Genomic DNA, 72,089 nt, shown 5'->3' on the forward strand with positions numbered 1-72,089 from the left:
AAGGGGAGGGGGGTGGACACACAGAGAAGGGGAGAAGATGGACAGAGGGCAGGGAGTGGACAGAGAAGGGAGGAGGGACGAGCAGAGAGCAGAAATGTTTGCACACAATACCCACATGCTGCAATCATATGTTTTACATGTATTTCACCTATATGCTCATCTGTGTACTTTCAAACGTCGCACAGTGAAAGAAAGCATTCCCCGAAGATAAGTGCAGCTGTTTAGTGCCGAGAGCAGAGTCTGGGAGGATCATATTGCGCTGCAATCACAGTGTCTGCAAAGTTACTGAGCTGTGCTGAGCCAAAAGCTTCCAATGTGTTCACTGTGCACAACTACGAACAGACAGCCTGTAATGAGCAGCACATTGTAGCCAGTATGTGTGCTCTACACATATCTGGCAGTGGCACCCATGTCCCCTCCCTCTCATCTACCTGTCTCCCTGCAAGGCTAACTCCCATCCAACAGAGCGATCCACCTCAGCTCTGCTTCCAGGACCCCGCTGAGAGGGGGCGTGTCGCTTCTTGCCCCGCCCCTTTTGCGATCCGAATCACTCATTTTGATGATTCGGATGATCGACTCATAAAATAGATTCGGATCAAAGATCCGAATCGTTCATGATCCGGACAACACTAACGGACAGCTTGGTTATGATGAGGCTGGAGAAAGAAGGAGGCAGAGCTGCTTCTGATGCAGAGAGAGCCTCCAGAGAAACAGTAAGTTTGCCTGTAGCTAGAGATGATGGGACTTGGATCCCATGTGCACAGCAGGGAGAGAGCTGCTCCAGCACGTGGTGGTTTGAATCAGTTTTGCAGCCGTGTTTCTCAGCTCCAGCCTCCAGGTTCATCTCTACACTGCTGCCAGGAGGGTATTCTGCTGTGCTGTCTCCCTCCCTCAATGCTCTGTCCCTTCTTTCTCTGTCAGCCCATCTGCAGATGTTACCCTTCCCCCTCCCCTCCATGCAAACACTCTCCTATCTCCCAGCAGAAGCTGACAGGTCTGTTCTCACATCTCACATCTACACTTTTTCTTGCCTGGAGACTTTGCTAACCCACTATTTTTCTTTTTTTTTTTCCTATTAAATTTCATGTAGATATTGTGATTCATTTAGTCTAGTGAAAATTTCTAGTGAAACATTGCTGCAGTACGATTATTTTGTGGTGAAACGCTGGCCACATTATGATTATTTTATGGTAAAACACTGCTCCACTGCTTGCATTTCATGTGTCAGAGGTAATTGTTCTTGCACTTCATGTGTCGGAGATAACGGTTGTTGCATTTTATGTGTCGGAGATAACGGTTGTTGCATTTTATGTGTCGGAGGTAATGGTTCTTGCATTCATGTGTCGGAAGTAATAGTTCTTGCATTTCATGTGTCGGAGATAACGGTTGTTGCATTTTATGTGTCGGAGATAACGGTTGATACATTTTATGTGTCGGAGATAACGGTTGTTGCATTTCACGTGTCTGAGATAACGGTTGTTGCATTACACGTGTCGGAGATAACAGTTGTTGCATTACACGTGTCGGAGAGAACGGTGGTTGCATTACACGTGTCGGAGAGAACGGTTGTTGCATTTCACGTGTCGGAGATGACGGTTGTTGCATTTTATGTGTCGGAGATAACGGGTTGTTGCATTTTATGTGTCGGAGATAACGGGTTGTTGCATTTTATGTGTCGGAGATAACGGGTTGTTGCATTGCCGCCTCACTGTTGCGCGTTACATTACAGTTAGCCCCGCCCACACGATGTCATGACCACACCCATTTTTCGCATAGCGTGACTGACCTAAAATTTGCTTGAACATGATGCCCCCTTCATATTTCCGACTGCCCCCTCATATGTGCCTGTCTAGAACCGGCCCTGACTTACGAGCTGGAGGGGAGCGCAGAGGGGAGAGCCCCGAGGTGAGGGAGAGGGGGGAACTACCCCTCTTCCCGCCGACTGTGGGCAAGGCTTTCCCCTCATGCTGCCACCCCTCCAGCACCCACAAAACGGCCGCGAGCGGGCCCCGGGGGGGGGGGCCCGCTCAGAAAATCTGCAGGGGGGCCCGGTGGGGCCTAGTTACGCCCCTGCATATGCTATCATCTACTAAAAATCAAATAATCAAATTCCGAGCACCAAAAATGGATTACTAACTTACTTTGCATCCGCTACTTTAAGAGAACTGCTTGAAATCAGTTGTTATAAGTAGCGATGGGCTAATCTTGCCTGCATTCAAGCTTTATGCAAATTGTAGGCAGCTTGCCATTGGCTCAAACAAGTGCACTTCCTGTTGACTTTGATTGGCCCTTTTCCAAACAGGATGCCAGTTTCAATAAATTAGCCTGCAAACTGTCTATTAGCATCTCCTTGAAGATGTCTCGTTATAACCAGTGAGTGTGTGGCAGCTTTAAGGTTTTGCTTTATAATCGATTGATCGATTTTCTCAAATCGATCATTTTATTTTTCGATTGCTTCTCAAAATGTACGGAACAAGCATTAATACCAGGGCAACAGAGGCTTCAATAATACATGCAGGGGCGTAACTAGAAGGGAGCAGCATGTGCGATCACAGGAGGCCCAGAGCTGTGGGCGGCCCAACTACTACTTTTATGACCCTTGTAAGTTGGGCCCCAAGACCATAAAGGGCGCCAAGGGGAGGCAAGAGAAGGGGTGAACACATTGGGGCGACCCCAACTACTAACCTTCTTTTACCGTGAAAAAAGGGGACTATATTCCAGATCAGGTGTTTATGTGGCTACACTTGTTATCAGAGGCGTAGCTAGGGCATTCAGTGCCCAGGGACAAAGGTGGCTTTTGGCCACACATCAGAATGCGGGTGTGGTCATGGGTGGAGCCAAATGTACAGGAAATAAGCACTTTTCCTAAATGACATATTTATGATGGTGAAGCATCTCTAAATGGCTATTTAACTTTCTTGGCAGCCTGCTGGATAGACTGACCTCATTGATCAGCCTCACTCACTATCACCCTTCCACTGACAGCTACAAATACCTCCTTGGTAATACAGAGGAGGAGAGCTTGGCTGTGTTCTGTACCATCCCTCACAGTGCTGCACCCAGGGACATATGTACCCCCTTGCCCCCCATAGCTATGCCTCGGCTAGTTATGGGTGTGATGATATGATGTCCACACTTTTTTTATGACCCTTGTTTGGTGGGCCTTAGGGCCGTGAAGGGCACCAAGGGGAGGCAAGGGAAGGGGTGTGACCATTGGGGGACCCCTATCAAAGTTTTACTGGGGGTGGGGGCATGATTTGTATTTACGCCACTGAATATATGGCATGTTTACTGATCTTTTTCATAGAAAAAATATATATGTCCCCAAATTAAATGTCAGCGTCGTTGGTGACCTCGTTTCCATCCCTGCAGTGTACCCGTGACATCTGTACGTGACTTGGCGTGACGGCAGATCTGTGGAAATAGAGGATCATGTCGTGTGTGCGTGATTATTTCCCGACCGCCGGGCTACATAAAACCATCAGGTTAAATAGGGCAGAATGGAAACACTTATAGCGGGGCAGGGAAGGGTTCCGTATAACAGATGTAGAGCGTAGAAGAACATATGTCTCACCGTTAGTGTGCGTCTGCCTATGGCCTCAGACTTAATGATAGATGGAACCCACAGGGACCCGGGCTGCATCAAGAATCCGCTGAGATTTCTGCTACGCTGAATAAAATATCATGCCAAAGCTTAATGCTGAGTTTCTCGCAGATAAGTAAATACATTAAGGCCCATCTGTAGTCAAAATTAAGAATCTGACAGCAGGGCTAAAAACTGTAAACACAGCTCTGCCCTGATTGTCTCCATAGCTACCAACTGTCCCTGTTTTTGGAGGGACAGTCCCTCCAAATCCCTCTGTCCTTCTTTGATTGATGTACATGTAGATTTATCTAAATATATGTATTTTTCTACTGAAAATGTGTTAATTTTTCTCCAAACTTTATTCTCATCCTTTAAAGAGACTCTAACAAAATGTTGAGCCTTATTTCTTATATCCTATATGTTCCTATAGCTGTTCTAATGTTCTCTGTCTTACTGCAGCCTTTCCTAGTTGCACAGTGGCTGTATTATCTCTGTTATATGCAGGGACGGATCTAGACCAAGTTGCCCCAAGTTGCGCCTGGGGCAAGGTCAGGTTTTGGCGCCTAAACTGCCATTCCCCATCCACATTTTGCCGCCTTTTTAAGAATTCAACAAACTGCGCCTGGGGCAAGAGATCCGCTTGCCCCCCCCCCCCTCCTAGAGCCGTCCCTGGTTATATGATCTAATCTTCTCTCCTCTGTCGGCTCTGTCGGGCTGAGGCAGTCAGGCTGGAATGTGCTGTGCTGCTTGTGATTGGATAGAAGCTATACACACCCTCTCCAGGCCCCTTGCAGGCTCTGTGTGAGTCACACACTGAGCTACTCTCAGCATATCACTTGCTATGTCTTTTGTTTGTAAACACTGCATAAAACTGGCAATTACAAGCCAGGATTGCAGCAGGGAGAGGCAGAAACAGCACAGAGGGGCCCAGGAGAACATAATGAATAGAATGGTATGCTTTTTATTGTAAGAATTTTACAGTACAGATTCTCTTTAAATTGAAATAAAGAGGCTCTTTAGGGAAAGAGGAAGGTGTGTGTGTGTGTGTGTGTGTGTGTGTGTGTGTGTGTGTGTGTGTGTGTGTGTGTGTGTGTGTGTGTGTGTGTGTGTGTTAAATCAATACTGTACATTGCAAAGTGAGAAATTAAAGAATAAAAATAAAGATCAATAAATGATTGATATCCGCCATGTTCATGTTGTTTGATCAACAATCTGCACGTCATCATCTTCACTACTGGCAGGCATGCAAAAAAGCCCGAGAGCACCAACTGCCCTTATCTATAGCCAAACCCCCTAACAATGCAATAGGCTAAAAGATTGTTTTTTTTATAGATATAAATATGCACAGAGGAAGATACGGATTGCTTGGCAGTTTGGGACAGCTGTGATTTCCCACAATTCAACAAGGCTCCCCCAGTCTGATGTCAGGACCTAGGTCCTGACGTCACACTGTGGGAGGGGTTTCACCACAATTTCAGCCATACAGGTGTCCCTGATGATCTATTCGAGAAAAAGAATAGATTTCTCATGGGAAAGGGGGAATCAGCTACTTATTGGGATGAAGTTCAATATGAAGAAAAACTACTGATAATAGACAGGACCATTGTGGTTTTGAATTGTAAAATTACATCTTTTGCTTATTAATTTTTAGTGGTATTTGTGGAAAGGGGTGTGGTGCAGGCATGGTTAGAGGTGTGGAAGGGTGAGTCTTAAAGTTTCCTTCTTATCTCAAAAAGTTGGGAGGTATGGTGTCTAATACACTTCCTTCTTCTATAATATAATGAACGCTCTGCTCCACGGCTCCTGAGTTCCGCCCCTCAGACGTTTAATAGGACGGCATTTCTGCTGCCTTACCCTGGCCGGGTCCATGGTTACACATGAATAAAAGTGCCCACTAATGATACAATCTTGATTGTACAATCCTACCCCTTCTATGAGGAAGGAATGTTTTTATCCTTGGTGGTTACCAGTGGAGAGACCAGGAGCCCAATGGTGCAGTATTGTTGGACAAATTAGTATACAAGGTGAAGTCTATAAGTATTATACTCACAAGGGTGGGTTGGAAAATCTTCTGAGTCTGCGGGAATATAACAGTCCCCTCTCAGTGTCCCATATAGGGATGTACAGAGGCGCCAAAAGGATAAAATATGCTAAAAAGTTTAAAACGTTCAGGTGGCGGTGGTGGACCAGCTACACCAAAACAGACAGGATGCTGTCGCTTGAGGTAGTAATAATTTATTCACATACTCCTAGATAAAACTGCAACGCGTTTCACGTTTGGCACAATCCCGCTTCATCAGGCAATAAACAACCGGAGTATCACACAGCTCAGGGTCCAATAACAGCTTGGCACCTCAGTGTCCCAGGTCTGTTGGTGCAGATGCTGGTTGCTTGGTCTCCTTTTATAGTTGTGAGCAGAGCACTGCCGGGTCCTCATGGCTGTGACCCACCAAGGGTGTGGACTATACTAAAAACACTGGTGGAGGTGCCTTCGTTGGTTCTTAACTGTAAACTATAATACAGATGAGAAGTTTAACGTATTAACTTCCCAGAAGGACAAACCAAAGGTTAATGGAAAAGGTATGTTTTATTTATCATGCACGCGAATCATCACAAACATTTGGGAAATTTTTAAAGCAGGGAAATTGGAAAGATTCATGCATCTCAAAACTTCTTGCCACTGGTTCAGCAGACAATAGTTTCGAACCAATAAGAAGAGGGCTTATTGGTCTGCATCGTCAAACAACCAGAGGCTGGCCACAGAATGAGGGAGATGGCGCCTACACAGTGTGACTGAGCTCCATCAACAAGCCCTTGCCGATGGGCTTCGGAGGGTCCCAGCACTAGAACAGCGTGGTGGAGAGGGTCAGTGGAAGCCTCTGGAGGATTCAAAGGCTTCCCTCTACCCATGTAAGTACCACTTTTATCATTACAGGTACACTTTAATCACTGGTGGAACAGCCCCTGGCCCAGGACCATGGGAGCACCCATGTCTTACCTTTCCTTACCCTTATTGTTGTGGCCCCACTTGTTACTGGTGGGAAAGGCTCTGGTGGCCACTGGCCACATTTGTTATACACATTGTAACAGATGGGTTTATAGCTGAGAGGGTCATCATATAAGCTCAGTTTTTGGCCCTCTATGTGTTTTGAGTTTGACACGCCTGCCTTAGACATTGCAACTGTGGACTTTTTTAACCAGTTCACCTCCAAGGGTTTTTACCCTAACGGACCAGAGCAATTTTCACCTGTCGGTGCGCCTAGAGTTGAGCCGAAATTTTCGTAATTTCGCATTACTAAAATTACGCATGCGAAATTTGCGATTACGATGCGAAATTACGGTAGCGTAATTGCCATTAAAATCGTAATTGAAAATACCGTAAGCGTAATTTTCAACGCGTAATTTCGCGTTTCGTTCATGCCGTAATTTCGCATTAAACGCTACCGTAATTTCGCGTTAAACCATAACGCTGCGTATAATATAAAAAAGCCGCCGACTTTAAGGGTTAATAGCAAAGCCCCCTTAAATGCTAAGAGCCTCAAATTTGGAGAATATATTAAGGAGATCAGGAGGAATAAGAGGAAACATTTTTTTTTCAAAAAGACCTTATAGTTTTTGAGAAAATCGATGTTAAAGTTTCAAAGGAAAAATGTAAACATTTAAAAACCCGCCGACTTTAACGGTTAATAGCAAAGCCTGCTTAAAGTTTAGGAACACCAAATTCCCAGGGTATATTAAGGGGATCAGTGGGAATAAGAGGAAACATTTTTTTTTCAAAAAGGGGTCTACATGAAAAGGGCGCCGGTAAAAAAGGGCGCCTGGTGGAGCCCATATATATACCAACTTCGGCTACAAAAAAGGCGCCTGGTGTAGCCCATATGAACTTCGGCTACAAAAAAGACACTTGGTGTAGCCCATATAAAAACTTGGGCTACAAAAAAAACCAAGGCGCCTGGTGTAGCCCATATAAAAACTTCGGCTACAAAAAACTCCGGGATGTGTTAATTACTATTCCCCCTCCAGGCCGCCATGGATAGTGGGGGAATGAAATAATTCGGCTTCCAGCGCTTGTAGCCCATATACAAACTTCGGCTAGAAAGAAACTCCGGGATGTGTTAATTACTATTCCCCCTCCAGGCCGCCATGGATAGTGGGGGAATGAAATAATTCAGCTTACAGTGCTTGTAGCCCATAAAAAAACTTCGGCTACAAAAAAAAGTCAATAATATGGGCTACAGAGGGGCACCTTACTGTAGCCGAAAAAAATATGGGCTACAAAGGGGAGCCCGCTTGTAGCCGAAAACCTTGTAGCCGAAAAAATATGGGCTACAAAGGGGAGCTCACTTGTAGCCTATATCAAAACTCGGGCGCCCTTTTCTACACCTTGTAGCCCATATTTCCAGAAATAACATTGATGTCTATGGCGGCGCCCTTTTTCATACAGGCAGCTCGGGCGCCCTTTTCAACCGATCCCTCAAAAAGACCTTATAGTTTTTGAGAAAATCGATTTTTAAGTTTCAAGGGCGAAAATGTCTTTTAAATGCGGAAAATGTCAGTTTTTTTTGCACAGGTAACAATAGTGTATTATTTTCATAGATTCCCCCAAGTGGGAAGAGTTTTACTTACTTCGTTCTGAGTGTGGGAAATATAAAAAAAAAACGACGTGGGGTCCCCCCTCCCAGACCTCTTTAACCCCTTGTCCCCCATGCAGGCTGGGATAGCCAGAATGCGGAGCACCGGCCGCGTGGGGCTCCGCACCCTGACTATACCAGCCCGCATGGTCCATGGATTGGGGGGTCTCGGAAGGGGAGGGGCAGCCAAGCTTTCCCCTCCCCCTCTGAGCCCTTGTCCAATCCAAGGACAAGGGGCTCTTCTCCACCTCCGATGGGCGGTGGAGGTGGAGGCCGCGATTTCCTGGGGGGGAGGTTCATGGTGGAATCTGGGAGTCCCCTTTAGAAAGGGGTCCCCCAGATGCCCACCCCCCCTCCCAGGAGAAATGAGTATAGAGGTACTTGTACCCCTTACCCATTTCCTTTAAGAGTTAAAGTAAATAAACACACAGACACTTAGAAAAAGTATTTTAATTGAACAAAAAACATAACCACGAAAAAAGTCCTTTAATATTCTTAATTAACCATTAATACTTACCTGTCCCTTTAAATAAATGATCCCTCGCAATATCCTCGGAAATGTTCTATCAGTTACAATGTAACAAAGTTATTACAATGTAACAACTTTGTTACATTGTAACTACGCCGCACCCGACGTCACTCACCGCCGCCGCCGCGTCTGTGCTGCAGGACCCGACAGAGCTCTGAGCTATAGCTCAGAGCTCTCTAAGCATCTTTGTATTTGGGCTCCAAGGAGCCCCATTGGTCCTTAGCAGACCAATGGGGTTCCTTTAAATCAGAAGGAACCCCATTGGTCTGCTTTGCTATTAACCCTTAAAGGACTTACGAGCCCAAAATGTCTAAAAAAGCAAAGTACCTGTAAGCTGTTTAAATGCACGGAGGACGCCGTCCGCGCCCTCCGTGCAGTTCCGCCGGGTCCCCTTCCTGAGATCGCCCCCCGCGCCGACCCCGACCCCCCAGGCCGGGTCGGGCTCTCGTGCCGCTCTCAATATGGCCGCTTCCATTGGCCGCGGCTGCGCAGTCCGCCTGGCCGCGAGTGCGGCTGCGCAGCTCTACGGCCAACCCCTCCGATCCACGCTACAGTGCGTGGTTCGGGGGGTTGGCCGTAGAGCTGCGCAGCCGCACTCGCGGCCAGGCGGACTGCGCAGCCGCGGCCAATGGAAGCGGCCATATTGAGAGCGGCACGAGAGCCCGACCCGGCCTGGGGGGTCGGGGTCGGCGCGGGGGGCGATCTCAGGAAGGGGACCCGGCGGAACTGCACGGAGGGCGCGGACGGCGTCCTCCGTGCATTTAAACAGCTTACAGGTACTTTGCTTTTTTAGACATTTTGGGCTCGTAAGTCCTTTAAAGTCGGCGACTTTTTTATAATATACGGAGCGTTACGGTTTAACGTGAAATTACGGTAGCGTTTAATGCAAAATTACGGCATGATACGACTGTAATGCGAAAATTACGCTTACGCGAAATTTCGCGAAATCCTTCTTCATTACGATTATGTACTTACGGCCATAATCGTAATTACACTAATTACGCGAAATTTCGCGAAATCGTAATTAGGTCATTACGCTCATCTCTAGGTGCGCCTCCCTTTTATTCCCTAATAACTTTATTACTACTTATAACAAAAAAATGATCTATACCTTGTTTTTTTCGCCACCACTTAGGCTTTCTGTGGGTAATACATTTTGCTAAGAATTTTTTTTTTATTCTAAATGCGTTTTAAGGGGAAAAACAAGAAAATAATGGAAAAAATTCATTATTTCTCAGTTTTCGGGCATTATAGCTTAAATATTAAACGTTCTCCTTTGGCTAAAACTGACACATTTTATTAGCCCATTTGTCCCGATTATTAAACCGTTTAAATTATGTCCCTATCACAATGTATGGCGACAATATATTATTTTGAAATATAGGTGTTATTTTTCTGTTTTTTGGGGGGGTTTTTTGTCCGGTCCATAATTACACGCCCCTATGTAGTAAAGTAAAAGTAATTTTCCCTCATAAAATATAGATTAAAAAGCTGAGTCTCTAAGCCAACTATTTATGTATTTTTTTTAAAGTGATGTTTTTTTACAAGTGTTTTTTTTTAGGGGGGGGGGGGGGCTTTGGAAGTGTAAGTTATTCATTTTATTAATATTGTGTATGTATGTATGTGCCTGTATGTGTCATTTTACTTTTTGGCCACAAGATGGCGCTAGTGAACACACATGCAATTAGGTAGAGGTTCGTCAATCGCTGAACACGGAATCCCGATAGAAACTGCAGCGGCGTGCACAGGTGCAGAGCGGCGGCGGGAATGAGCAGCGTATTAAAACATCCTGTTAACAGGCTCAAACATGACATTTTAATATTAATTGTATTTAACTGGTTAAAGCTTTTTGTCCCAACTAGAGAGGCTCATTCAGATTGGAAATGAAATGTAAGTATTTCCAATTGGAAATCAACAATTCCGATCAGAACTCGGAAAATGGAAAGCGGATCTCTGTGGAAATACCGCACTACCGCAAATCGGGAATTTTAGCCCAATCACAGAACCTGGAAGCATTGGACCAATCAGAGATTGCAGAGTCAATTTGGAAGTATTTAGCCATTCAGAGAATGCAAATGACCAATGGAAATCTGCAGAATTGGAAATGGCATGTCCGAGCATCCCTAGCCCCAACTGTTGAGGCAGAGGTGCCACACACAGCTGTCAGAAAACGGTTACCCGAAAAACATCTAGAAGTCCCTGTGTTAGGAAGAAGCAGGGTCATAACTAGAGAGGAGCAGCCAGGGCCGGGCCGAGGCATAGGCTGGAGAGGCTCCAGCCTCAGGGCGCAGTGTAGGAGGGGGCGCACAATTCATTCAGCTGTCATTCCTAATTGTGTATGAAGCAGAAAGAAATAAGAAAAGGGGATACATAGCAGTGACTGCAAGCCAGATAACTAGATATTAAGGTGTTGGGGAGGTTGTGGGCCCTGTGGCCCTCTTAGTCTAATAGCAATCAGTGTGTGATGGCTGGGGGGGGGGGGGAGGGATGGAGGGGCGCACTTTGGTGTCTCAGCCTTGGGTGCTGGAGGACCTTGTCCCGGCTCTGGGAGCAGCCCCTGCCATCAGGGGAGTAACTAGACATCACTGAGCCCCCTGCGAAACTTTGGATGGGCCCCCCCCCCTCCTAGCTTTCTGCACAGGAAAACTGAGGGCCAATGTGTTTTCCCCATGCAGATAAAAACACTTAGACTTAAAGGAAACATCAGGCAATCTATGCTACCCTCCAGCCCCTTGCAGCAGACAAGTCCCTCGTTGCAGCTTTGCTCCCAGTACATACACACACATACAGCCTTATTATTTTACTACATGAGAGCACATGCTATATGGAGGAACAACAATGACATGCTGAATGTAGGATAAAGTATTTACTGTAACTTTGGCGAAACATTCAGAATGTCACTGATTGATACTGTTATTACAGGATCTTGGACTCAGTATGGGACAACAAGCTCTCAATGAAGCAGCAACAGTAAGACATCAATCTCCACTCCACTGTGTTATAAAAGTAATCAGAGCCATAAGGTCATTAGCCTGTGTGTGATAAGAATCTAGGAATCCTTTTGGAGGGATTGCTGAAAAGGGAAAGTCTACATCTTTTTTGTGACTCCTTTGTTTGTAAGGTTGTACATGAAGTCATCAGAACTTTGCAGCAGTGAGAGACAGATGTTTTTTATGAACCCTAGGGAGCAGGGACAGTGTACAAATTCCAAAGTGTGTATGAGTCCTTATCTGTGTAGTGGACACATGCAGTCAATATAACGATGGTGCCAGAGCAGGATACGTTTTTTCTCTCCATGCCCTTAGCTGTCAGTCTCTCAAACTCCCCCCCCCCCCCCCACGGCCCCCTGTGGCTTCTGGGCCCCCCTGCGGAGGCATCCCCTGCCTGCCATCCCAAGGGGGACCAGAGCTGTGGGGGGCCCCACCTACTATCCTTTCCCTCCACTGATACCAGGGACTATACTCCAGATCAGGTGTTTTTGTGGCTACACTTGTTAGGGGTGTGAAGATCATGATGGCCACACTTGTTTGATGACCCTTGTGAGATGGGCCTCCAGGCCCTGGAGGGTTACCAAGGGGAGGCCAGGAGAACATTGCTGGGCCCCCATGAATTGTAGTTATGCCACTGTTAGGAAGATGTGTTTAAAGGATACCAGATGCGAAAAGCCAAACCTGTACTGGGTAGGGGGGCATAATCAAATACTCACCGTGCCTCCAGTTCCCCTCTGTCCCCCGCTGCTCTTCTCCGGTCCGTCCTGGGTGACTTCAGTGACTCCAAACCCGGACATACTGCGCCACGCATGCACAGTATGTCTGTTCCGCTCCGCTGTGGCCGCGGAAGTGATAACACAAGACAAGAGCGCACTCGCTCCTGCGTCCCAGCGTGAGCGATGATTGGAGATGCGGGTGGAGCGAGCATGCTCCTATCCTGTGATGTCATTACGTGGCCACGGGGAGCGTCCTGCACATACTGCGCATGTGTGGCGCAGTATGTCCGGGTTTGGAGTCGCCGAAGTCGCCCAGAACAACAGGACGGACTGGAGAAGAGCGCAAAGGACAGAGGGAAATGGGAGGCACGGTGAGTATTTGATTACGCCCCCCCTATCCAGTACAGGTTTACTTTTTACCAGATGCTTTTGCATCTGGTATCCTTTAAGCTGAGGGTTGACTGGTTTAGGAGTGGAACGGCAGCAGTGATTGAGTTTTGCCGCGGCGTCCTGTCGGTAATTTACCGGCCTCAGCCCCGGCCATGTGGTAATGACATCCTGATTACTTGTTCTGGCTACAAGGAAGAGACCGGGATGAATTTTTATGCCATAAATGGAGGAGACGGCGCCTCTTGTCAGCACATCACACACACAGGAACATAACCATAAATAACTTACAGTTAATCTAAAGGAGGCGCAGACGTGATTTCAAGGTGAGCGAGTGGCCACCGCGAATTGATTATCACCTCATACATAAAATTGACAAATATCAGGCGGGTGTCAGAAGCAGCAGCAGCTGTAGAGGCGTCTTACAGCGAGCTGGATATCTGCGCTTGTCTGAGGATCACCTAAATGATCAATGATTCCCAATGATCAGGGCCATGGCTACAATAGGGACAACCTGGGCAATTCCCCAGGGCCCCCGATCGATGCCGGGACCGCTAGGTCTTCCCCTTGCGACCCTCAGGGAAGCAGGAAATTTGGGAAACTGAGGTTAATGGACTATTTGGGCGCCTCGTGGGTGCTAATGCAAAATATCAGCTATTGGGTGCCAAAAAAAAATATGTGGGCGCCCCGCTGGGTATGTCTGACCGAAATTTTTCATTTTGAGGATTATTGTTTTGAAAATTATCATCTTGAAATTAGTTTTGAGAATTATCATTTTGTAAATTATCGTTTTCTTTTTTTTTATGATTTTGAAAATCGTTTTAAGAATTATCATTTTGTAAATTATTGTTCTGAAATGTATTGTCTTTGAAATGTATTTTTTTTTTTGTTACATTATTTGCGGTGGAGGGAGGGGGTTTCAGAGTTAGGTGTCAGGAAGGGAGTTTCGGGGTTATGTATCAGGAAGGGAGTTTTAGGGTTAAGTGTCAGGAAGGGAGGTTTTAGGGTTAGGTGTCAGGAGGGGGGTTTAGGGTTTGGTGTCAGGAAGGGAGGTTTTAGGGTTAGATGTCAGGAGGGGGGTATAGGGTTTGGTATCAGGAAGGGGGGAGGGTTTAGGGTTAGGTTAGGTATCAGGAAGGGGAGCAGTGGCGTTCCTACTATAGGGCGCAGGGGGCGTGGCGCACCAGGTGATGGACAGCTAGGGGGTGTCGCCATGACCCCCCACAGCAGCAGAGCAGGAGGGGGAAGCAGCGCTAGAAGGAGGGGCAGTGGGGGCAGCGGTGGGGAGGGGAGACATATCCCCCCCTCCCTCACCTGGGACCCCTCCTTCTGCCTCTCTCCCCCTCCATAGATTACTGACGGCAAGTGCAGGCTCGGCGGCGCGACATGCGGAGAATTACTCACCACTTCCGCGTTCCAAGCACTGGCAGCGTCATGTCGTCACAGATCTCCGCCTTCAATGCCGCCCACTGTGCTTCCGCTAATCAGGAAGCACAGTGGACAACTGTACTAGCTATACTGGGGGCAACTATACTAGCTATACTGGGGCAACTATATTACCTACACTGAGGGCAACTATACTAGCTATATTGGGGGCAACTGTACTAGCTATACTGGGGCAACTATACTAGCTATACTGGGGCAACTATACTAGCTATTTTATTTTTCTGGTCAAATCTGCCGACATGATTGCATGTATTTTCTGGTCAAATCTGCCGACATGATTGCATGTATTTTCTGGCCAGGTCTGCTGGTCCTCTGCCTCTAATTCTTTCAACCATAGACCCTGAACAAGCATGCAGCAGGGTCAGGGGTTTCTGACAATATTGTCAGAACTGACAAGATTAGCTGCATGCTTGTTTCTGGTGTAATTCATTTCACTACTGCAGCCAAATATATCAGCAGGGCTCCCTATTGTTTAAAAGGAAATAAATATGGCAGCCTCTATATCACTCTCATCCCGGGTTCACTTTAAATTACAGTTAGCTCCGCCCTCATCCGGTCATGGCCACGCACATTTGGGGGATGTGTCGCAGGTTGTGGCCACGCCCATTTTTTGGGGGAGGGGGGATGTGTCTTGTAATACCCAACACCAGGTATCAAATGCCCTAGGTACGCCACTGAAGGGGAGTTTTAGGGTCAGGTGTCAGGAAGGGGGGTTTTAGGGTTAGGTGTCAGGAAGGGGGGTTTTAGGGTTAGGTGCTAGGAAGGGGGGTTTTAGGGTTAGGTGTCATGAAGGGGGGGTTAGGGTTAGGCACCACCAGGGGGGCCTTAGGGTTAGGCACCACCAGGGTTGATTTTAGGGTTAGGTATCACCGGGGGGGGGGGGGTTCTTAGGGTTAGGCTTCAGTTGATGGAGAGCTCTGTGTGAGAGTAGGGTTAGGTTTGGTTGTAGTAAAATATCGGTAATGTTTACCAATATTTTACTATCCTCATTACAACTGTAAATATTTATTTGTTTTCATTGTTTTTTACGTTTAGTCCCGGCTCGGGTTAGCTTTAACCCATACTGAGCAGTTTTATACATTTCCAGCTTGTTGGAAGTTTTAGCGATTAGTATTGCAGGATCACTTAACGACATAGATACTCATCTGTACACACATTAGACTCTTGGCTAAGACCTCACAGAGCGATTTTTCTGGCTTAACGTTTTCTCTAGTGTGTGTACAAGCCTTTAAAACCAGCTAATAGAGATATCAAGTGTTAAATACATGTTGTGTCAGCAGTATCACAGAGAAGCCATTTTGTTGTCATATTACCAGCAGTGCATGATGGGAGTCAGACAGGAACCACCTTGATTGCCTGGTGGAGAAGTACAATTTATAGAAGTGAGTGTTATGAGGTAAATGAGAAGAAGTAACTCAAATGGGTTCATTCAGTATAAAAGCATGTCGACTGATTTGTATCAGTCTGGTATGTACAGCCAACACAGCCATAAAGTATTCAGCACTTTCCATTATTTCACATTAATCTCCCCTCACACCCACACCTTATACCCCATCGCTCTTTCTTATTCAGTCTTAGTGATGATATAAATAGTTGTATCTTAAATATACAAATATATAAATGTGCCTTTTTATGTAGTAAATTGAGTGTTTGCATTGTCAGGAATAATGAGCAGCAATTGTCTTGTCTTGCAGTATTGAAGTCCGAGGTACAAATTCCCGAATTGAATAGCGGCTGTATTGGGCTTGTATGTTCTCCATGTGTTTGCACAGATTTCCTCCACGCACTCCAGTCTCCTCCCTCATCTCAAAAACTTACCGGTGCAATAATGGGATACCAGCATCACCCCCCCCCCCTCCCCCCCCATCACCACCACATAAAATAAATAAGTAAACTGGTTATAGACTGAGGTAGGAATATTAGGATATGGTTATCAAAGGAACATTAGATTGTGATCTTTAACCACCCTGGCGTTCTGATTAAATCGCCAGGGTGGCTGCGGGAGGGTTTTTTTTAAATAAAAAAAAAACTATTTCATGCAGCCAACTGAAAGTTGGCTGCATGAAAGCCCACTAGAGGGCGCTCCGGAGGCGATCTTCCGATCGCCTCCGGCGCCCAGAATAAACAAGGAAGGCCGCAATGAGCGGCCTTCCTTGTTTTGCTTATATCGTCGCCATAGCGACGAGCGGAGTGACGTCATCGACGTCAGCCGACGTCCTGACGTCAGCCGCCTCCGATCCAGCCCTTAGCGCTGGCCGGAACTTTTTGTTCCGGCTACGCTGGGCTCAGGCGGCTGGGGGGACCCTCTTTCGCCGCTGCTCGCGGCGGATCGCCGCAGAGCGGCGGCGATCAGGCAGCACACGCGGCTGGCAAAGTGCCGGCTGCGTGTGCTGCTTTTTATTTGATGAAAATCGGCCCAGCAGGGCCTGAGCGGCGACCTCCGGCGGTGTTGGACGAGCTGAGCTCGTCCAGACCGCTCAGGTGGTTAAAGCAGCAGGGACAGCCACACTATCCCACGAAAAAAACAACAACACATATATAAGTAGATAACTACTTACATAACAGATGTATTGTACTGTCCATGTTTTGATTTCAGTGTATTATATATGGCATTTGCCATTTTTCTTCCCTCTGACTGAAGCCAATCCTGATGTGATTTCCTCCGTTACTTTTTCCCCCTAGATTTCAGATTTCAGCAGTTCACTGAACTCCCCTCAGCCAATCAGTGAGCAGCAGGAATGTGGGAGGGGTCATGACAAGCTTCCTTCTCGTTGGCAATGGCAAAAATAGAGCCAGGCTGACAGATAAGATTTATTACATTTCTGAATAGACTGGAGTGCTTGCAGGGCAGGGTGAGGTTCCAGGCTGCATAATGAACACAGAGCAGTGGGTAAATGGAATTTAATTTTGTGGCTGACAATCCTTCTTTAAAGGGAACCAGAGACGATGCTGCTAAAAAAAATAGGAAAAGATGTTATACATACCTGGGGCTTCCTCCAGCCCCATAAGCCTGGATCGCTCCCACGCCACCGTCCTCCGCTGCCGCTATCGCCGGTACCAGGTCCTGTCACTTCCGCCGGACGCAGCCAATTGCACGCAAGCGCAGGGACTCCCTCCGTATCTTTACGCATGCGCCTGCGCAGTATGGAGGGAGCGCACTGCGCTAGCGTCGACTGGCCCGACTGGCCGAAATGACGGGACCCGGTACCGGCGGATAGAGGCAGCAGAGGACGGTGGCGTGGGAGCGATCCAGGCTGATGGGGCTGGAGGAAGCCCCAAGTATGTATAAAACTGTTAGTTAGTTCATCTCTGGGTCTCTTTAAGCATACCTCCAAACGTTCGAGATGAGAAATATGAACACCTTTAGACACGCCCCATGCCACACCTCCAGTCACGCCCTTGGCACACCCCTAGTCAACCTGTGCCGCAAAAAAGCTAGATAGTGATTGGTAAAAATAGTAAGACTTTAATGATAAACAAATAGTGATCAGTAGATTCTAGTGGCAGGCAAGTAGTGAGAGTTAAGGGGACCATTAACGATACAATTCTCCAATCGATCATCCAGAGAATCGTATTGTTAATGGCCACCTTTAGACAGGTAGTGGGTGGCAAGCAGCAATAAATACTAGGTTAAGAAGTTGTAGATAGTGGGTGACAAACAAGTAGTAGGTGCCAAGTTGCAGTGGTAGCCCAGCTGTAGCGGGTGGTATGTTACAGCGAGTGCTACTTACAGCCTCCCCTATCTCTGGCCATCTGCATCCTCTCAGTCTGCCCTTTTCCTCACTCTCACCTCCATGCCCCCCTCCTCCCTGACTTCCAGTATTCCCCTCTACACTCTCCCCTCCATGCCTCTAGAAATCACTGGCGTAACTAAAAATCACTGGGCCCCCCTGCAGAACTCCGGATGCCCTAAGCCCCAGCCCCCCCCCCTTCCACACACACAAAAAATACAACCCCCCTAACCCCCTAAAAAAAAAAAAAACACAGAAATTGGAAAAGCAGGTCAAGCGGGATATTTGAAAGCAAAAACATACATACAGTATAGGTAGCCAGGTATAGGTCCCCCCAGTATAGGTAGCCACATATTGGTGCTACAGTATAGGTAGCCAGACATAAGTGCCCCCAGTATAGGTAGCCAGGCATATGTGCCCCCAGTATAGGTAGCCAGACATAGGTGCCCCCAGTATAGGTTGCCAGGCATAGATGCCCTTAGTATAGGTAGCCAGCTATAGGTGCCTACAGTATAGGTAGCCAGGCAAATGTTCCCAATATCTTCCCCCAGTCTAGATAGCCACACATAGGTGCCCCAGTAAAGGTAACCAGATATAGGTGCCCCCAGTATAGGTAGCCAGGCATAGTTGCCCCTAGTATAGGTAGCCAGGCAGAGTTCCCTCCAGTATAGGTAGCCACAAATAGAAATAGGTAGCCACAAATAGAAATAGGTAGCCACAAATAGGAGACAGTCAATGTACAAATAATGTCGCCTTCTGGGGTCAGGATTTGATCCCATAGGCTACAGTTTGAGGCGGAGTGCTGTACAGATGCGTTGTGTTGCTATGGAGAGGGTGAAAGGGATGAGGGCATGATGGGCACGTAGAAGAACAATGGGCTCAGCCTACGACTAGAGTTGGGCCGAATCTCCGATTTTAGGTTCGCGAACCGGGTTCGCGAACTTCCGCGGAAGGTTCGGTTCGCGTTAAAGTTCGCGAACCGCAATAGACTTCAATGGGGATGCGAACTTTGAAAAAAAAAATTTATGCTGGCCACAAAAGTGATGGAAAAGATGTTTCAAGGGGTCTAACACCTGGAGGGGGGCATGGCGGAGTGGGATACATGCCAAAAGTCCCCGGGAAAAATCTGGATTTGACGCAAAGCAGCGTTTTAAGGGCAGAAATCATATTGAATGCTAAATGACAGGCCTAAAGTGCTTTAAAACATCTTGCATGTGTATACATCAATCAGGTAGTGTAATTAAGGTACTGCTTCACACTGACACACCAAACTGTTCACTGAACAGAACAGGTATGCAGTGGCGGGTTCACTGAACAGAACAGGTATGCAGTGGCGGGTTCACTGAACAGAACAGGTATACAGTGGCGGGTTCACTGAACAGAACAGGTATACAGTGGCGGGTTCACTGAACAGAACAGGTATGCAGTGGCGGGTTCACTGAACAGAACAGGTATGCAGTGGCGGGTTCACTGAACAGAACAGGTATACAGTGGCGGGTTCACTGAACAGAACAGGTATACAGTGGCGGGTTCACTGAACAGAACAGGTATGCAGTGGCGGGTTCACTGAACAGAACAGGTATACAGTGGCGGGTTCACTGAACAGAACAGGTATACAGTGGCGGGTTCACTGAACAGAACAGGTATGCAGTGGCGGGTTCACTGAACAGTACAGGTATGCAGTGGCAGGTTCACTGAACAGGTATGCAGTGGTGGGTTCACAGAACAGGTATGCAGTGGCGGGTTCACAGAACAGGTATGCAGTGGTGGGTTCACAGAACAGGTATGCAGTGGTGGGTTCACTGAACAGGTATGCAGTGGTGGGTTCACAGAACAGGTATGCAGTGGTGGGTTCACAGTACAGGTATGCAGTGGTGGGTTCACAGAACAGGTATGCAGTAGTGGGTTCACAGAACAGGTATGCAGTGGTGGGTTCACAGAACAGGTATGCAGTGGTGGGTTCACAGAACAGGTATGCAGTGGTGGGTTCACAGAACAGGTATGCAGTCAGGGACAAGCTAAGCCTAACTAATCTTTCCCTATGAGAGACAGTGCAGCAGCTCGCCCTACTCTCACTAATGCAGGCAGGCAGTGGCACACGAGTGACCGTAATGGCCGCCGCTGCCTGCCTTATATAAGGGGGGTGGCGCTCCAGGGGCTAGTGTAGCCTAATTGGCTACACTGGGCCTGCTGACTGATGTAGAGGGTCAAAGTTGACCCTCATGGTGCATTATGGGGCGAACCGAACTTCCGCAAAAGTTCGCCTGCGGGACGCGAACGCGAACCACGGAAGTTCGCATGGAACCGTTCGCAGGCGAACCGTTCGGCCCAACTCTACCTACGACTGGCTGAGATCTTTCAGTGATGAATCAGGGCGGTTGTACATGCGCTAGATTTTCCATTGAGATGGCCCGAAGCATGTGTACAAGGTTTAACCCCATTAGGGCCGACGTAGTTTGAATCTACATCCAGCAGGTGGTGCTGCCGCTCTGACTGGATGTAGATTTAACGTCCGTGAAAACGAAGCGTCCCACCACGATTGTGAGCACCCGAGAGGTGAGATTAAGCTGTCATATGACAGCTGACATCTCCCCTTAGTGATCAGAAGCCATCGCGTATGGCTTCTGATCACATGATCACTATGATCGCCGGCGGACCATAGTGATCACTAGTAAGAGCTGCGGCGGTAGAGGAGAAAGAAGAGGATCCACTCACCTTACTGCCGTTCCCCCGGCGATCGGTGCTCTCCTCCACTCTGGCCGGCAACCCCGCTTGCTCTGGCGTAAGTCTCGGGTCCCGGCTTGATGACGTCATCAAGCCGCGACCCGGAACTGAGCAACAGTGCGAGCAGTGATGCCGGCCAGAGCGGAGGGGTCCACAGCGGCTCATCGCTGGAGCCTAGGAGGTGAGTAAAGGCTGCTGCATACAGGGGGGGACACCTGGCCACACGGGGGGGGGACAGCCCAGCAAGCCCCAGCAGGGATCCGGCTGCCTGACCCCCCCCCCCACAAACAAACATGCCCCCCCCCCATGCCTGGTCCTTAAGGGAGGTTAAGCAGCCGGGCCTGAAAGGGTTAAAGAGGCCCTGTAGTGACATATAGTAGAATGTAGTAAATTATTATTCAGGTTACCCACTTTAAGATAACTATCCTAGTTTCAGCCTCTGAAACACCTCCTATATCTATATATTTATGTGTATTGGTATGTAGCTCCGCCCTCCCAGTGATGTCACAGCCTAGGCCAGCGGTGGCGAACCTATGGCACGCGTGCCGGGCCCGGCACTCGTAGCCTAATCTGCTGGCACGCCACCGCTGCTTATGAACTGGCCGCAGCGTCTACTAGACGCCGCCGCGCCAGTTCAAAGCCCGCAGCCCCGCAGCCTCCCGGGAGGCAGATCAGGGCTACGGCAAGATGGCTGCCGAAGCCCTGTACTGGAGACTATTTGTGTCTCCAGTACAGGGCTTCGGGCGCCATCTTCCCGTAGCCCTGCACTCTGCCTGTCAGCGGCAGCGCGGGAGACTGCAGGAGGAACGTCCGGGGGAGATGCGCACCAGAGAGAGAGAAGACTTCTGTCAGGTAAGTACATTACTTTTTTTGTAGGTGAAATGCGGCCCACTGTTATTTTCTGGTAAAATGTTTGGTCACGTTGTGTTTATGTCCTGTGACATGCTGCCCACTGCGTTTGTTTTCTGGTGAAATGCTGCCCGCTGCGTTTGTTTTCTGGTGAAATGCTGCCCACTGCGTTTGTTTTTTGGTGAAATGCGGCCCGCTGCGTTTGTTTTCTGGTGAAATGTGGCCCGCTGCGTTTGTTTTCTGGTGAAATGTGGCCCGCTGCGTTTGTTTTCTGCTGAAATGCTGCCCGCTGCGTTTGTTTTCTGGTGAAATGCTGCCCGCTGCGTTTGTTTTCTGGTGAAATGCGGCCCGCTGCGTTTGTTTTCTGGTGAAATGTGGCCCGCTGCATTTGTTTTCTGGTGAAATGCTGCCCGCCGCGTTTGTTTTCTGGTGAAATGTGGCCCGCTGCGTTTGTTTTCTGGTGAAATGTGGCCCGCTGCATTTGTTTTCTGGTGAAATGCTGCCCGCCGCGTTTGTTTTCTGGTGAAATGCTGCCCGCCGCGTTTGTTTTCTGGTGAAATGTGGCCCGCTGCATTTGTTTTCTGGTGAAATGCGGCCTGCTGCGTTTGTTTTCTGGTGAAATGTGGCCCGCTGCGTTTGTTTTCTGGTGAAATGTGGCCCGCTGCGTTTGTTTTCTGCTGAAATGCTGCCCGCTGCGTTTGTTTTCTGGTGAAATGCTGCCCGCTGCGTTTGTTTTCTGGTGAAATGCTGCCCGCCGCGTTTGTTTTCTGGTGAAATGTGGCCCGCTGCGTTTATTTTCTGGTGAAATGTGGCCCACTGCGTTTGTTTTCTGGTGAAATGCTGCCCGCTGCATTTGTTTTCTGGTGAAATGCGGCCCGCTGCGTTTGTTTTCTGGTGAAATGCTGCCCGCTGCATTTGTTTTCTGGTGAAATGCGGCCCGCTGCGTTTGTTTTCTGGTGAAATGCTGCCCGCTGCGTTTGTTTTCTGGTGAAATGCAGCCCGCTGCGTTTGTTTTCTGGTGAAATGCTGCCCGCTGCGTTTGTTTTCTGGTGAAATGCTGCCCGCTGCATTTGTTTTCTGGTGAAATGCTGCCCGCTGCGTTTGTTTTCTGGTGAAATGCTGCCCACTGCGTTTGTTTTCTGGTGAAATGCGGCCCGCTGTGTTTGTTTTCTGGTGAAATGTGGCCCGCTGCGTTTGTTTTCTGGTGAAATGTGGCCCGCTGCGTTTATTTTCTGGTGAAATGTGGCCCACTGCGTTTGTTTTCTGGTGAAATGTGGCCCACTGCGTTTGTTTTCTGGTGAAATGTGGCCCACTGCGTTTGTTTTCTGGTGAAATGCTGCCCACTGCGTTTATTTTCTGGTGAAATGCTGCCCGCTGCGTTTGTTTTCTGGTGAAATGTGGCCCACTGTGTTTGTTTTCTGGTGAAATGTGGCCCACTGCGTTTGTTTTCTGGTGAAATGTGGCCCACATTGTATGATTTTCTGCTGAAATGTTACCAACATTGCATTATTTTCTGCTGAAATGTTGCACACATTGCGTTTATTTTCTGGTGTCTGGGGTAACTGTTGCTGCATTTATTATTAAGGGCTCATTCACACTACAGAACGTATGCATGAATGCGATTTCATGCATGCGCTGCCAACGCACAGTGATCGCACGGAATGCACGTTGTGGTGCGCTAAAGCGTGGGCGTCGGCAGCTGTACCCATCGGGGAAACGTATGCGTTGTGCGTTAAAATGTTCCCAGATGCGTTACAACATAACGCATGGGAACGCACACCTGTAGTGTGAATGGTAACAAGGAAGTCTATTGACTTTCATGTTACCATATGAATCTTACATTATGTGCGTTGCGTCAAAACTGACAGCGCAGCACATAGTGTGAATGAGCCCTTAATGGTCATAGTTGGCTATATTTGCTGCTTTGGGGTTACGGCGGGTATAAATAGCATCATACAGTTTCTGCACACCCATGATGCGAATCCTTGTTTCACCACATCATGGCGGAAACACTGCTTTCTTATGCCTCGCTGTTACATCATTACGTTAGCTCCGCCCATACAATATCATGGCCACGCCCATTTTTCGGCACGGAGCAAACCCCCCCCCCCCCCCATTGGCACTCGGAGATAAATAAGTCGATGTTAGGTCGCAGTTTGGGCACTCGGCCTCTGAAAGGTTAGCCATCACTGGCCTAGGCTGTTTAGCTATGCTCAATTCTCCTTCCAGAGCATTCTGGGAGGCTAGGCATTATTTTCAATGGTTTCAGAATCAGAACTCTCTGTAACTAAACATTCCACAGAGCTGCGCCTGTCAGGACTAAACACATCGCTCCCAACTGCCCCTCTTTTGGAGGGACAGTCCCTCTTTGGGAGCCCGGTCCCTCTGTCCCTCTTTCCTCCTCATTTGTCCCTCTTTCAAGACTTTGTCCCTCTTTCTATGTAAATATATACATTTCTCTACTAAAAAATGTGCTTGATTGACTCCAAACTTTATTCCCATCCTTTAAATTGATATATTACTAATTTTAAAATGTTAATATGAAGGAAAATGCACAAGGATAGAAGTCCTTTCAAACCAGAGTGGTTTGAATTATAAAACAACATACTTTTCTTATGAAATCTTTATGGTATGCGCGGCTAGGGGGCATGGTGGGGGCGTGGTCAGGGCCGTGGCAGGGGCATGGCTGAAGTCAGGGCCGGGCCAAGGCAGAGGCTCAAGAGGCTCCAGCCTCGAGGCGCAGTGTAGGAGGGAGCAGATAACTCACTCAGCTGTCATTCCCCTATTGTGTTTTAAGCAAAGAGAAATAAGAAAAGGGGATACATGGCAGTGACTGCAAGCCTGATAACCAGAGATGAAGGTGTTGGGGGCCCTGGGCTGCCTCCTAGTCTAATAGCAATCAGTGTGTGACGGCTGGGGTGGGAGGGATGGGGGGTGCACTTTGGTGTCTCAGCCATATCCATCTGTAAATAGCGCCTGAGAATAATGGCGCATGGTGTTGCCGCTAATCCGTTTGCCGCTTATCGCTATTTAACGTTAAAGCCTTATTGTTATTTAACGTTAAAGCCTTATTGTTGTTTAGCGTTAACACACAGAACCCTCTCTGTACCTATCCCTAACCCCTAAACCCCCCCTGGTGGTGCCTAACCCTAAGACCCCCCTGGTGGTGCCTAACCCTAAGACCCCCCTGGTGGTGCCTAACCCTAAGACCCCCCTGGTGGTGCCTAAACCTAAGACCCCCCCTGGTGGTGCCTAAACCTAAGACCCCCTGGTGGTGCCTAACCCTAAGACCCCCCTGGTGGTGCCTAACCCTAAGACCCCCCCGGTTGGTGCCTAACCCTAAGAGCCCTGTGGTGGTGCCTCACCCTAACCACCCCCCTGGTGGTGCCTAACCCTAACCACCCCCCTGGTGGTGCCTAAATCTAACCACCCCCCTCGGTGGTGCCTAACCCTAAGACCCCCCCTGGTGGTGCCTAACCCTTAGACCCCCCTGGTGGTGCCTAACCCTAAGACCCCCCCCAGTGGTGCCTAACCCTAACCTTGACAGTGTTACATTAAATCCATTCATCGTTTTGCAGTTAAATAACGTCTGCAGTTTGGCTTATGTAGGGCGCTATTGACAAATAACGTTACTGTGGGCAATAACGTCTGCTGTTTGGCAAATGAACGGCACTATAGATAAATAACGTTAGTGTGTGCCAATATTGATAAATAACATTAGTGTGTGCTGTTTTTCTTCTTTTTTCCCTGTGCGACATTATTATGCAGTACTAACGATAAATAGCGATAAGCGTATCTTTTTAATGCGGCACCATTTTTATGCATAGGCGCTGTGCGCCATTATTCACTGATCCGGTTGGAGGACCTTGTCCCGGCTCTGGCTGAAGTGTCCCTCTTTCTCATCTCAAAAAGTTGGGAGGTATGCTAAACATGTCGCCACCTGTGATAGGAGAGAGGAGAGATTTGACAATGGGCAAACACTGACTGAATCATCTACAAATGAATTTTGTAAAAAAAAAAAAAAAAGCAACTTTATTCGCTATGTAATTTTCACTACAGTTCTGAATGTGTCAGTGTTCTCTGTGAAGTGCTGCAGAAAATATCAGCGCTATTTAAATGCAAAATAAAAATTATAATAATATGTCACTTTTAAATGATTCCTTTGCTGGTTTTCCAATGAATGTGTAAAGAAAAAGTAGCAATGAAAAGAAATCCACACAATCAGAGGATGGTTTTTTGTAGCATTTCCTTTGCTGAGAAAGCACCGCATGTCGCCAGGAACAATAGTGTGTATAGAAAAGTATGTCGCTGAAAGTACCTATTAGCGGTTATTATCTCAACTCTCAATAAAACAGTGTTGTCTACGGCGAAACCGGTCGAGATTGCTGAGGCATCCGACTGATCTTCCCGGCTGGCCGAATCTACCTTATGTTTTTAGCGTTGTCTAGTTTCCAGGACACTTTCTGGGTTGTCTTTTATTAACCTCTTGCCGACGGCTCCACGCCAATTGGAGTGAACGCGGCGGCAGACCCGCTCAACGCCTATTGGCTTGAAGTCCTGGGGGCGGAGATTGCAGGGGATAGTGCGCTTGAATGATGGAGCGGCCGTCTATTTACATTGTACAGCGCTGTGATCTATGGCAGCGCTGTACTGGGGACAGCCGTGTCACTCGGTTGTCCCCTGGAGAGGCTGAAGAGCGATCGGCTCTCATAGGCTGATGCTTGTGACAACCGATTGCGTTGATTGGCTGGTGGGGGAAGGGAGGAAGGGGGGCAGTAAAAAAAAAAAAAAAGAAAAGTAAAACGTATAATAAAAAAATGACAACAAAATCAATTAAAAAAAAAAAAAAAAATCAGCAGCAGCGATCAGAGCCCACCAACAGAAAGCTCTGTTGGTGGGCAGAAAAGGGGGGGGGGGATCACTTGTGTACTGAGTTGTACGGCCCTGCAGCAAGACCTTAAAGCTGCAGTGGCCTGAATTGTAAAAAATAGCCTGGTCACTGGGGGGGGTGTAAGCCTGTGGTCCTTAAAGGGATACTGTAGCGTTGCCATGTCCTCCCTCCCGCTGATGGTGCCAGGTGCGTACTGCGCAGGCACAGACCATACCGGGCCTGCGCAGTACGTTCCTGGTGCCATCAGTGAGAGCAAGGACACGGCAACGCAGGCGCAGTGGTTTTCAGACTTTAAAGTCTGAAATTCCAGAAGTGAACCGGAGGCGGGGCCGGAGCATCGGTGAGTGGCTGCGCGGGCACAGGATGTCTGCGGGGGACCATTAGAAGCCCCGGGTAAGTTCAACTCATTTTCCCCCAACCCCCCTACAGTATCCCTTTAAAAACGTAACAAGTAAAAAAAATTTTATTTTTTTTTACACTATTAATGAATAAATTATTAAGCCAGTGTTCGCCCATTTTAAAATGTTTCCTCAACCCAGTTTACATTCTGAAATGTATCACCAGTGGCGACATCTTTAGTCTTGTCAGGTAATCTTTACTGTTTGGTTACTGAGCGTTCTAAAGCCAGTACAAAATATACCTGGTGTCCCAGAATGCTCTGGGGAGAATTCCACAACCGAGAATCCTGCATAGCTAAACAGCCTAGGCTAAGCACCACTGTCAGGGCGGGGTTACATAATAATATACAGCAATATATAGATACAGGAAGTGTTTTTGATGCTAAAACCAGGAAAATTACTGTAATAGTGTGAATAATGTAGTGTATCCTACTATATGTCACAACAGTGCCTTTTTAACCCTTTCCAACCACTAAAATGTATATATCTATTGGCCCGGGTGTCAGTACATTCATCCAAGGTACAGGACACACAAGTAGATTTAAAGGACAACTGAAGAGAGAGGTGTATGGAGGCTGCCATGTTTATTTCCTTTTATGCAATACCAGTTACCTGGCAGCCCTGCTTATCTGTTTGGCTGCAGAAGTGTCTGAATCACACCAGAAACAAGCATGCAGCTAATCATGTCAGATCTGACAATAATGCCAGAAACACCTGATCTGCTGCATGCTTGTTCAGGGTCTAAGGCAGCCTTTCTCAACCTTTCTACTCTGGAGGAACCCTGAAAATAACTTTTTGATCTCAAGGAACCCCGACAAATAATTTTTTGATCTTGAGGAACCCCTGCATTTATTTTACAGGAGGCGTGGTCTTTGAAAGTCTATGTGGCTGTTTATTTTACTACCCCCTATTACACTGCCACTCGTTATACTGTCTCCTGACCCCCCAATTTAGTGCTTCTTGTTACAGTACCACCTATTATAGTGAGCTCCATTATACATCCCCACGATGGGAAAAATGCCAAGGAACCCCTGCAGAGTACTCAAGGAACCCTGGGGTTCCAGGGAACCCTGGTTGAGAAAGCCTGGTCTAAGGCTATGAATAACGACGAATACTGACGAATCGCCGCACATATCCACAGCAATCGCCGTCCACGCCGTACGCCGTGAACCTCAGCCACCCACTCTGTCATCTCTATGACGGCAGAGTTCCTGTGAGCTGGTCAGGAGCTGCTTTCATTGGCTCCTGACCCTGCCTGTCAATGTAAGCCAATGGGAGCTGCTTACGTTGATAGACAGGGTCAGGAGCCAATGAAATTGGCTCCTGACCAGTTCACAGGGCTCTGCCATTATAGAGGTGTCAGAGCGAGTGAGCTATGGCGGGGAGACAGTGGCGAGATCGTCGGGAGCGGCGAGAACGTGCGGTGTCGGTGGATTGAAATCTACACCCTGGCCACAAGGTAGCCATCAAAGCAGGGCGTAGATTTCAATTAGCGTGGTCCTTAAAGGGACTCCGAGCAGTGCATAAAATCAAAATCTGAACTTACCTGGAGCTTTCTGCAGCCCACCGTAGGTCGGGAGGTCCCTCGGCGTCCTTTTGGCCGACTCCCAGGCCCTGCTCCGAAATGGCTCCCGGTGATACCGGGACCGAGTGTCGGGCTCCCTCTTCCGGAAAGATGACATCAGACGTCACCACGCCGGCCACCTCGCGTCATCACGGCGGCCGGCGTAACAGTACTGCACATGCGTGGTTTAATCACGCATGCGCAGTACTGTCACGCCGGCCACCGTGGTGATGACTGACGTCATCTTTCCGGAAGAGGGAGGGAAGAGGGAGTTAAGTGTATGTGTTACAGGCAAAGTACGAAATCCAAACATTTAATAGAATGTCTATACCATTTCAGGCAAAGTACCTTATACTTAGTCCCTTATACTTAGTCTAGCCATTTTATAGAATAGTTAAATGTGATCATCTAGGCAAAGCATATAATGAGAAACTGCAAACTGCTTATTAGTTTTAGCTTAGTACCATTTAGGGAATTGAGTTCCTGGATTCTTGGCGATCTTAGTAATATCTTTGTGTGCAGATCTCAAATGAGATCAGAGAAGGATCGAATCCGTCCACACACTGTACACAAATTATCAATAGATCTCAGCATAAAATCACTCGTAATGCTTTCCAATGGTGACACGCGCATTTGTTTATAACCCTGTGTTTTTTCTACTGCATTTAGCATGCGTCCCCAATCCATAAAATTGCAAATCGTATGCCTTTACCATAGAATGCCGTCAAATTGACGGAGCTCCATGGTGGATGGAGCGCGTATTAAACCATGTACTAAACGTGCCAAAACAATGGGTAATTTTGGCGCCGGGTCAATTGTGCCTAAAGTGATCGTCTGCAAATTGCGGCTATGGGGGAGCTCTGGATTTCTGCTATACTAAAGCAGAATTCCGGTTTTAATATTTTTTGGTGGGAGCGTCGCTGGGGCAATAATTTCAGCTAGGTAGTGGGGTTAGGCCTGGGTAGGAGCTGGTGCTCTCATACGGGCAATCTAGTTAAATTGGCTGACGCCCCAGAGACGGTTGTGTGGGCCCTTTAAAGAGAAACTCAGACCAAGAATTGAAATGTATCCCAATCAGTAGCTGATACCCCCTTTTACATGAGAAATCTATTCCTTTTCACAAACAGACCATCAGGGGGCGCTGTATGACTGATATTGTGGTGAAACCCCTCCCACAAGAAACTCTGAGGACCGTGGTACTCCTGGCAGTTTCCTGTCTGTAAACCTTGCTGCATTGTGGGAAATAGCTGTTTACAGCTGTTTCCAACTGCCAAAAAAGCATGCAGCAGCTACATCACCTGCCAACAGTAAAAATGTCACCATGTAATAAATGTCAGAATGTAAATCAGGGATTTAAAAGATGTTACAATGGGCAAACACTGACTAAATCATTTATACATAATTATTGTAAAAATGAAGCACTTTTTTTATTACATAATTTTCACTGGAGTTCCTCTTTAAGACTCTTCCCCTGAAAAGGAGTCACTTAAGATGTGCGGCACAAGTTGATGGTGGTCCCCCTGGGCCACGATTTGATGCACACAGTGGAGGGGTCTCACCTGTCCAGCTGGTGCGCTCCTCTGCTTTCCTTCATCTTCCTTCCATTTCCATACCTGTAGCGTCTTTGTTCCCAAGACCTGCCAGCATGTTACGTAAGTCACAGAGACAAGTCATTGGTGGGTACGGAGACGGAAGGATGCTGAAGAACGTAGGAGGAGGGCACTCGCTGGATAGGTGGACAGTAGGCATGGTCAGTAAGATGCAAATAATTTCAAGTTGATGCAGCATTATGCAAAGTAATGCAGCTTCAACATGAACCAATCAAATCCTGCTGAGGTAAGATTCGATTGGTCTATTTTCAAGCTGCACACATTTGCATATTCTTGCATCAACTCCATATTATTTGCATCTCAATGACCATCCCGAGTGTGAATACTCATCAACAAATCGAGGCATATCTGGAGGATGGAGGGAGCAAAGCCACCTTAATGCACCTAATACCACTATATTGGGAGGATCAGGGGGGCTCCATGTTAACTTTTACCCACTGCCCCATTTTATCTAGAACAGGCACTGCAGGTAATCGATATTTAGATCTGTGGGAATTACTTTATGAATGCTGTGACTAGACGATGGAACGGCATAAGTTATGAGGGGCAAGCATCTTGAGGAAGAACATCTGTGAAAACAGGACTCAAAGACAGGACCAGAGTGCTCTAAAAAATGAAAATAAAAAAAATTATATTACGTTAACATATTGAAAGTTCATAAATAACAGAGAAAACAAAACATATTACATTTTCTTTTTAAGAAAGAAACACATTTTTCAATTTGTAATAATGCATTAAAGGTTTTAACGATCCGTTAACCAACCCGCCGTTCGCCTCCTGTCGCCCTCCCACGCGGCAGAGGGGGTTGTCAGGTGTTCCTAGCCCCGTCCTAATCATCCTGGATGAGATGGACATCTCAGGGTTATCAAGATCCGAATCCCAGCTCTCCTCTTGGGGGGCTCGTCCGGGATCATGGGTTGCGGTGGAGCCAATGATTGGAATGCACACAAGACAGCTCATTAAGGATTTCATTAAGATGCTAATGTTTAGCGCTTCCTAGAAAAATGAGATTTTAGCTGTTCAATTATGTAATTAGAGTCACGGAATGAAGGAAAGAATTGCAAAGCGATTGTCTAATGGGAGAAACACAAACATCTCACAATAACGCGGTAAGCAGAACGTGCGAATCCCCCGGGCCCCAGAGACTTGAAGCTGTTACTGTGTCTTACTCCTTGTTCAAAGCGCTATCTAATGTATATGGATGTTAGCTCAGCTGTCTGCCTGGTATACATGCCATGCCTCCAGATAATATAAGACAATATCCAAACCAGCGGTATTAATGAAGTAATTATTTCTTGGAGATAATATAAATATTCAGGCTTAGATAATTATCCCCCACCCTATTTGATTTGATGTGAGAAAAAAAGCAACTACTTAGTCCTCTTCTTGTCTTACTTCATTGGTTCTCCAGGGCCACCACCAGAATCTCTAAAAACTGTGTAAAATATACTACTGTCAATGCCTCAAACTACCCCCCAATGCCTCAAACTAATCCCCCTTCTAGTGCCAAAAACTAACCCCCACCGAATTCCTAAAACAAATCCCCCTTCCTATCGCATTAAACGACCCCACCCCCAACTAATACCTAAAACTGATCCCCCCTCCTTGAGCATAAAACTACCTTCCCCCCCTACCCACAACTAATGCCCCCTCTTAGTGCCTAACCCTCCTGCCCCCCACCTAATGCCTAAAACTAACTCCCCTTACCTAATATCTAAAAAATTAACCCTTCCGTGACTAAAACGAACCCCACTTCACCCAATGCCTAAAACTAACCCCCCACCCTCCTAGGACATAAAACTACCCCCCACCTAATACTTAAGAATAATCCCCCTTCTAATGCCTAAACCTAACCCTCCCCCTCCGTCATATATTATTTGTAGCTGATCGGACACTCTACTATAAAGCTGCATAAGTAGCCGATCAGTTATACTCTCACTCCCAACTGACCGTCTGGGCGCCCGATTACCGATTTACGTTATTGGTGTCAATTATACACCTGCCAAGCCGCACGTCCAAATCACCTGCTTCGCTTCTTGGGCGCAGAATAAGAGTACTACCAGTACACCTCCAATCACAGCCATGGGGCCTTCCTCCTCCTACCTATCTGTCTATCTGTCAGGCTAACTTATGGAGTCCCAAGGAGCCTTATAGACAGGCCATGGTTCCCTTCCTACGCCACAGAAGCATAACTGTTCCATTTCCAGTCCTTCCAGACTCCCTAATGCTGCTACTGCCTATAGAGCACACCCTAGTGGCTGTAGCTCTGACGCTTTGAGTTCGCCATGACACCTAACCCTAAATGTCCCACAACATAAACCCCTTCCTGATCACGCTAACCTCCCCCTGACATCATCTGCTTCCTTACAGTTGGTGTTGGAGTTTGGTGGAGCGACAAACTGCAATTGCAATACTTACACCATTATATAAATGGGCTGTGCTGGCATAGGGGACAGGTGAGCTGCAGCCAGACCCCAATCACTGCTAAAACATACACGCAAGAAAGGGGAGATATGCTCCTAATGCTCAGGGACCAGGATTTTAACTACCTGCAGACCACCGCAGTATAAATCTACGGCAGGCAGGGGGCGCTGCGGTTCTGACCTGACGTAAACTCTACGTCCCATTGACCGCGCGCCCCCGCCCGTCCCCGGAGCCAATGAAAGCGGCACCTGTCCGGCGCACAAAGCTCTGCCGTCATAGCGACGGCAGAGAGAGCAGCCTGCGGCGGGGACAGAGCGGCGGGAGCGGCGGATTTTAGCGTTGATTGGTCGGGAAGCAGCGGTTTACTGGACGAGCACCCTCTGGTCCTTAAGGGGGCAGAGGGTGCTGGTCCCGAAGTGGTTAAAAGGGAAAAGCAGCTACTGAGGTGAGTGGTCAATTTACAAACAAACAATAATTAACCCTCTGCACTCAAGACACTGACAGCAACCTGGAACACTAGCTGTCAATAGCAGCCAATTTATCTAGAGGCTTTGAAGTGCTCCAGGACAATTTATTTAGCACATTTTTTATTTTTTATTTGTTACATTACCTTGCTACTAATTAGTATTGCTGTAATGTGTATATATGGCTACTTGTCACTCGGGGGCAGTGTGAGACAATAACAGAGGACATAACAATAACAGAGGACTTCTGCTTTCAGTTTCTATATTTTCTGCTAGCAGAGAGATATCAAAGCATTCCAAGAATTTACGGCACAAATGAGTTCTGCTGACTGAGGTCAAAAACACTGCACTTACCTCAAATGAGATAATCTCTTTGAAGCTGCCAATGGGTTAAAAACAACTAGGTTGCAAATTGTATTCAGTTGCACAAAGAGAACATCAGCTTAAAAAAATGGTTTGCATGCAGAAGCTTTGTGTACTAATTAAACCCCTTTTCACCCGCGTAGAGGTCGCTTCTTGTGAAAAGGGCCTCTACTATACCAGTCAGTCACCAAGCAAGCAAACATTCCATGCTCATGAAAGTTTTAAACTACCCTTAACCTCCCCAGCGGTATGGACAGAAATGTCCATCCATAAAAACATGTTATGAACAGTATAAACGTGCATACACATCAATACTCTCCTGCACTGTATACTAGACCCTTGCTTGACACATTTTGGCAAGTTACAGGAAAAAAAAAAGTTTTAAAAATAAATTTTATCACTTTTTGCAAAGAAATCCTGGGAAAATTGAACGCCGGGGAGGTTAAGCTAGGTACACTTGCTAGCTATGCCCACTGGATTGAAATTGGCCAAGACAGCCATTAAGGACAGTGTCGACCAAGAATATAATGCGTGTACAACCAGGGCTGGATTTGCGCTCTTTACCGCCCAAGGCCACTGTCAGCAGCCGCCCTCCTTCAGTATAGGTAACCGGATGTCCCCTCCCCTCCTCCAACTTAGGTATCCAGATGACCCTTCCCCCTCCCTCCAGTATAAGTAGTCTGTTGACCCTTCCCGCTATTATAGACAGCCAGATAACCCTTTCCCCCACACCTCCAGTCAGGGTCGGACTAGGACACTGGGGGCCCACCAAAGAAATTTCAACCTGGGGCCCACACATCCCATGATTGCGATGAAAAAAGGGCGTGACCATGCACAGGAAGGTGGGCGTGGTCATGATGTATTATGGACAGGGCCAAATGTACATGATCTTAGAAGCATTGTAATTCAGAGACACTGCTGCCCAGCAAAACTTTGCATAGAGTCCCCTCCTTCAATATAAAGTAATGTCCTACTTTGCAGAGGTTGTGACCGCAGAGGTTGCGAGTTGCGACCGCATCAGGGCCCATGGGCCAAAGGGGCCCCGAAGGGCCCTCCCTCAACTACAGTGTTGTTAGCTCTCTATTGGTCCTTTGCTCATAATAATCACTTCTATAGATACTTTGAACAGTGGTAATCATTAACAAGTTATTTCCCATCCCCTTCTTGCACCTCGGACACTGTAGTTGCCATTGGCAGGTTTTGGTGCGCCGTATCAATTGTTATGTATAGAGTGCTTGGGGGGCCCCATTGTAAAATTTGCATCGAGGCCCACAGCTCCTTAGCTACGCCACTGCTCTCAGCATGAGTGATTACAGCACTGAGAAGAGAATTTTTGTGCTGCAGGCAGCAATTGGAGCTCTGTCAGACAAGGAGGGGGGAGACCAGAGACCTGGAGGGGGGGGGGGGGGGGGCACCGAGGGAAAAAACTGTACTACTGTGGCCCAGTCCGACCCTGCCTCCAGTATAGGTAGCCAGATAACCCTTTCCCCCCTCCTCCAGTTTAGATGCCAGATTACCCTAACTTCCATAAAGTTAGCCTGATCACCACCCCTCCCTCCAGTATAGGTAGCCAAATGACCCTTCCCCTCTTCCCGAGTATAGCCTCCTGCCCACCCCGCCCCTTGATCCTGTGGTGCCCTAGGCCATGGCCTATGTGGCCTTGGCTAGAATCCGGTCCTGTGTACAAGAACCTCTCAATGTCGCCTAAGGATCCAGCATATCAGATCTTTAGCGACATAGATGCCCGGCTGATCCCCAAGCAGGGGTGCTGCAAAGGCTCTTGTGGCCCCAAGGGGCACATCTTTTGTATCCCCCCCCCCAGTTAGAGGCTCCTACTCCCGTAATCATAGGTAGTCAAAGGTGCCCCCCAAAAATAGGTAGCTGCCAATATAGGCAGGTAGCCAAAGGTGCACCCCCTAGTACAGGTAGCCAAAGTGTTCCTCCAGTATAGGTAAGCCAAAATTGTGACCCCCCCCCCCCCCCCACACACACACACAGACAGGGCAGCCCTGACTTTGGGTGAGGCCCCAAGCGACTGCTTGATTTGCCTTGGCCAAGAAGCACCCCAGCCTCTGAGTCGCCTCAGGTACACTTTAACTGGCTTGTCAGATGCTAAATATTTAAATACAATATAGATCAATGAAATGATAACTAAATAACAAAAAACAAAGATGTTTCTGTTACAGAGTTTACATCACAAGTTTTTTTTTTCTTTTCCAGAAACAACAATAAAGAATTAGCTCTTCTTTCTTAGATATTCCATAGGGGACAATTCACAAAGACTGCCAGGAATATGAAATGACATCATCTCCTCTTCTTATGTAACAGCTCCGAATGCTTTTGAATTTAAAGAAGGACAAATTCAAACAACTGCACATTCCTGACCCTGAATTAAACCACTGCATCATAAAAGCAGCTTATGATGGTAACATACATGATTAGAAGGTTGATTGCTTTATAATTATTATTATTTATTTAGCACTGATATGTTCTGCAACACTTTACAGAGTACATAGTTATGTCACTGACTGTTCTCAGAGGAGCTCATAATCGAATCCTACCATAGTCATAGTATATCGTCTATACCATATTATTATTGTGTATTTCTTTAGCACTGACATCTTCTGCAGCACTGTACAGAGTATATAGTCCTGTCACTGACTGTCTTCAGAGGAGCTCACAATCTAATCCCTATCATAGTCATAGTCTAATGTCCTACCATATTATTATTATGTATTTCTTTAGCACTGACATCTGCAGCACTTTACGGAATACATAGTCATGTCACTGACTGTCCTCAGAGGAGCTCACAACCTAATCCTACCATAGTCGTAGTCTAATGTCTTACCTTATTATTATTATTATGTATTTATATAGTGCTGACATCTTCTGCAGCACTTTACAGAGTACATAGTCAAGTCACTGACTGTCCTCAGAGGAGCTCACAACCTAATCCTACCATAGTCATAGTCTAATGTCCTACCATATTATTATGTATTTATATAGCACTGACATCTTCTGCAGCACATTACAGAGTCATGTCTCTGACTGTCCCTCAGAGGAGCTCACACTCTAATCCTACTTCTTTGGAGAAATCCTTGATGCTTGTAAAAATTGAGGGCAAAAAAAGAAGAGGAGGGCAGAAGCTAAGATGGATAGACAGCATATGTGAAGCTATGACCATGCCTATGCAACAGCTGAAAAAAAGCAGTAATTACCCAACACATGGCATACAAAAGTACATATGGTCACAAAGAGTTGGAGTCGACTCAGTGAATGAGAAGTAAAGAAAGGAATGTTGTCTATCACTTTGTGTCTGCATGCTGTTTATATTCACTTACCAACTAGTAGAGTTTGACTCCTTTCAAAACTTAGATTCAGTTGGGCTTTAATCTCAGTGGTGACAGGGTTTCTTTATATAAACAGCAGTGAATCCTTTTAGGATTATTCCCTGCTGCCTGGAAGATTGATCTTAGAACAAAGAACAAACAGCCGTTATTTCATTTTTTTGGCTGATAGGCTCGCCCGGCTCTCGGTGTGTAAATGTTATCCGGATATCACTTATTGCTTTGAGACCTGGGAACCCTGAGAGGGATTCTGCTTAGCCCGCTCTCTCCCGCGCCTTCACAAAATGGATGAACTCCTGCCCTGGGCTCACCCGCCAACAGCTGGGGCTATCCGTTTCCTGTCTGCTTACCAGCATGCGGCAGCGTGTGCACCGATGGTGCCGCAGCTAATAGAGCTGCCAAGGTACACGACGTCCAGACAAATCTATCCGCGAGAAACGTTCAAAGCAAACACTGTCAAAATAGCCGTAACCATGTTGAATCAACGTCGGGCCAGATGTTGGGTAAATGGAACAGATGACATAAACGTTATCAGACTGGATGAGCAAATCTGGTTGGCTGTTATTTATGAAGCTTATTTGCATGGTCGATGGTGTCCTTTTGTCAGGCTAAAATTCCAAATGTTTGCTTATGTCTTATGGGCAACCCTGCTTCCAAAAAAAACAAGTTTGGACGTTCGTTGTGCGTAAACAGAAACAGAATGTGATGCCTTGCAAAATCATTCAGACTTGATGTTCAAATAGTACAAATACAAAATGTCAAATGTTGAACTGAGAAAGTTTAAAGAGGAACGTTTAGCGAAAAGGGGGGAAAAAATAAATCAATACTTTGAAAAGTGAGAAGTTAAAAAACAGGAGATCAAGAAATTACTGATATTTGCCATGTCATTTGTTCATATTGTTTGATCCACAATCAGCTTGCAGGTATCATACTTACTACTGGCAGACAGGAAAAAAACAAACAGCACCAACTGCCATTACCACACCCCCTAACAATGTGATAGGCTAAAAGGTAGTTTTTTTTTTTAATAGATCTACATATGCACAGAGGGTTGCTTGGCAGTTGGAAACAGCTGTGATGCAACAAGGTTCACAGACAGGAAACTGTCAGGACCATGGTCATGGCATCACACTGTGGGAGGGGTTTCACCACAATATGCTGTACAACAGGGGCGTAGCAATAGGGGTTGCAGAGGTTGTGACCGCATCGGGGCCAGAAGGGCCCTCCCTCAACTACAGTATTAGCTCTCCATTGGTCCTGTCCTCATAATGATCACTTCTATAGATACTTTGAATATTGGCAATCATTAACAAACTGTTCCCCGTCCCCTTCTTGCACCTCTGACACTGTAGTTGCCATTGGTAGGTTTTGGTGCACCGTATCAATTGCTATGTATAGAGTGCTTGGGGGGCCCCACTGTAAAACTTGCATTGGGGCCCACAGCTCCTTAGCTATGCCAATGCTGTACAATATGCTGTGCATGGAAGTTACACATAGAAGAGTGGGGCTGCACATGGAATGGGAGGGGCTGCTGTACATGGATGATACACATGGAAGAAGGGAATGCAAATGTAATGGGAGGGGGCTGCTGTATATGGATGATACACATGGAAGAGGGGGCTGCTGTACATGTATATTACACATGGAGGAGGGGGCTGCACATGAAATGGGAGAGGGGCTGGTGTACATGGATGATACACATGGAAGAATTGGCTGCACATGGAATGCGGGGGGGCTGCGTCACATGGATTTTACAGATGGAAGAGGGGGCCGTACATGGAATGGGAGGGGCTGCTGTACATGGATGTTGCACATGGAAGAATGGGCTGCACATGGAATGGGAGAGGGGCTGGTGTACATGGATGATACACATGGAAGAATTGGCTGCACATGGAATGCGGGGGGGCTGCTTCACATGGATTTTACAGATGGAAGAGGGGGCCGTACATGGAATGGGAGGGGCTGCTGTACATGGATGTTGCACATGGAAGAATGGGCTGCACATGAAATGGGAGAGGGGCTGGTGTACATGGATGATACACATGGAAGAATTGGCTGCACATGGAATGCGGGGGGGCTGCTTCACATGGATTTTACAGATGGAAGAGGGGGCCGTACATGGAATGGGAGGGGCTGCTGTACATGGATGTTGCACATGGAAGAATGGGCTGCACATGGAATGGGAGGGGCTCCTCAAGTATGCTATAGATAACAATTGATACAACACACCAAAACCAATCAAGGACAGCCACAGTGTCAGAGGTGCAAGAAGCAGAGCCGAGACAAGGTCCTCCAGCACCCAAGGCTGAGACCATAGTGCGCCCCCCCCAGCCATCACACACTGATTGCTATTAGACTAAGAGGCTCCCCAGGGCCCCCAACACCTTAATCTCTAGTTATCTGGCTTGCAGTTACTGCCATGTATCCCCTTTCCTTATTTCTCTGCTTCAAATACAATAGAGGGAATGATAGCTGAGTGAGTTGTGCGCCCCTCCTACACTGCGCCCTGAGGCTGGAGCCTCTCTTGCCTCTGCCTCGGCCCGGCCCTGGCAAGGAGGAATGGGGAACAGTGTGTTAATGATCACTACTATTCAAATCAACTATAGAATTGATTATTACAAGCACAGGACCAATAGAGAGCTAATACTGTGTTTGAGGGGTGGGCCCCTCGGGGGGGGGGGGGGGCCCTCTAGCCCAAGGGCCCCGACGCAGTCGCTACCTCTGCCCCTCCTATTGCTACGCCACTGACTGCACATGGAAGGTAAGCCACAGGAAGGTTGGTCTAAGGGTGGAAGGCGCATACATCCGGACTTGCTTTTAGTGAATAACCGTAACACCATGGCCATAACAGCAGCATAATACAATCCATTCCAAGCAATCGATTCTTCCCTTGAGATCAGAACAGCTTTTCTTGTCTTTCTCACACCAAAGAACAATAAAAATAATCTCCTGGTGCCACTCACAAAGGTGATGATCAATCACAATTAAAAGAAATCCATCTGAAACAATCCATAGAAAGGTTCCCCGAAGATAAAGTGTTCAATAACCTAAAACCTTCCCGCTGAACATGCTGTAAATCCAGCAGGTCTTCCATCTGCAAAAGGCAGAGCAATGTTTCGTGTCTTTGTTACAGAAGTCAGGCGAGGCTGCAGGAACCTGCAATAAAACAAAAACACAGTCATTCACTAAAAGATGGTTAAATGCACTTACAAACATTCACTAAAAGATGAACCATCTTAAAGAACAAGCGACACCCATGCTAACCTAGAAATAAAAAAACACATATATAAGTAGATACTCAGTGGCGTAGCTATGAATCTCGGGGCCCGGGTGCGAGTTTTACATTGGGGCCCCCCAAGAACTCTATACGTAGCAATTGATACGGCGCAACAAAATCTGCCAAGGTCATCTACAGTGTCAGAGGTGCATGAAGGGGATGGGGAACTGCTTGTTAATGATTACTACCATTCAAAGCATCTATAGAAGTGATCATTACCAACATAGGACCAATAAACAGCTTATACTTTGGTTTAGAAAGGGCCCAATGGGGCCCCTCTGGCCCAAGGGCCCCGATGCGGTCGCTACCTCTGCAACCCCTGTTGCTACGCCCCTGTAGATACTGTAAATACTACTTCTACTTACATAACAGATGTATTGTGCTATCCACGTAATGATTCCTTTGAATTTTATAAAGGAAAAGCAGCAAATCCTATTCTAGGCAGTGGCCATCTTGCCAAGCTAATGCTGACATCATATCCTCCCTGACTCTTGTTTTCCCCTCTCCCTTCTCTTGCTCATTGTGTATTCATTAGCTGCCCTCCTCCCAGAGTCTTCAGACACTCCCACTGAGGTGTATACTAGGAACTGCACTGTCTTATCCTCCAATCACTGAGCCACCTCAGCCTTGCTTGTAAACACAAGTAATCAGAGGGTGTCTCTGATAAGCAGCTAGGAAGGGAAAAAAATGGAAGAGGAGGAATATATTATAGATAAAAATAACTCCCAGCATTCAACTGTTTGGCACTAGGGCCAGTGCTCCTAAAGTATGTGATAACTACAAACCAGAACAGCAGAAAAAGTTTTGCAAGTTTTGAATGCAGGATTAGCATCTTTATCACTTAATACACTCAGACCAGTTGAGACAATAATGTCAGAAACAACTGATCTGCTGCATGCTTGTTCAGGGGCAGTGGCTAAAAGTATAAGGACCCATTCACACTAGAGCGTTTTGCCGTGATGTCAACAAAATGCTCAAACGCTAGCGCTTTTAAATAGCGCTAGTGTAAAAAATCCTATGGGCCCTTTCTTACTTGGACGATTTGCACTAATAGCCGCAAATCGCCCAAAATCGCGAAACGCAAACGTGTCGCCTGCACCATTTTCAGGCAATTTCCCGGCGATCGCATTTCAGTGCTATAGAAGCGCTAAACGTGATCGCGGAAAAATCGCTGCCGTGTTCAGTGATTTTTCCACGTGAAGTCGCGGAAAATCATTCCTGCAAAACGCTGGCAAAAATCGCTGGCGTTTGGCAAACGCAAGTGTGAATGGGCCCTTAGAGGCAGAGGATCAGCAGGATAGCCAAGCAACTGGTATTATTTAAAAGGAAATTAATATGGCAGCCTCCATATAACTAATTTTGGGTTCACTTTAAAGATGAACTCCAGTAAAAATAATTAATAAAAAAGTGCTTCATTTGTACAATAATTAAGTATAAATGATTTAGTCAGTGTTTGTCTGTTGTAAAATTTTTCCTCTCCCTGATTTACATTCTGACATTTATCACATGGTGACATTTTTACTGCTGGCAGGTGATGCCAGTGGAATGAGATGCTGCTTTTTGGCAGTTGGAAACAGCTGTTATTTCCCACAATGTAACAAGGCTTCCACAGTGTGATGCCAGAACCGTTGTCCTGACATCACACTGTGGGAGGGGTTTCACCACAATATCAGCCATACAGAGCCCCATGATGATCCGTTTGTGAATAGGAACAGATTTCTCATGGGCCCCATTGTAAAACTTGCACCGGGGCCCAGAGTTCCTTAGCTACGCCACTGAAGGGAACTATTTTTGATTTGATGCTTACCCAAGTAGATGAGTAAGTAGAGGGAAGGCTTAGGTTAGCATAGTCCTTGGTCTGTCCTGCGTTATTCCAGGTTGAAGTTATTCTCCTTCCTCGCACAGCCTTTGGAACTACTGCTCATGTCCCCATGTAGTTGCAAAGATGGGAACATCTGTACTGCATAAGCATGAGTTCACTATGAGTCCAGTAAGGATGCACTTATCTTCAAACTAGTCATGGACACGAGTAGTTCCGGGACTATCCTAGGAGTACTGAAGACCTAAAAGATCCAATAATTTCAACCAGTAATGAGCAGGATTGATGGGACGGACGGAGGACCGGCAAGGCTCTCTGCTGTCCCGAGCCTTCTTTATACTTAGGTCCATATCAAACCCGAAGTAAGTTTCCTTACCTGAGGTTTGAACCTAAAGCAACCTAAACAAAAGACTTAGATACTCACCTAGTAAGAATAAGGAAGTCTCTGAATCCCATAAAGCCTTCCCTATAGACACAAATGTTCTGGCACCCTAGACTTTGCCCTCCATGAACCGACAAACCCCTGAACTGCCCCGGAAGTGTGCTGGTTGCCCCAGCTATCACTTCTCCCTTACTTCTGCCTGACATAGGTAGCTACAGGTGCCCCTTAGCATTAAATAGCCAGAGGTACCCTCAGTATGAAGTTGCCACCGGCTGAAGGGAAATCTCGTCAGTGGAATGCCGAGAGCCAGCTGAGTAACCTCTCATTTACACTCCGCTCAGGACTCTGCATAGGAATGGAGGGAGGGAGGCGCTCGAGGAGCAGAATGAGCTACCTTTCTATCAGGCGCCTGTAGGCACGAGCCTACAGTGCCTTATGGTAAATCTGGCCCTGCTTCCCGGTCCTCTCTGCATTCCCTCATTCCACCACTTTCTCCCCAATGAAATGATTTGACCAGAAGGTTGTCTCCTTCCTTCCTCCGGCAAGTCTTTGGAATACTCAGGTCCCTGAGTACTTCCAAAGATGAGTGGAACCATACTGCACACGCATGATACCGCACTCATGCATGCACAGAATGGATACGGATTAAAAAACACTGGACAAAGCGTTTTGCGGGCATCCACCGGCTTCCTCAGGTCCACAGAACAGTGTCTCAAGGTAAGAGTGAATTGGCCAATTTTATTCTTACCCTTAGACACTCTCTACTCCAGACCCCCATCATTATTATTATTTAGTATTTATATAGCACCAACATCTTCCGCAGCGCTGTACAGAGTGTATTGTCTTGTCACTAACTGTCCCTCAGAGAGGCTCACAATCTAGTCCCTACCATAGTCATATGTCTATGCATGTATTGTGTAGTGTATGTATCAGTCTAGGGCCAATTTCTGGGGAAGCCAATTAACTTATCTGTATGTTTTTGGGATGTGGGAGGAAACCGGAGTACCCAGAGGAAACCCGCTCAGACACGGGGAGAACATAAAAACTCCTTGCAGATGTTGACCTGGCTGGGATTCGAACCGGGAACCCAGCGCTGCAAGGTGAGAACGCTAACCACTGCGACACCGTGCTGCCCAACATCATAGGTAAGTTGACCTGGGGAGGAAAAATGTTAAATCTGGTCTTGACTCTAAAAAAAACCTTAGAATATCGGGTGCCTAGATTTTAACTTTTAAAGTGTACCAGAGATTGATACTTACCGTTTTATCATACCTGGTGCTTCCTCCAGCCCCATGCGCACAGATCGCTCCCACACCGCCATCCTCTGCTGCCGGCAGCTCCGGTATTGGGTCCCGTTAGTTTAGCCAGTTGCGGCCAGTCTGTGCAAGAGAAGTGTGCCCTCTATGTATCTCTCCAGCGGCCTCTGGAGAGATATGTAAAGAGTGCACTTCCTCTTGCGCAGACTGGCCGCAACTGGCTGAACTAACGGTACCCAATACTGGAGCTGGAGGAGGACGGCGGCATGGGAGCGATCTGAGCACATGGGGCTGGAGGAAGCACCAGGTATGAATAAAATTGTAAGTATCAATCACCTCTGGTTTTCTTTAAGCATGGAAGTTCAGACTTTTTTTTTTTTACGAAGTGTAATAGTTGTTCTAGCTTTATCAAGCCTTGTTACTGTTGTTCCTTGTCAAATTGTAATTCAAATAACTGATGAATATTCAGTAACGCTCGGTTACATTAATACAGTAATGTTGTCAGTGGAAAATAGGAGACCTGTAAAATTTCGATGATGTGATTTGCTAAATAATTAGATTGCAAGACGAAATAACACATTTTTCGGATCCCATAATCACTTAGCGTACGCTTATGTATTCATCTGTGTTCTTGCAGCATTCTGAATGTGTTTGTACAAATATCCATCAGCTTTATTACAGGGAGGGATTTGGGGTAATTAAGGTTTAGAATAACAAAATCTCATAAAAAGACATTTTCCGTTGCCTTTCTAATGCAGTTGATGGAAGCACACATTTTGTATTCAAATGCATTCAGGGCCGTAGAGGACAAAACAAAATAATGGAATCATTTAAAAATATATCCATTTCACCTCGAAGGGTTTTTAAAAATAATGAAAATGTATTTCATTTTTCTATGGGAAGGTGTATAATAGGGTATTTGGATGTGGTTTTACTTTTTGGCCACAAGATGGAGATACAGAGTTAATGTGTTCTAAAAATAGAAACAGAGCCAAGTGTTTGTATTTGTTTATATTTGTGTAAATACAGGGAGGTAGATACTCGTGCTGGGGGAGGTGAAAAGGTTTAAAGCCATAGTTCAGGTATAGTAAAGGTGAAAGGGGGACTATGTCGTACTCACACAATATTCATATCTGAAGCAGCCATACTAGAGAAGGAGTCAGGTATGCGAGACCACTCACAAAAGCTTGCAGTTGCCAAGAGAGTGGGTGTTCCCCAGCTAGTGAGCACAGTCACCCTGCCCACTTCCTTCTTATGCTGCTCTGAGATTACCTCTTTGTGGCCAGCACTGCAGTTATATCAGATTCCTCTTAAGGCCTATTCAGGCTGAAAATTGCAAAATTAAAAAGGAAAATGTAATGTAATTAATAGGCTTTTTTGCCCCAATATCTTGCGATTTTTGGTACATCAGTGTTACATTTCTAGCTATGCTTATAAAATTTGGACATAGAAGGGCGATTCTTATTCCAATTTTCAAATGGTATATTGCATTCATATATATCACCATATATCTACTAGCGCTTACATTCTGAGGCAGAGATATTGATTGGATTGGCTATTGTTGAACTGTTGCACAGAAAAAAAATGTGTTGTCATAACAAAACACAATTGCAGTGGTGTCTTTACTACTGCAACAACAATAATTACACATTAAAAATATGAATTGCCTGAATATTGCACTGATATGCTAGCTTCTGCAGTTTCATTTGTTAAAACAAGGTCTGCAGTGGCAGGCTTCATAATCTCTCAGCATAGCTTCACTTTAAGCGCCTCCGTACACGGACCGCAAGCGCAAATGTGCCGCAATATATGAACGTGTGCTACATTCCTGCCACAAATGTAATGCATTTGTAGGGGTTTTTTGCGGCATTTTTCTGAGCGTTTTAATTTGAAGGAATGCAGGCAAAATTGCATTCCCTCAAAACAAGCCTAGAAAATTGCTGTTTCGAGTGAGTTAATTTGAGGATATAGAGGCAAAATCGCCTTCCTTCAAAAACACTGCAAAAATCGCTGAAACAATTGTGGTGTAAAACGCTAGAGTTTGCGATTAGTGATTGCAATTTGTAGAGGGTCCCAGGCCAGCCCTTATTGTCACTGTGAGGCTGGGTGCACACTTAGCAGAAACACTAGCGTTGCAGAAAACGCTGTGTTTTGCCGCTAATGGAAGTCTATGGGCCGCAGAAAAAAACGCATATAAAAAACGAATATAGCACGTTTTTCTTTTTAAAAACCTGTGTTTTTAAAAATGCAGGTTTTGTTGCATAATAATCAAAAACACATCAAAAACTCACATAATGGGCTCGAATCTCTAACCAGTGCTAACTTAGTTAGCACGTGTAAGGCTTTGCATGTGCAAACTAGGGTGCTAAGTAGTTTGCACGGGCAAAGCTGTTACTGTTCGCTTGCTAGCGCGCATAAAGTTTTGCATGCAACGCTTGGCGTGGAAAGTATGCTTATCACACTGTCCGCAAAGTGGTACGTGGAAAACTTTACGCGCGCGAAGAGGCAGTTTGCAGGTGATAAGTGGCTTTTCACTGGCGTGCTAACTCTTAGCACACTTTTGTGAATCAAGCCTTATGAAAGTCAATGGGAACGCAATTTTTTTAATTGTTTTGTGATGTATTTCCGCTTCCTGTTGTCTTCCTATTGATTAGCATAAAATGCAATTGTGAAATGCATGCAAAATGCATATGCGTTTTGTATATGCAAAAAAGCGCACACAAAATGCTTGAAGAACGCATCGGCAGGGGAAAAAACGCAAACGCAGTAAAAATGCACTAAAAATGCACACAACCCCCCCCCCCCCATACAGGACAGAAAACGCAGCCTGTTATGTGTGCACTCAGCCTAAGGGTGAAGAATTCAGGTATGCAAATAACACTTCCTCTTCAGTCAGCGTTGACTGTAGTGCAACCCTAATAACTAATTACAAGCCATAAAACTAGAAAAAAAAGCTGAAAAATTCATAGATGTAGAAAAGAGGATCCGCAGACCACAACAGGTTGAGGTAAAAAAAGGCTGATGAGTTTATTCGAAAAATCCACAGACAGTGCAATAAAATCACAGGATCAACTGACGCGTATCGGGCCTACCATCTGCCCTTAGTCGTAGTTCAAATTCATATATTGTAGCTGTGGAACACTAAAAGATGGTGCCATTCAGTTTGGACATTAAAAACATTAAACTTACTTATTTAAAGCTTTTAAAGTAACACAAAGTAAACGTGTGGCAGTCTAGTAAATTCCTATTTGGGAGTAGGGCTATAGATGCAATTTCTTATACCCTCAGTTTATTTTCACTTCATGCTTGCTTTATCTAGTAGCCAGCAGTATATCTACGCCCCGTGAGAGTACTCGTGTCCCAGGGGTGTAGATATTCATCTTCTGCGGTGAATGGGTGGTGCGAGTGCACAGGCATGCATGCTCGTGGTCAGCGAGACAATGCATGGTAAATGGGAATGAGTGGTCCCAAAGCCAATCAAAGGGCCTGATTCATGAATAAACTCTGCTGTTACAAACAGCAGTGTTCATTGAAAGTCTGTATAAACACACAAACTTTCACTTTAGGAAGCTGTGATTCAATAAATAGTAAGGCACCATCTAGCAGCCCAAAAATTGTAAAAGCCCATTAACCCATTAAATTACACCCTAACCCTCATAGCTACCAAAATAATAAAAAAAAAACTTGCAAAAAAAAAAGCCAAAAAGCAACAGAATTTAAACGATAATAAATGGCTATGTTCGGGGGCTTAGCTTTTATATTTGTATGCTATAAGGGTATATTATTGTTATTTTTGCAAATTAGGGCTTTTCATTATTTGTAGAGTACCCTGGGAAAACCAAAAACACAAAATGGAATAATATTGTCGCTATACATTGTTCTAGGGACATAATTTCAACATTGTAATAACTGGCACAATGGGGCAAATAAAATGTGTGGGTTTTAATTACAATAGCATGTATTATTTTACAACTGTAAAGGCTGAAAACGGAGAAATAACTATTTTTTTATTATTTCTTTTAAAACGCAAATATAATAAAATAATTCTTTGCCAGAAGTACCACCGAAATAAAGCCTAACTGGTGACGGAAAAAAACAAGATATTGTAGGTGTGATAAGTAGTGATAAAGTTATTGGTAAATGAATGGGAGGAGCTCCGAAAGGTGAGCACTAAAAGGTTTTTCCATAAAGTGGTTAATTTCCAGCAACAAGACTTACTCTTCGCAGTAAGTTGCCTATTTGCGATGTCAACACAAATTTTCTAAAGCAGTGCTGTAGTCATGGTGACCTTGGTAGAACGGGCAGGGAAGAGGTCAAATGGTAATGTTAGGCTCTTGACTTGTGACAGAAATTCTCACTTCGCCTTCAGGCAGGAACAACCTCTTTATATTGAAAACTCAAAAATAAACGGATTCTCGAAGAAACCAGAACGATTGATGCGGATGTCACCAGACACCAGCCTAATGCTACACGTGAAGCCAATCTGAGATAAGAATCAAATAGAGATGTTAACAACTGGTTCTTCTCTATCTCCGGATGAAATTCTCTCAGTACTGTGTGTGTTCGGGGAATCATTGCTTCACAAATCACAATTGTTCCATCATGTAGCAATTTTTAAGATGAAAATCACGGAAGAGCGATTGCGTGTTACATTATTATGCTAGCATAATATTGCCCCTGTTTAACTCTCTAGTAAGGCCACATCTGGAATATGGAATTCAGTTCTGGGCGCCACATTACAGGAAAGATATTGCAGTTTTAGAGCAGGTGCAGAGACGAGCAACAGAATTGATACGAGAGATGGAAGGTCTCACTTACCAACAGTGGTGCTCATCATGAGCTTCGTGATCACAAAGAACTCGTCATCATGAGCTGTTTTTTTGCGATCACGAGTTTCTGATCGGCATCCGTGATCGGCTCTCGATTGTAAATGCTGATCACGAATGCACTTGTGATTGCACTCGCTACCCGGCTCGTGATCAAGAGTTACTCGAGATCACTAGTCGGTATTCGTGATTAAAAACCTGCCCACTTTAGCGGTTAATAGCAAAGTGCCCTTACATGCAGGTTATGTTAAAGAAAACCTGTAACGAAAAAAAACTCCCCTGGGGGGTACTCACATCGGGTCCGGATCCTATTGAGGCTTCCCCCGTCTTCCTCAGTCCCACGGCAGCGGCGATAAAGCTCCCCGAATAGCGGGGATGTAAATATTTACCTTTCCGGCTCCAGCGCAGGCGCAGCATCGGCTCTCCGCTCAGAGATAGGCGGAAATAGCCGATTGATGTTGGGCTACTGCGCAGGTGCAAGACTCAGAGATCAGCTATTTTCGTCTATCTCCGTACGGAGAGCCGCAATAGCGCCCCGGCTGGAGCCAGGGAAGGTAAATAAATCAGCGCTTATCAGGCTTGTTGAGGGAGGATTCCGGGACACTTCGGGGGAGCCAGCGCTGGACTGCCTGCAGCTACAGGGGAGGGGGAAGCCTCATTGGGACCCTGAGGCTTCTCCCTCCCGAGGTAAGTACCCCCCAGGGGAACTTTTTTGTTGTTGCAGGTTCTCTTTAAGAACAGTGGGAACTCGTATTCGTGATCAGGGCTATCCGAGCAACCCCTGCTTACCAAGAAAGGTTAGATAAATTGGGCTTATTAAAGGTGGCCACACACCATACAATTTTTTTAAATATCTGTTCAATTTAAGAATTGCAATCAATTTTTCTGACTGATTGTAACATTTCAAAAATATGACCAATGACCACACACATACAGTATGTTCAATTTTTCCCCAATTATGATTAAAATGATTGGAAACGCTGAAAAAAATGCTAGGGTGTGTATATTAATAAATTGACAATCTAACACACGCCATACAATTTTTAGAAAAATTGAAGAAACATTTCCAGCATTCCAGATCGATAAAAATGGAAAAAAATGGGACATCCAATCTGATTTTTCAGTCGAATGAAAAAAAGCTTTGATTTTCTCGGGAGATCCAATCATATATATCGTATTTCCATAAAATCGGAGCATTTTATTGTATCGTGTGTGGCCACGTTTAGTCGGGAGAAAACGCGCCTTAGAGAAGATCTAATTAATATGTATAAATACATCAGAGGACAATATAAAAGCATGGCTGATGAGCTTTTTGTCTCTAGGCTTTTACTAAGGACTAGAGGACATGATCTGCGCATGGAGGAAAAACATTTTAGCCATTTATTTAGGAAATGGTTCTTTACAGTAAGAGTGATTAAATGTGGAATGCATTGCCACAGGAAGTAGTTATGGCAAACTCTATATCTGTGTTTAAAGGGGGCTTAGATACTTTCCTTGTGTTGAAAGACATCCATGGCTACAATTACTAGGCAATGCCCAGTGATGTTGATCCAGGGATCTTGTCTGATTGCCATTTGGTCCGGGAAGGAATTATTTTTCCCGTTTGGGGCTAATTGGACCATGCCTTGTAAGGGTTTTCGCCTTCCTCTGGTCAACAGGGATATATGAGGGAGCAGGCTGGTGTTGTACTTTGTTCTCTGGTTGAATTCGATGGACATATATCATTTTTAAAACCAAATAACTATGTAACTATGTAATTAAGATTTTATTATAAAATCGCTTAGCGTTGTTTTTTTACCTGAGCTGGGGTGTCTTCCATAATGGGGAGACGCACAAGATCTGAGATTACAGCAAATGTGGAAACACTTTGTTGTCTGAAGATTGAGTTTCCACGAGGTGTATTTGGAAGTTTACAAATAGTATGAAACTCAAAATAAAATTCTTGCTCTAAAGGTACCCATAGATCTAGCGACTTCGTGGCCCATCAACCATCCAATTTGATAATTATTATCGAATTGGGTGAGAATCGTTGCTGCCAAGTGCATGCCCAATTGATGATGTGACCAATTTCGGGCTGTGCATGTTGATCGGACATGCTGCAAGAAGACATTGGGCTGCCGTGGTCGGTCGGGTGCGCGGAAGTAACGTCAAGCAATATCAGGAAGAGCAAATAATGGACGAAACCCCCAATGCTGCCCCCCAATGTTCAATGTGCCCCTTCGGTGCCCAGTGCTCTATACATTACCTGTCCATGTCCACCGCTGTCTCCGGACTCCGTCTATACAAGCACCCCACCTCGTTGCTGGTGTACACATGGGCGGGTGTGTGATGTCACATATGCACCCACATTGCTCTGACAACAACGTGGGGCGTGTGTATGGATGGAGCCTAGAGCCAGCGCTGGACGTGGACAGGTAATGTATAATGCACTGGACACTGGGGAGGCTCATTGAACATTGGGGGGGGGGGGGGCAGCATTGGGCCAGCGAGGTGGCGGATGCAGCCTCACAAGGCCAATTCCGGATTGGTTTCTGCATGAAATTGATCAGGAATCGGCCTGCGGTGTATGGGCAGGCAACAGATCTCTCTCCGATCCGACTCAATCGGAGAGAGATCTGTCTCTTGGTCGATGTATTAGCACCTTAATGCATTGAACACAGCAAAAAAAATGAATAGGAGACATAAAAATAATGGTCTGATATCATGCAAAGGCATATTTACACTTCACTGAAGTTAAATGATATAAATGCTAATTGCAGGATACAGTAAATGATTAGATTGTCTTGCAATTAAGCAATTGTTGTGCAAAAAAAATTTTCAGCATTGTTTACACAGCCACAGTATATAGCTGGACATGATCTGATAATTTTGATTGGCAAGGGCAATCTTATCATTTCGCTTAAGAATGAAGTAGAGGTTTGAGTACTAACCCTTCCAGTAGCTTCAAAACCATTTATCTATTTTTCCTGATAAATGTATGCAGTACTTAAAGGTTACCTAAAGTTAGAGGGATATGGAGACCTCTACATTTATATAAAACACACTTAGGGCAGATTCAGAGTGGGAGCTGTTGCATGAAATGCTGTTTCACTCCATAGGAGGATTTTGCCTTCAGAGAAGCTGCTGCAGAGCATAACAGCCGTCAGTGCCCTAGGCTCATTCAACAGGTACCACTCTGAATTTGCACTAAGTGGGCCGGACCCAATTCCCTTTTTCTCCCTAAGTTTCGTCCTAGGAGATCATTTTCATCTTGTGTTTAAAATAACTTGTCAGCACTCTGCAATTGAAAAAGTACGGCCAACATTATTCTGAGCGTTTCCTTGCTTGCTGGGAGCTTAAAGAGAATCTGTATTGTTAAAATCGCTCAAAAGTAAACATACCAGTGCATTAGGGGACATCTCCTATTACCCTCTGTCACAATTTCGCCGCTCCTCGCCGCATTAAAAGTGGTTAAAAACAGTTTTAAAAAGTTTGTTTGTAAACAAACAAAATGGCCACCAAAACAGGAAGTAGGTTGATGTACAATATGTCCACACATAGAAAATACATCCATACACAAGCAGGCTGTATACAGCCTTCCTTTTGAATCTCAAGAGATCATTTGTGTGTTTCTTTCCCCCATGCACTGAAGTTTCAGGCTGCTCTTTTCTTCCTGCAAACAGCTTTGCCCTTGTTTGTAATTCCTCAGTATGTGAAAGCCCAGCCAGCTCAGAGGACGATTTATCCAGCTGATTAGAGCAGCTTCTCTCTTCTCTCTTATCTAAATAACACACAGGCAGTGCGCATAGAGGGGCCTGGAAGGGGGAGTTCATAGCAGAACCACAACACTGAAGAACTTGGCAGCCTTCCAGACACAGGCCGACAAGTCTGACAGGGGAAAGATACATTGATTTATTACAGAGACTGTCATAGTAGAAAGTGCTGCAGTTAGCCAGAACACATCAGAATAGCTTTTGGAACATGTAGGATGATAAAAAACAGGATGCAATTTTTGTTACGGAGTCTCTTTAAAGAGACCCAGAGACGAACTACCTACCAGTTTTATACATATCTGGGGCATCCTCCAGCCCCATCAGCCTGGATCGCTCCCACGCCGCCGTCCTTCGCTGCCTCTGTCTGCCGGTACCGGGTCCCGTCTTTTCGGCCAGTCGAGCCAGTTGACGGAAGCGCAGTGTGCTCCCTCCGTACTGCGCAGACGCATGCGTAAAGAGTCGGAGGGAGCCCCTGTGCATGCGGAAGACTGGCCACGTCCAGCGGAAGTGACGGGACCCGGTACCGGTGAAAGAGGCAGCGGAGGAATGCGGCGTGGGAGCGATCCAGGCTGATGGGGCTGGAGGAAGCCCCAGCCAGGTATGTATAACATCTTTTTTCATTTTTTAGAGATCGTTCGTCTCTGGTTCCCTTTAAATGGCATTTTATTGATAAGATGTGAAATATCACCTAGGAGAAAAACTGAATTGGTCGGGCCCAGTGTGTTTTATACCTCATCCAATTAAAACTAGAAAAACAGTTGTACCTGGAGTGGGGCCTAAAAATAATATTCAATATCCTGGTGGCATCACTAACTGGCATATACCTTCTCTCAACCTTAAAGCGGATCCGAGATGAAAAACTAACTATAACAAACTAACTATAACAAGTAACTTGTCTATATATCTTATCTAAAGTTTAAATAGTTTACACATCAAATCTAGCTGCAAAAAGCTTCAGTAGTTTATGATTATTTATTCCTGGGATACGAAGGCAGCCATGTTCAGTTTGTCACATTACACAAACAAGCTGATCTGCATTGGGGAGTTAATTTGGCACAGTTCTCAGCCTATGCCAAATTAACTCCCCACTCCTCCTCCCTCCTCCCCTCTGCCTCTGAAATCTCTGGCTAGTAACCTCTTCCTCCTCTTGCTCAGACTGAGCTCCCATAAGCCCTTGCTACATGGATCTGAGAGTGCCAAGGCACTGGAAAGCTGTGGGCAAGGCTTAATTAGTTTATAGGGAATCAGAGTATTAAAACAAAAAAGTATTTGGCTTGAGGAATGCCCTACCATATATGAAAGGAACACAATTATGCAATGAATAAATGTTTATCTCGGATCCACTTTAAACATAGAGGCAGAGCCGGCACAAGGTCCTCCAGCACCCAAGGCTGAGACACCAAAGTGCGCCCCTCCATCCCTCCCACTCCAGCCATCACACACTGATTGCTATTACACTAAGAGGTGCCCCAGGGCCCCCAACACCTTAATATCTAGTTATCTGGCTTGCAGTCACTGCCATGCATCCACCTTTCTTATTTCCCTCTTCTTCAAACACAATAGGGGAATGATAGCTGAGTGAGTTGTGCGCCCCCTCCTACACTGCGTCCTGAGGCTGGAGCCTCTCTCGTCTCTACCTCGGCCCGGCCCTGCATAGAGGCTGATAAAACACAGGGAAACTTGGTGAACATGCGGGTCTGCCTCAGGTCTGTTTACCAGCCTACTATGCCTGTCTGCACTGAGAGGTGCCATGGAAGGGAGGAAAGCAATTTGTCCCCTCCCTCACAAAGCAGTGTGACCAAATGTGACAAATTACGTTGTGAGGAATTCCCTAATTTAAAATATACTTAAAATGAACAAATATGTCCCGTTTACCATCTGTGTAAAGTTCTTGGATTGGGGGCGTGGTGTGTTTTGATTGGTCATTGAGTACATGGGTCTTTCCCTAACCCCTTACCCATTTGCAAAAAGTGTAAAAATTATTAAACACCAAAGGTTGTGTAACTTGACTTCGCCTTTATGTTGAAAGAAGTCTTCTTCTGAGACTTCCAGCTCCTTTTGTCTTCGTATCTCCTCCTTTAGTGTACAGAGCGGTACCCTCCGGTTTTTAGGAGTTACTTAAAGTCGTCTCCCAGCTTGACTGAAGAACATTCTCAGCTTGACTGCTGCTGAAATTGAAGAAAGAAGATGCAGGGAGCCTCATCTCTTCAATTAAGCTGGAAGAAGAGTGCAAGAAAAACAGGGGGTGCCGTATTGATATGCTAATGAACTGCGTGCCTTTTATTTTTTTTAAGAAAATGTATTTACTGTAAACAAGAAACAGGAACGCTTCTGAACTGAGCAATGTTTATTTTACATATTAAAAGCACAGCATGTTATCAGTTAACACCTGCTTACTGCAGATATTAAGATAAGCTTCGTAAGCACACTAAATGATTGAAGCCAGAACCTCCTGTTTTATGTTTAATGTACCCCTGAACTGAGAGGGGGTTTGATTGCGCTAGGTGCCATTTTGTGAACGGTGCTGCGACATATGTTACAGCACCCTTCTCTCAGTCCAGTGCCCCCAGGGGTTCCCATTCTAATCAGCCGAAATCTTCGACTGACTAGAGCGTCGAATATGGGCAGGGAGGAAATGGCCCCTTTGTAGCGCCGTACTTTTAAGACCTGTTAAAAAATCCCCACCACAGCATAACTCACCTGCTCCGGGTTCCCTTTGCTGTCTTCTCCACCCTGAAAGCTCTCCCGCTCCACCGCTGTGTCCTCATGTATATGCCGGAATTTTCATTGGTATGAGGCTGACCTGGAAGTAACCTTAAAGAACTTCTGGGTCAGCATCATAGAGGTGAAAATGCCATCAGATTCGAGAGGACATGGCGGCAGAATTGGAGAGCTGACAGGGTGGAAAAGACAGTGAAGGGAACCCGAAGTAGGTACATTATGCTGTGGTGTTTTTTTGTTTTTTTTTACAGCTCTTAACAGGATGGTACAGGAGTACTTTAAGGTGACAATTTAACAAAGGTCATTCTGTTGTTCTGTTTTATGGAGAGGTGAGAGGGGACAATAAGCATGAGTGCTCTGCTATGGCAGCCACAATAGCAGTTGCCCTGAGATAAATCCTGCATTGTGGATGACGCCAGGAGGTCAAGAAAATCAAGGAACACCTGTACTCAAGTTTTCATCAAAGATTATCATGGATGTTTTTCGAAAACCTCAGTCTGGTCAATCCCAGAAAGGACTTCCTCTTATTTTTGGCCCTCTTTGCCCCCTAAAGGTGGGTCATGGACATGGGAGCACGATGCATCAGACGGGTGAGCTGCGCAGAGCCGGGACAAGGTCCTCCAGCACCCAAGGCTGAGACACCAAAGTGCGCCCTTCCATCCCTCCCACCCCAGCCATCACACACTGATTGCTATTAGACTAAGAGGTGCCCCAGGGCCCCAACACCTTAATCTGTAGTTATCTGGCTTACAGTTACTGCCATGTATCTCCTATTCTTATTTTTCTCTGCTTCAAACACAATAGGGGAATGATCGCTGAGTGAGTTGTGCGCCTCCTCCTACACTGCGCCCCGAGGCTGGAGCCTCTCTCACCTCTGCCTCAGCCCAGCCCTGGGTGAGCGAGGTACTGAGAGAGAGGAGGAGGTTGTCAGGGAACACACATCTTGGATGCAAAGCCACTTCTACTCCAGTACAAAGACTCCTGGAAGAAACAGCAATTTGGTTAGGTAAATATACTTTTTTTATATATAAATATTTCCCCCTCCCAGTGTGAGGCCTGGGGCCCACTGGCAGCTCTTTTGCAGAGCTTGCTGCTTATTGGCCATCAACAAAGCGCTACAACAGAGGAACCTTGTGGAGTTGCTTTCACTTGCAGCGTTGCCATCCCAAATCTCTGCATGCAGCATTTTGGAACTGATCCCGGGGCGATCGCATTCACTTTGGAACCAAATATCAATGGCTCTGGGAATCGCGTTCATAATTGTCGGACTTCCGCAAATCGGAAATCAAGAGCAAAATTGCTATTTCTGAAAAGTAGTGCCAGTGGGCCATATTGCTGTGGTCCTACTAGTGCTCCATAAACAAAAGCACTCATAGGCCCAATTTAAAGCGTATCCGAGATGAAAAACTAACTATAACACGTAACTTGTCTATATATCTTATCTAAAGTTTAGATGGTTTACACAACAAATCTAGCTGCAAACAGCTTTAATAGAATATGATTATTTCTTCCTGTGATACAATGACAGCAGCCATGTTGTTTGTAAACATTATACAGAGGCAAGCTTATCTGTATCTTGAGCACTCAGCCTAATCCCCTCTCCTCCTCCCTCCTCCCCTCTGCCTCTGAAATCAATGGCTAGTAATACCTCCCCCTCCTCCTGCCCAGACTGAGCTCCCATGAGCCCTTGCTACTGTCTGAAAGTGCCTTGGCTCTCTGAAAACATGTGGGCGTGGCTTTTTTAGTTTATAGGGAATTAGAGTATTAAAACAAAAAAGTACCTGGCTTGAGGAATGCCCTATAAACAATAGGAAAGGAACACAATTAGGCAATGTGTAAAAGTTCACCTCGGAACCACTTTAAAGAGACTCTGTAACAACAAAAACCTCCCCTGGGGGGTACTCACCTCGGGTGGGGGAAGCCTCCGGATCCTAATGAGGCTTCCCACGGGGGTCTCGCCGCAGCCCTCCGAACACCTGGCGACTGTGCCGACTGTCAGTTCAATATTTACCTTTGCTGGCTCCAGCGGGGGCGCTGTGGCGACTTTCGGCACGGAAATAGACGGAAATACCCGATCTCCGTCGGGTCCGCTCTACTGCGCAGGCGCCGGAAACTTGCGCCTGCGCAGTAGAGCAGACCCGACGGCGATCGGGTATTTCCGCCTACTTCGGCGCCGAGAGGCATCAGAGCGCCTGCGCAGGAGCCAGGAAGGTAAATAATGACGTCACCGCTGCCCGGACTGCACGGAGGGCTACAGCGAGACCCCCGAGGGACGCAGGACGGCGTGGGAAGCCTCATTAGGATCCTGAGGCTTCCCCCACCCGAGGTGAGTACCCCCCAGGGGCCGTTTTGGCGTTACAGTTCCTCTTTAAGGCAAATCTATAATTTTCCTAAGAAAAAAGGATCTTTATCTCTGCATATTTTAAAGTGTACCCGAGGGGACATGAGATATGATGAGATAGACAGATGTATGTACAGTGCCAAGCATTCAACTAATAATTCATTGTTGCCTTTTTTTTCTATTTCTGCCTGAAAGAGTTATACATTCAGGTACGTAAGTGACAGTTTCTCTCCAGCCGGGACCTAGTCAGACTACTGTATATCATAACCCTCATTGATAAGGAATTACAGCCATAAAACTGTTTCTTGGAAGAGAACAGCTTCTGAGAGGAGGTAATAGATTAATAAAAGACCAATAGTTTGTATATTTTAGCTCTGGGACACTTGACAAATTGTGTCATTGAGCAGAGACAATAAAACATTAAAACTAACTAGATTTATAAGTTTCCTCCTTGCCTGACTACATCTTTTCAGTGACCTGGTGTATGTCATTACGTAATAACATGCGCTGAGTCACCCTGTGAGGGTGAAGATGGGAGTGCACACAGTAAGAGAGTAAGGGAGTTGATATGCTGCCAAAAACTTTGCAGGGGCCCTTGGGAGCACAATAAAGTTTTTTGGGGGTAGAAGATCTGGGAAGGGGAGGGTGCTTGGTTAGGCCTGTGAATTTGCTGGCGAGGGGGGGGGGGGGCGCGGTTTTTCACTTTTGCCACCATTGTAGCTAGAACAGGCCCTGAGCTCCAGAAACCTTGCTGATGGCAACCTCTGCATGGGAACTTAACCCCAGGGGATACTGCACTAAACTAATTCCGATCGGGTAACAGGCTGAACCAGCTGTAAAGGATAGCTGACCCGAACACTGTCACAACTATGTGACCTAAGCACAGAGGCATGATTAGAAGGCTGGTACATACCTCTGTGCAGTGGTGCTAGAATACCCCCAATCACAAATTCTAGTAATCACAAATCCCTCTCTGCCCACTTAAGAATTGACAATCACGAGTAGAAAGGGATATTCAACTCGAGTGCGGTTTTGAGTCAAATAATTGCATGCAATCACCAATCACGAGTGGTATTCGTGATTAAAAACCTGCCGACTTTAGCGGTTAATAGCAAAGCCCCCTTACATGCCAGAAACACCAAATTTGCCAGATATGTTAAGAAGAACAGTGGGAACAAGAGGACATTTTTTTTTCAAAAAGATTAAAAAGTTATACATTGAAATGCGGTAAATACATTATCTCATTTAATTGTATACTTTTTTTTCCTTTGAAAATTGATTTTCTCAAAAACTATAAGGTTTTTTCACCTTGTTCCCACTGTTCTTCTTAACATATCTGGCAAATTTGGTGTTTCTAACATGTGAGGGGGCCTTCCTATAAACCGCTAAAGTCGTCGGGTTAATCACGAATACCGACTAGTGATCACGAGTAACGCGTGATCACAAGTCAGGCAACGAGTGCAATCACAAGTGCATTCGTGATCGGCATTCGTGATCGAGAGCCGGTCACTAATGCCGATTACCACCTAGTGATTGCAAAAAACGGCTCGTGATCACGAGCTCGTTATCAGTATCCCTGCCTCTGTGTGCTGTCCCACCCCCCCCCCCCCCACCCCCGGGCCTCATAATCACCGTAAAAAGTTTTTTTGACTTTGTAGAGAAAGTCAAATTTTAAAATAGGAAGAGGCTGGCTTATGGAATAAGTTTGGTACAGCTCACGCCCCTTCCTGCCCATCATCTATGGTGTGCATGCTCCTGTTCCCTGCGTGTCCTCAGACCAGCCTTCCGTATTCGGAAAGATGCGTTGACGCATAGTTGTTCTGGGGTAGGCGCCATTTTAAAGATTGAGGAACCGGTGTTCAGAAGGGAACCATATCCCAAAGGACAACGGAGAGAGGAAAGAAAATGGCAGACATATTCTACAGGGGGTAAGTGGGTAAGTATACTGCTCATATGTTTATCTAAATGAATGGTCTTCGATTCAGGTGTGATTTAAGTACAAGCTGTGCTCTACATAAGTTTATTTAGTTTAAACTAACTACAAGGTCCCTTTGACACCAAGCCGTATACCGTTGCCATGGTTTCCTGCAAGTTTCCAAAAAAGACAAAAAAAATACATCAGCAGGAGGCTGAATTTGAGAGGTAAAAAATAATGGCATTCAGCTACAGAATTACTTGTATAGTGATAATACCTGTTGTGAGATAGCTAAGGGAGGCCAACATTTCTTATCTGTACAGTAGATTCTTACAGGAAAGTAGAATAACACATAAGCCATGAAAAAACACTGGATCATTTGTTAAAACAGAGATAATTTCTGCACAATTTTGAAGTAATTTATGCGCAAAATATTTGCAAAACGTAACTCCTATGTATTTAATGAAGAATAAGGCCAAGTTTCAGCCGCATCCCGCAACAACGCAAAAAATGACAGTCATGTGACCCATAATGGTCTTATGCATAGCTCCACCCCCGCTCAGTGACATACTCCCTGCTGAGCAGGAAGTACATCACTGGGATTCCCGTCGATCTGCACATGCGCGCTGCAAAGTGCGCTGCTTCCACTAAGGGCTCATTTCCACTATAGCGAATCCGCATGCGTTGTCCGCATGCAGATTCGCACAGCCAATACAAGTGGATGGGCCTGTTTCCACTTGTGGGTTGTGCGGAGCGTTTTTGTGTGCGGGGAAAATCTGCACGGCAGAGCCGTCAGAATTTGCTCCCCGCACACCGCTAAGCGAATCGCATACAATGTATCTAATAGGGAAATCGCATGCGGTTTTGGCATGCGTTTTCCCCGCGATTTTGCATGCGATTTCGCATAGGAGGTAATGTTCATTTATAAAGGCAGTGACATGGTTAAAATCGCCCACCTACTACCCTATGCGAAATTGCATGCGAAATCGCGGGAAAAACGCATGCAAAATCGCACCCGCATACGATTTCGTCTGCGGTGATTTCCCGGCGATTCCGCACCGCACAAGTGGAAATGCAGCCTTACTGCATCACCCAACGCACTGCTGCCTTGTGTCACCTCCGATTCTTCCGACTCACCGCAATGGACCACAATAAGTGTGAAACTCTTTGTAGACTTTAATTGCTTTTGCGGCCCCTTGCGGTAATATAGGGTACGGCATCTCGAGATTTACTTGGCAGCTGTAAAAGGTCCACAGTAGAAAAAAAGAGTCCAGTAGCTCTACTGCCAAACTTTAAGTTAGCAACAGGGAGTCAACCAGTCCGCACCTGGATCCAACAAGGTGCACGGAAAGCCAAGCAAAGTAGAAAGGAAGACCGGTCTCTACCTGGATTTGTGCAATTATAGCAGAATTTTTATAGTCCCATAGCAGCTAGAAACACAACGTTTCGGCCAAAGGCCTTTATCAAGAACACTTGATAAAGGCCTTTGGCCGAAACGTTGTGTTTCTAGCTGCTATGGCACAATAAAATAATGAGACCCGGTCTTCCTTTCTGCTTTGCTTAGCTGTAAAAGGGCCCTCAAGGCCTAAAAACTCGAGTTAATGCAGACACTAAAGACACTGTTTAGGACACTAAGGATGTTTATGAAGATAATCCATGAGAAAGGCGGCGGCCTAAATCCTGAGAGAAGGTAGGTTATACTGTACATCTATCTAATTCTTCTTCACCCCCTTAGATGGTGTGAGTTTTCCTCAACCTCAGTTCTTCAAGTCAGGAGGTTCTGTGCCGTAACTTAGCCATTCCTAGAGCTGCGCTCTTCTGGAGAGAAAGTTCTCACGCTGCTCCTGACACAGGTTGGAATCACTCTCTTAGCTTAGAAGTCACTCCTACCACCACTGGGACGGTGGGACCACCATGGCAGGGGCGTAACTACAAATCAAGATTATGCAAGATTTTGATGAGGTTTCTCCAATGTTTACACCCTTTCCTTTGCCTCCCCCTGGTGACCCTCACAGCCTGGGGGTCCATCTTGCAAGAGTTAAAAAACAATTGTGGACATCGTAACCTTCACACCCATAACATGTGCAGCCACAAAAACATCTGATCTGAGGGATGGACCCTTTATAAGAGGAAGTGAAGTGGTAGTTGGGTTCCCCTTACAGCTCTGGACCACCCTGCACTCGCAAGGGCTGCTCTTCTGTACTTATACCCCTGCACCATGGCCTTAACCCTCTACATCCTCTTTAACGCGTGCCTGGCCATGGAAGCACAAGCTAGGAGGCACGCTGACCGGGCTGTGCATGCACAGTTGTCCACGACAGCTGATCTTTCGGAAGGCCACAGCTAATCAAGAGAGCACAACGGGAGGAACCCAGGAGACCTGTAAAGCCTTATGGGGCTGGAAGAAGCCCCTGGTAAGTAAATTAGTACTTTTTTTAAAGTGACAGGTTTACTGTAAACGAAGCAGATCATTTTGGCATGATTCGCAGCCCAGAAATTGGGCGCCAGCATAAGTGGTAACGTTAACCTCTGAAATGACTTGAAATGGCCAGTAATTCTGGCACCAGCATGCCCCATAGAGGCACCAAGCATAGCATCATGGCACCCAGCATGCCCCATAGAGGCACCAAACATGGCATCATGGCACCCAGCATGCCCCATAGAGGCACCAAGCATTGCATCATGGCACCCAGCATGCCCCATAGAGGCACCAAGCATGGCATCATGGCACCCAGCATGCCCCATAGAGGCACCAAGCATGGCATGGCACCCAGCATGCCCCATAAAGGCCCCACAGCACCCAGCATGCCCCATAGAGGCACCAAACATGGCACCCAGCATGCCCCATAGAGGCACCAAGCATTGCATCATGGCACCCAGCATGCCCCATAGAGGCACCAAGCATGGCATCATGGCACCCAGCATGCCCCATAAAGGCCCCACAGCACCCAGCATGCCCCATAGAGGCACCAAGCATTGCATCATGGCACCCAACATGCCCTATAGAGGCACCAAGCATTGCATCATGGCACCCAGCATGCCCCATAGAGGCACCAAGCATTGCATCATGGCACCCAGCATGCCCCATAGAGGCACCAAGCATGGCATCATGGCACCCAGCATGCCCCATAAAGGCCCCACAGCACCCAGAATGCCCCATAGAGGCACCAAGCATGGCATCATGGCACCCAGCATGCCCCATAGAGGCACTAAGCATTGCATCATGGCACTCAGCATGCCCCATAGAGGCACCAAGCATGGCATCATGGCACCCAGCATGCCCCATAAAGGCCCCACAGCACCCAGCATGCCCCCATACAGGAACCAAAGCACCAAGCATTCCCCTATAGAGGCAGCACAGCACACAACATTCCCCCCATTGATACACGATTAGTCCCAGCATTTCCCTATTGAGGCACCACAGCTCTCAGGATATTGGCATAGAGGTGCCACATCTCCCAGTATAAATTTGGCTCCACGCATAACCACACCCACATTCTGGTGCATGGCTACACCCATTTTCTGACTGGAGTGCCCAAAGGTGCCCCAGATCTCTTAGGATCCTAACAACATGTCTGGCAGAAATAACAGTGGTGGAGCAGCGGGAGAGCTGAAATAGTGGCGGTGGAGCAGCGGGAGAGCAGAATTACAGTCGGTGAAGCAGTAGGGACACCGGAAATAGCGGGGGTGGAGTTCAGCTACTATGTAACCAAACTTCCTAGTAGCAGGGACAGTTGAAATTGCTACAGGAGGTAGTGGTGGACTTACCTCCGGGTATAGGACACTGATAGGCAATTGCTCAAAAACAACTTTAATGAAGACATTAAACACTTCAAATTGCAACGCGTTTCACAGGAATCTCCTCCTTCTTCATGCAAAATAATTGGGAGTATCTGTGGCACAGTGGAATAGGGCTGGGCGCCACTTTAACACCGCCCACTGTGCACACTCCTGTCTTTCCTCCCTTGTTCCCCGTGCATGCTCAGTAGAGATGACCCAAGCAGTTCGCCGGCGAGCAGTATTCTGCGAACATCGGCTGTGGCGTGTTCAATTTGCCCCCTATACATCATCATTGAGCTAAACTTTGACCCCTTACCTCACAGTCAGCAGACACATGGCAGCCAATCAGCTTGCACCCATTCCTGAACCCCCCACCCCCCCTATCAAAAAGCAGTTGCGGCGCCGGTGGCCATATTGGATGAATTCTCTGCTGGCTGCTGTTAGTGAGAGCAGGGTCAGACTTGCTGCAGATAGGTAGGGAAAGCATTAGCTAGGCCTGTGTTCTTTTCCCTCACTTGCTATGAAAGCATCCCAAACAGGCCTTTTGAGGTCTCCTGTGTTTTTTTTGTGTGACACCCCACAGCCCACTGACACCCAGAGCTGTGTGCACACTACTGCTGTTGCTACATTAAGTTGCACACACAGTACCACTCCAGTGCATTATTATTTCACTGTATTCTGATAGCACTATTGCATTTCTCTGTGTGAGACACTCCACAGCCCACTGACATCCAGAGCTGTGCATAATGTGATTTCTGCCCTTAAAGGGAACCTTAACTGAGAAGGATTTGGATTTTTCCTTTTAAAATAATACCAGTTGCCTGACTCTCCTGCTGATCCTGTGTCTCTAATACTTTTAGCCACAACCCCTGAACAAGCATGCAGATCAGGTGCTCTGACTGAAGTCAGACTGGATTAGCTGCATGCTTGTTTCAGGTGTGTTATTCAGCCACTACTGCAGCTAGAGATCAGCAGGGCTGCCAGGCAACTGGTATTGTTTAAAAGGAAACATCCATATCCCTCTCAGTTAAGGTTCCCTTTAAGGGATTAAAACCCAACTTTGCGTCAACTCCGTAATTGTTGTTGGGACCTTTGGCATGGATCCCCCTCTGGCATGCCCATGCCCAGGTGTTAGACCCCTTGAAAAAATTGTTCCATCTTTTTTGTGGCCAGAAACGGTCTTTGTAGATTTTCAAATTCGCCTGCCCATTGAAGTCTATGGTGGTTTGCCAGATTCCAAGTTCACGTTCGCCGTTCGCAAACGTAAAATTATATGTTCGCAACATCTCTAATGCTCAGTACAGTCTATCACTTGTGCAAGAGCCCACATTCAGGAAGATGCCCTGACTCAGAAGTTCTTCTGGGTCGGCGCCATTTTTAAGATGGGAGAGTCGGTGTTCAGAAGGGAGATGCAGCTCAACGGGATAACGGAGGGAGGAAAGTCAATGGCAGACATACTCTGTAGACGTGCTTGGAAGAACAAAGAGAAATCGAGAGCCCGATATGGTGTAGTATTGTTAAGTTGGTTGTAGTTTAAAGCAAAAAATCTTAGATATACTCACAAACATGGGTTACCCATAGGCAACCACTTCAAGTGCAGGTGGGGAGTATTAGAACCTGACCCCACTCAGGTTTTTAAGATGTCGCTCTCTGTAGATAGGAAACGGGGTAGCACCCCTCCACCGAGGGTGGAATCAAGATTTCAGCAAGCCTTGGTGTACAGAGGCGCAAGAGTAGAATAAAAACGTTTAAAAACCGTCTAAAAGAGGGGGGTGTTCAGGTGGACTTATCTCCCTCGAAAATATAAAACTCAATTGAGTCACAATATATCAATACAAAAATGTTATTCAACTCCACTTAGTGCAACACGTTTCGCAGGTGTGGTCCTGCTTCATCAGGCAAACAGGAGTATAACTCAATGGGTCTAAATGCAGAAGTTAGCGCCTCTGTTCTGCATTTAGACCCACTCACTTCTGCATTTAGACCCATTGAGTTATACTCCTGTTTGCCTGATGAAGCGGGACCACACCTGCGAAACGCGTTGCACTAAGTGGAGTTGAATAACATTTTTGTATTGATATATTGTGACTCAATTGAGTTTTATATTTTCGAGGGAGGTAAGTCCACCTGAACATCCCCCTCTTTTAGACGTTTTTTAAACGTTTTTATTCTACTCTGGCGCCTCTGTACACCAAGCCTTGCTGAGATACTCTGTAGACGGTAAGTATACTGCTCATAGGTTTATTTAAATAAATTGTTGTCTTCAGGTCAGATGTGATTTAAAGAGGAGCTGTAACCAAGCATTTAACATCCTCCTAATCAGTAGCTAATACCCCCTTTACCAAGATAAATCTTTACCCTTTTTTCAAATAGATCATCAGGGGGGGTCTGTATGGCTGATATTGTAGTGAAACCCCTCCCACAGTGTGATGTCAGGACCTAGGTCCTCACCGTTTCCTGTCAGTGAACCTTGCTGCATTGTGGGAAATAATGTCTTTTTCCAACTGCCAGGCATACAATATCTCCCTCTGTGCATATGTATATCTATAAAAAAAAAAAAACCTTTTAGCCTATCGCATTGTTAGTGGGTGTGGTTATAGATAATGACAGTTGGTGCTGTCTGTTGTTTCCCTTGTCTGCCAGTAGTAAAGATGATGATGTGCAGGCTGATTGTGGAGCAAACAATATGAACAAATTACATGGTGAATATCAATTATTTCTTGATCTTTCTTTTATTTTTTAACTTCTCACTTTGCAATGTATTGATTTTTTCCCCCCTTTTCGCTAAAGTTCCTCTGTAAGTACAATCTGTGCTCGCCTCTACATAAGTTTATTTAGTTTAAACTAACTACAAGGCCCATTTGACACCAAGCTGTATACTGTTGCCATGGTTTCCAGCAAGTTTCCAAAAATAAAAAAAATACATCAGCAGGAGACTGAATTTGAGAGGTAGACAGGGCCGGCTTAGACAGCGCCCTGAGCGAAACCTGATTTTTGTGCCCCCCCCCCTTCATCCTCTTCCCACGTGCATATACACAAGCGCACGCACGTATACACACACACAGGGCCATATGCAATTCCCCTTTTCTCCAGAGACATCTCCTAGAACAGTGGTTCCCAGTGGGACAGTTAGCCGCCTCCTCCTCCATTTAGAATGATAGCACAGCACTGACAATTTGCACCACGCATTATAGCTGCAGTGTGCCCCCTTCCCTCCAAAATGCCCTCAGACTCAGTATAGATAGGTAGCCAGGTATAGGTGCCCCCAGTATAGGATCTCATGTATAGGTGCCCTCAATATAGGTTGCCAAGCATAGGTGCCCCAGTATAAGAAGTTAATTGAAGGTCTCCATCCCCCCCCATAGGTAGCCAAGCGTAGGTGCCTCCAGTGTAGGTAGCCAGGAGTAGGTGCCCTCCCTCAGTATAGGTAGCCAGCTATAGGTGTCCCCAGTATAGGAAGTCAGGTGTAGGTGCCCTCAGTATAGGCAACCAGCTATAGGCGCCCCCTTGGAAGCTGGCAACCTGAGCGACCGCTCCGGTCGCTCATATCAAAGGCCGGCTATGGAGGTAGATAATAGATAATGGCAGTATAGTGATGATGCATGTTCTGAGATAGCTAAGGGAGGCCAAAAATCTTGTCTATACAATACAGAAAAGGGGACACCAAGAGCCCAATATAGTGTAGTATGTACTGGTTATGGATGAAATAATGAAAAGTAAGTATTGTTATACTCACAAACGAGGGTCACCACTCAGGCAACCACTGTATAAGCAGGTGGGTAGATTAGACCTGACCCCACTCAGGATTAAGTAGTCGCTCTCCGTAGATCAGAATAAGGGTTATCACCCATACACCAAGGGTGGACTTGTATAATGTAAAGGTAAACAGAGGCGCGAGTAGGATACAAAAAAGGTAAAATGTTTAAAAATAGAAGAGGCGGTGGTAGACTTACCTACTCCAAGTAGACACAAATTAGTAATTATGTTGTACCAACAACATAATTGATTTATACACTCCAAGATTCAGTACAACGCGTTTCACAGGAATGACCCTGCTTCATCAGGCAATAGGGATGGAGTATACAGCAATGCAGGTCTAGGACTAAGGCGTAGTCCTAGACCGGCAATTCCCATTAAAATCCATTTAGAATAAAATAACTCTTAGCAAAATGTACCACCAGGGGAAAATTGCTTCTGTCCAAGAGGTGAAAACACCTGCGGGTCTGAAGTGGTTAATGCAAATGCTAAAGGCACTCAAGAGGTTTGGGAAGATAATGCAAAATAAAGGCCCAAGTTCTGAAAGATGGCAGGTTATATATCTATCTACCCCTTCTTCACCCCAGTTTGAGTCTTCCTCAACCCCAGTTCTTCTACCAGGAGCCAGGAGGTTCTGTGCCATATCTTAGCCATACCTAGAGCTTCGTACTTCTGGAAATAGTTCTGATGCTGCTCCTGGGTGGGACCTGGTGGAGTCACTCTCTTAGCTTAGAAGTCACAGCCCCGAGTGTTCCTACCACCACTGGGACCACCTTGGCTTACCCTCTCTACATCCATTTTAAACAAAGCAGGTCGTTGGGTACAATTTGCCGCCCAAAAATTTGGAGCTGCCGTAGGCACCAACATTAAACTCAGAAATGACCAGCTACAGCTGGTAATTTAGGCACAAGTGGTGCCGGAGTTCAGTTGCGGTGCAGGAGTTTGGCTATTGTGTAGCTGAACTCCATAGCGGCAGGGACATCGGCAATAGGGGCAGTGGAGCAGCGGGGACAGCGGCAATAGCGGCAGAGGAGCAGTAGGGACTGCAGCAATAGGGGCAGTAGAGCAGTGGAGACATCGGCAATAGCGGCAGAGGAGCAGCAGGGACAGTGGAGTTACTGTAGCGCTGGTTAGGCTACTGTGCAACCAAACTCCGTAGTGGCAGGGACAGAGGAAACAGCAGTTATGAATTTTGGCTACAGTGTAACCGAACTTGGTATTAGCAGAGACAGCAGAAATAGCGGCAGCGGAAATTGGCGGTGTTAATGTTAGGCATAGGTAGGCGGTGAATAGTGTTGGACATAGATGGGGAGGTTAGAGTGAGAATAGGATGACATAGGCCTATAGTAGAATATTGATAAAATTACCGGTATACTACTATCGATAACAGGTGATAGTAGAATATCTGTAAAATTACCAGTATATGTGTATAAGTCTTCTCAATGATGTTTAGCCTAGGCTATGATGTCACACAGCCTCCTGCCCCAGAGCGCTCTGGGAGATCAACTGATATTACTGCTTAATATACAGAAAGAAAGGAATGAAAAAAAAATTCACAGTTATTTACCTTGCCAGCAGTAAAGATGCTGGCATCACTGATACATTTAGGCATGTAAATCAGGGTTAGGTATAATTTTACAAAGGGCAAACATTGACCATATCATTTTTACATGGGTATCGTAAAAAATAAGCAATTTTTTTTAAATTAAGTTATATTCAGTAAAGTTCTTTTTTTCTCTGTTACAAGTAGGCCCTCAAACTAATAATCCCAACTGATATTCCTGCTTACTACACATTAATAAAAAATGAAAAATCACAGTTATTTACCTTGCCAGCAGTAAATATGCCGGCATCACTGATAAATTTAGGCATGTAAATCAGGGTTAGGTATAATTTTACAATGGGCAAACGCCGACCATATAATTTTTACATGGATATTGTGAAAAAATAAGCAATTTCATTAAGTTATATTCTGTAAAGTTCTTTTTTATTTTTTTTTCTGTTAAAGTAGGCCCTTAAACGAATAATTTACATGTCTTGTGTGCTGCTTATTCTTTTTAGACCAAAGTGCTTTTTAAAAATTCTTGCCTCTTATCACCTGACCTTAAGTGCTGCCAAGGGCACCGCCTAGAATAAAACGCAAGTCAAGGGCACTTATGCCGCTTAATATGTCAGAGTGTTAATCAGAAATGAATGCGCGGCGCGGCTGGACGGAATGCGAATGTTCCCCACGTAACTGTGTATTGTAATATTTAATGTATCTGTAATGAGTACATTGCAATGTTTAATGGAAATGTATGGCCATGTTTAATAGAACTGTGATAAGTACATTGTAGAGCCTAATGGAAGCCTAATACATATATCACAGATTAATGCAAGCAAGGAGGACGTCGCGTGTGTTATGGCTCGGATTGCCGGAATTTAAAGAAGTCCCAGAAAGAAGCGCATTGTCAAACATATTTCTGTTGACTAATCTTAAAGGGACTCCGAGCTCACGAAAAAAAAAAAAGTTGTACTCACCAGGGGCTTTCTCCAGCCCAGTGCTGGTCGGGAGGTCCCACGCCGGCGTCCTGGCTCCTCTCCTTCTCCCCGCTCCGGTATAGCTGACAGGCCGCAGCCCGGGCGACACTCGGTGGAGTGTCGGGCTGCAGCTTCCGCGTATGACGCGGATTACGTCACATGCCGGCCGCCTCGCGTCATCACGGCGGCCGGCGTGAAAGTACTGCGCATGCGCGATTAAAGCGCGCATGCGCAGTACTTTCACGCCGGCCGCCGTGATGACGCGAGGCGGCCGGCGTGTGACGTAATCCGCGTCATACGCGGAAGCTGCAGCCCGACACTCCACCGAGTGTCGCCCGGGCTGCGGCCTGTCAGCTATACCGGAGCGGGGAGAAGGAGAGGAGCCAGGACGCCGGCGTGGGACCTCCCGACCAGCACTGGGCTGGAGAAAGCCCCTGGTGAGTACAACTTTTCTTTTTTTCGTGAGCTCGGAGTCCCTTTAAAGAGACTCTGTAACAAAATTTTCAGCCTTAGTTCTTCTATCCTATAAGTTCCTTTGCCTGTTCTAATGTGCTCTGACTTACTGCAGCCTTTCCTAATTGCACAGTGGCTGTGTTATCTCTGTTATATGATCTAATCTTTATTCTTCTGTCGCCTCTGTCGGGGCTGGAATGTGTGGAATGTGCAGGGCTTCTTGTGATTGGATAGAAGCGATACACACCCTCTGCAGGCCCCCTGCAGGCTCTGTATGACTCACACACTCTGCTTATGTGAACCTATCACAAGCTGGTTAGTTTGTTTGTAAACACTGCCTAAAACTGTTAATTACAAGCCAGGATTGCAGCAGAGGGTGGCAGAAACAGCACAGAGGGGCCCAGGAGAACATAATGAATAGAATGGTATGCTTTTTGCTGTAAAAATTTTAAAGTACAGATTCTCTTTAAAGCGGATCCGAAATAAACTTTTACACATTTCATAATTGTCCCCCCTTGCATATATATTTCATAGGGAATTCCTCAAGCCAAATACTTTTTTTGGTTTGTTTTAATGCCCTTATTCCCTATCAACTAATAAAGCCACACCCACAGCTCCTCCAGCGCCTAGGTATTCTGAGTCCTTGTAGCAAGTGCTCATGGGAGCTCAGTCTGGGGAGGAGGAGGCTTTTCCCGAAGGAGGAGGTGCTACCAGCCAGGAGCTGCTGAGATTTCAGAGGCAAGGGGGCTGAGAGAGGAGGAAAGGGGAGTGGAGTTTTCACAGACTGAGGGGTGGAGATACAGAGCAGCTTGGCTGTGTAATGATGACAAACAGAATATGGCTGCTCTCAGGGCTGTATTTACCATAAGGCAATGTAGGCTCATGTCTACAGGCGCCTGATGATGGAAAGGCGGCTCACTCCCCTCCCCTAGTGCCTCCCTCCCTCCTTCCCTATGCAGAGTCCTAATGAGAGTGTAAATGAGAGGTTACTCCCCCAGCTCTCTGCATTCCACTGACAAGATCTCCCTTCAGTCAGGGGCACCTCTAGCCACTTAATACGGGGGTACTTCTAGCTACCTAATTCTTAAGGGCACCACTAGCCAGAGCACCCAACCGCCCTGTTTTCGGCGGGACGGTCCCGATTTTGGGGGGCCGTCCCGCTGTCCCACACTGCCCCCCTCTTTGTCCCGACCGCTGGGGGGAAAAGAAACCGATCGAGGCACCAGCCCTGGATGCGTACGTGGCATGGATGGCCGCCGCCATGAAACTTCTCCCTCCTAATATGCCCCCCAGTGTCCCCCCCCTCCCCCCGCAGAGTAAACAAATGTGCAGCGGAGCAGGCTGTAACTCCTACCAGTGCCTCTCCGCACCGGGATCTCATGTTGTCTTCTTGGCTTCCTGTGACGTCACAGGAAGCCGAGAAGACCAGATGGGATCCCGGTACGCAGCGGAGAGGCAATGGTAAGAGTTACAGCCTGCTCCGCTGCACATTTGTTTACTCTGCGGGGGGGGGGGGGGGGAGGGAGGAAGGGGACACTGGGGGGCATATTAGGAGGGAGAAGTTTAATGGCTGCGGCCATCCATACCGCGTACGCATCCCCGGGCTGGTGCCTCGATCGGTTTCCCCCCCCCCTCTCTGGCCACCCTCACCCTCCTCCACCCCACCCACTGGCACCCTCATGCGCCTCCCTTTCAGGAGTAATTAATTAAAAATATTTATTTAAAAAAAATTGTTGGGCGGGACTAGGGGGTTTGGGGTGTGGCCAGGGGTGTGGCCTAAGTGTCCCGCTTTCAACACTTAAAATGTTGGGAGGTATGCCACTAGCTACTTAAAGAGACACTGAAGCGAAAAAAAATATGATATTATGATTTGTATGTGTAGTACAGCTTAAGGTCCGTACACACGCCGGACTGGAGGCAACGACGGGTCCGTCCTCACCTCCCGCTGAGTGGGCGTTCCAACGACAGTCCGGCGTGTGTACGCACTGTCGGCGGACTGATACGGCTGTTTCTGAGCGATCCGCCGGAAATAAAACATTAAGATCAGATACATCAGTCTAATTGTTTCCAGTACAGGAAGAGTTAAGAAACTCCAGTTGTTATCTCTATGCAAAAAAGCAATTAAGCTCCTGGAGAGGGCTGTTATCTGACTTTTATTATCTCAACTGTTCCTGGACTATTTACTTTTCCTCTGGCAGAGGAGAGGTCATTAGTTCACAGACTGCTCTGAAAGAATCATTTTAAATGCTAAGTGTTGTGTAATCTGCACATATTATAGAATGATGCAAATTTGTTAGAAAAAACACTATATACCTGAAAATAAAAATATGAGAATATTTTCTTTGCTGCTAAACTTCTAGTAATTATTCATAGTACACAATTAATTCATTATATCATATATATTTTTTTCGCTTCAGTGTCTCTTTAATACTGATGATACTTTTGGCTACTTAATACTAAGGGGCACCTATAGATACCTATGACATTCAAGAGAAGTGACAGCTGGGCCGGTCGGCACACTTGCAGTGCAGTTTGCTGGGGGTTTGTGGGTTCATGAAGCGTGAAGTCTAAGGTGCCAGGACATCTGTGCCTATAGTCTCCTGTGAGGTAAATCCAGGCCTGGGGTCACCCCGAGCTGCTT

General features: G+C 46.3%; 1 long non-coding RNA gene across 1 annotated transcript; it reads left to right on the forward strand.

The window, feature by feature from the left end:
• Positions 1 to 623: 623 nt before the first annotated feature.
• Positions 624 to 35,736, forward strand: LOC137561755 (uncharacterized). The gene is made up of 2 exons (XR_011030103.1): positions 624 to 713; positions 35,524 to 35,736. It is a non-coding gene; the product is annotated as an uncharacterized lncRNA (long non-coding RNA).
• The last annotated feature ends 36,353 nt before the right edge of the window (positions 35,737 to 72,089 follow it).

The sequence above is a fragment of the Hyperolius riggenbachi genome, chromosome 3 (genome assembly GCF_040937935.1).
Source record: "Hyperolius riggenbachi isolate aHypRig1 chromosome 3, aHypRig1.pri, whole genome shotgun sequence".
Classification (NCBI taxonomy): Eukaryota; Metazoa; Chordata; class Amphibia; order Anura; family Hyperoliidae; genus Hyperolius; species Hyperolius riggenbachi.